The 70,418-nt window shown below is 44.7% G+C and overlaps 3 protein-coding genes across 4 annotated transcripts; 2 read left to right on the top strand and 1 right to left on the bottom strand.

Annotated features, from left to right (window-relative positions):
* The first annotated feature begins 18,040 nt into the window (after positions 1-18,040).
* Positions 18,041-28,283, top strand: LOC134503041 (elongation factor 1-alpha, somatic form-like). Its single transcript, XM_063311646.1, has 7 exons — positions 18,041-18,184; positions 18,549-18,728; positions 21,600-21,896; positions 22,292-22,442; positions 23,940-24,196; positions 25,487-25,721; positions 28,025-28,283. The coding sequence occupies exons 1-7, from the start codon at positions 18,041-18,043 to the stop codon at positions 28,144-28,146; spliced, it is 1,386 nt and encodes a 461-aa protein (XP_063167716.1). The 3' UTR covers positions 28,147-28,283.
* Positions 28,284-33,509: 5,226 nt separating this feature from the next.
* On the top strand, positions 33,510-45,401 carry PPT1 (palmitoyl-protein thioesterase 1). The gene is made up of 9 exons (XM_063312383.1): positions 33,510-33,633; positions 36,963-37,072; positions 37,655-37,782; positions 38,786-38,856; positions 41,055-41,154; positions 41,285-41,375; positions 42,165-42,263; positions 42,982-43,053; positions 44,549-45,401. Exons 1-9 carry the CDS (start codon positions 33,519-33,521, stop codon positions 44,669-44,671), a joined length of 909 nt encoding a protein of 302 aa, XP_063168453.1. The 5' UTR covers positions 33,510-33,518; the 3' UTR covers positions 44,672-45,401.
* A 462-nt stretch (positions 45,402-45,863) lies between these two features.
* On the bottom strand, positions 45,864-69,379 carry CAP1 (cyclase associated actin cytoskeleton regulatory protein 1). Of its 2 annotated transcripts, none has more exons than XM_063312465.1 (13): positions 69,245-69,379; positions 60,694-60,815; positions 59,629-59,729; positions 57,394-57,471; positions 55,978-56,121; positions 55,280-55,365; positions 54,269-54,374; positions 53,973-54,153; positions 52,527-52,717; positions 51,416-51,539; positions 49,811-49,893; positions 48,149-48,292; positions 45,864-47,217 (listed from the first exon to the last, which is right to left on the bottom strand). In XM_063312465.1, exons 2-13 carry the CDS (start codon positions 60,803-60,805, stop codon positions 47,134-47,136), a joined length of 1,434 nt encoding a protein of 477 aa, XP_063168535.1. In that variant the 5' UTR covers positions 60,806-60,815; positions 69,245-69,379; the 3' UTR covers positions 45,864-47,133. The 2 variants fall into 2 exon arrangements, with proteins under 2 accessions (XP_063168535.1, XP_063168536.1); XM_063312466.1 differs by having other exon boundaries at positions 60,694-60,818; positions 69,245-69,377.
* Positions 69,380-70,418: the final 1,039 nt, after the last annotated feature.

The raw sequence follows: 70,418 nt of genomic DNA, 5'->3' as shown, positions 1-70,418 counted from the left end.
CCTTATTTCTTTGCCAGCAGACATCATGCATTCTCTTGATACCTCATTGTCAGAATGTCTGTCCATATCAGTTAACAGTCTTGCAAAGACGACTTAGGAGCACCACATAGAACAGTGTTTCTCAACCTTGGCAACTTTAAGACGTGTGGACTTCAACTCCCAGAACTCCCCAGCCAGCATGCTGGCTGGGGAGTTCTGGGAGTTGAAGTCCACACGTCTTAAAGTTGCCAAGGTTGAGAAACACTGACATAGAACAAAATACTGACCAAATAGCTCCTAATGCTTGACGTCCCAGTTTGAAAAACTCTTTTTTTAACTTGCTGGTAGCTAGCTAAAGCAGGAGCTTAATGCACCATTTTTACCCCCAATTATAAGTCAGAGGAGTGCAACCTTGGCCCCAATGAATACACCTTGAATAAAAAAAAACAGTCACAGTGCTGTGTGGAAATTCACAGAGTAACCAGTTTATCATTAGAGTGTTGTTGTTTATTCGTTCAGTCGCTTCCGACTCTTCGTGACTTCATGAACCAGCCCACGCCAGAGCTTCCTGTCGGTCAACACCCCCAGCTCCCCCAGGGACGAGTCCGTCACCTCTAGAATATCATCCATCCACCGTGCCCTTGGTTGGCCCCTCTTCCTTTTGCCTTCCACTCTCCCTAGCATCAGCATCTTCTCCAGGCTGTCCTGTCTTCTCATTATGTGGCCAAAGTATTTCAGTTTTGCCTTTAATATCATTCCCTCAAGTGAGCAGTCTGGCTTTATTTCCTGGAGGATGGACTGGTTTGATCATTAGAGTACAAGGTACAATTTAGCTTATACCTAAATGGAAATACCACCTCACATGGGGCAGTCCAAAAGATGCCTGAGTGAAAATAACCTTCATGACTAGGAATATTAGCACTATTACTTCCTTCAATAATAAAGATGATTAGCTCATTAGCTCACACTTGAATGGACTGGTGTAACTGTTGCAGAAGATGCCTGCACACCCAAGTCTCTGGGTTCAATTACTGACATCCTCAGCTTTAAAAAGCAGCATCTCTTAAGTAGTAACTCCTCCCACTTGGGGAGCTGCTGCTAACCAGAGTTTGCACTAAGCAAAACAGACAAAATGCCTGAGCTGTTGAAAATATGAATTCCAATGCCCTCCAAATCTGCTTCAAGGTAAAAAGGGGCAATGAGATCATACGATTATGAACAGCAGAGGAAATAGAAAATTCTGACTGAATACTGCACCAAGCAAACACATGCTTTTTTTCTGTCCCCCCATGTACAGTGCTGTTACTAATAACCATAATTGCCATTCTCAGTCCTAATTAGGAAATTGTACTGCCTTATGTTATTGTTAGGGTTGGGTTACCCTTACCTTAGCAGAGATTCTTTTATTGTATTTCTACACTGTTGTAAACAGCTGTGACCCTAAAGATTTGGTGGAATACAGATTTAATAATACTCCACATCAGACTGACATTAAGCTAAAGTTGCCACTGCAGTGGGCAATTCACACTGTGGCTAAACCCTCGCAGATGGCCATTTGAGAGTTAATTCAAAGAATGACACTTTCCTAAGGCTTGAAATCAGACTGCATTTCTGACTATCATCAACAGGTGGTGGAAGAGGGGCAACATCGGAGTTGGCCACCAGCTGATAATAAAAAGAAAAACCGCGTTCACACAACCCCCTTAACTGAACGCACCCCTTTTCTGGATTTGCACACATAATCACACAACCCACTACACCACCTGCTAACCAAAGGTCCCGAGTTCATGCAACCCGCAAGGCTGCAAACCCCATCCCCCAGATAAAAACAAGCCAAGTTCAGCATGTCGTGGGAACCCAGCCCAGGTGTCTTTCAGCTGGAAAAGCACAGGTAGGCGCAGCAGTTTTGGGATGAGCAAGAAGCGCCTCTTTCGCGGAGGGTAAACCCCACAGGAAGGCCGAGAGGGGAATTAGACCTCTAGCCGGCCTGGAGCAGGGACTGCGCTCGCCAACGGGGCCAGTCATTTTTTTTACAGCGCTTCCTCCCCGCAGGAATCTCCGCTGATCCCCCATAACCGCCTCAAAGGAAGTCCCCACACTTCCCCGACCCGCCGACCCAGACCCTTGACCGAAAGACCTCACGGCCTCGAAGATGGGGACGGATTTAAGGCGGCCCACGGCGCTGCCCCGGTAGAATCGCTACTCACCGCCATTTTAAAGGCGTGGAAAAGAGGGCGAGGGCTCCGGAAGAGGATCTTATGCGGCCGGTCGCGCAGAACTGCCATAGAGCCGGAGGCCAAGGCATTGATTTCATATAGAGCGGCCCCAGGTAGGGAGTGAATCGATGCCGAGGGCGCCGCACTGCCCTCTGGCGGTAGGAGGAAAGCGCGGCCAGCCACCCCAGTGGTTCTTTACGGGTGACCTGCAATGCCGAGCATCTTCGCCTGCTTTCGACGGGAGCTGCTGTGAAGTTCTCTGTGTGATCTTGAGCCAGTCTAAACCATCTTTGCCAGTCTAAACCATCTTTGCCTTCCAGAGATGGCCGACATTTGAGCTGTGTACTTTGGGGCAGGTTTTGAAAGTGGAATGTATGGTTTTGCCTCTCACTTCTACTCCCACCCTTAACCCCCTCCAAATTGGGCAGAAAAACAATTTCCACCCCGCACATTTTTGCACAGTCCCAGGTGCCATTTCTCAACCCTCTAGAACAGTGTTTCTCAACCTTGGCAACTTTAAGCTGGGTGGACTTCAACTCCCAGAATTCCCCAGCCAGCACAGCTTAAAGTTGCCAAAGTTGAGAAACGTTGCTCTAGAAGGCTGGAAGACCAATCTGATATGAGGAAGAAAGAGGAAGCAGAGAAGGATGAACTATTTACATCTCTTTGAGTGTGTTGGAGAAAGATTGCAATGGGAAAAAATGCGGCCGCCAGTTCAGCTTTCGAAAAACAATAAACTCTGTATTTTTTGGGGGGGGGTGTAATGCAACAGAGTTCTTCAGAACACAGAAAGTCACAGTAACTCATATCAAAAACCACAACAAGAACATGAAAAGCAAACTGTATGCTGCTCATTAACTTGGCTATTCCACCAATCCAGGAAAAAAAAAAAACTAAGCCAAGAAGCCCCTTTGTAGCTCAACTAATGCTAAAACAAGCCACAGGTTGGGCAACTGATGTGCCAGATTCACACATTTGCAAATCTTGCTATTGGTGTAGGGTGGGGGGCAAAGCTGCCTGAATTTACCGGTGCACTCTGGGCCTTGTAAAAAGTAGACCAGCTGCATGTTATACACACAGCGTTTCAAAGAAATACTTACTGTAGCCAATTCCAGACTGGCACTCCCTGATGAGTGGGGGACTTATTCCCAGAAGCAGAGAATTGTAGGAGTGATAGTCCTGGCACACCAGTTGGGACAAATTTGTTACATATTGAAACTCACATCAGAAGGACATCAAGGCATCAATCAACATTCCTTGGCAGCAATTTCTAATTCAAGAGAGGCTAAAATTAGTTCCCACTTAGTAGTGGGGGGTGGGGGTTAAGAATAATGCATTCTTTTGGAATAATGTTTTCCCCTGAAACTCAAAGTATATTTTGTCTCTGCCTTCTCTTATAAACCGAATTATAAAACTGGAAGGTCTGCCACAGCCTTTCCCATCTTCGAGTTTTAGGATTTCAGCTCTCAACAGCCCCTGCAGCAGGGTCCACCATCCTGAACGGTGGGAGCTACGATTCAAAATATCCAAAGAGGTTGCCTGCCATCATGACTTGCGATACAATATTTGGCCTTCCAGTGGGAATAATGTTAGTATCCTCACAGACAACGTGGCTGGGAAATGCATGGAAAACGCTGATGGATTTTACAGGGAGGACTGAGAGCTCTCATACTCTTCCTCTGTAAGTTCACGTGGATTTTTCAAACTTGGGGGCCCTTTCGCACAGGGAATCCTTCTTAAGCCCTGCTGCAAATGCAAAAGCTGGGAGTCCCCTGGACTGGGCTGAATGGCTTGGCCACTAACCAAGAAGGCTGCCAGCTTTTCCTTTGCTTAGTGTAGCTGCTGGTATCTTTGCGTTAAACGGCCATGTTGGGGGGAACAGCTGAGAGCAGCCCAAGGAGACCCAGGGGGATCGTGTGCGGCCAGGCCATGTCAGAACGCACAACTGGAGCAGGGTAACCTTTCTGGCAGGACATCTTGGCTGCAGCTTCTTTCCCTTTCAGGAGGGAGCACAAGAACTTCAGTTTTGTGGGTGGGAAGAACTTTGCCGCAAACAGGTTGCACTTGGGGAGAAAGAAGTGGCTCAGGTCAGCGGTGGCCACTTCCTGAATGAAATTGCCCAGGACTCTCTGGAAGCAGTGAGTGACGTCCGAGGGTTTCCAGTCGGTGTCGGCCTTCCACTGCCAGAGGGTGTGCAGAAAGGACATCCGGGTGTGACAAGAACTCAGTGGAGCCAACATTAGTGGGTGTTCCATCTTAAGAGAAGCCACCAGATCCTGTAGCATCTTCAGGCACTCATTCCTGGAACATTAAAAAGAAAACAACATCTCTTTCTCAGTTCAAGTCTAATAAAGGGCCTTCCAAACAAGGTGATTTGGGGGTGGGGACATCAAGACTCATTCTTAGCAAGGCTGCAACAGGGTCTTTTAGCTCTCTCTGGTCTACCGCTCTCCAGAAGAGTTGGCCTTCAGCTTCCAAACCAGCCAAGTTGCCTAGAGATTCTGAGAAAAGACATGTAACATCCCTGAAAGACGCCAGGTTGGGGGAGACTGAATTTGATGATCATCCCATTAGGATGATGCAATCAAATTATTTTGGTCTGACCCAAAGGTGCCCTCAGCAAATTGACCAGGCCATTTCTTAAATTACAAGAACTTCACAGAAGGGAAGAAGGTAATCACTTCTGAAGAGGTATGTATCTTCAGGTACCCTTGTGCATCATCCCTTAGAAACAGAAACAGGAACTCAACTGCATAGATAAGTTGCATATAATTACTTGCAGGAATGGAATAGATGAAAATCTGAGAAATATTAACTGTAATTACAGTGAAAAGCTGGACAGCTTTCCTTTTTATATAACTGATGTGAAATTATGACAACTGAGAACACACATGAGAAAGGCAAGATACTGTATTTCAGAACATCTGGGCTTTTGTGCGTGAACTGAAAAGGTTTGGGGAATTGTCTCAGTTGCACTGGGGTTGACCTTTGGCAGTTCAAAAAACAGTCTGGTTTAACTTATCAGTATTAGTGTCACTGAGAGCCAGTTTGGTGTAGTGGTGAAGGCATCAGACTAGAAACTGGGAGACCGTGAGTTCTAGTCCTGACTTAGGAACAAAGCCAGCTGGGTGACCTTGGGCCAGTCACACCCTCTCAGCCCTGGGAAGGAGGCAAGGGCCAACCACTCCTGAAAACCCTTGCCAAGAAAACTGCAGGGACTTGTCCAGGCAGTCTCCGAGAATCGGACATGACTGAGCCGATTAAAAAAAAATAGTGTCCCTATGGGGAACATTGACACACATTTTGACCTGTTTGCCCTATTTGTCAGTTTCTTGTCCGGTCGCTAACCGTGCATTGGCAACTTCAAGGCTTCTGTTAGCTTTTCCACCTTTCTTCGTGAGTAAACTGGACTTGGATTAATTCAATATTCAGACAGAGAGCTGTCCTCTACAAAATAGGACACAAGGGGTCTGCCCTACCTTTCTCAACTTAGAATAAATTAGGTAAGCTGGACCCACATACCTGCAGCATTTTGACCTATGGTGCCTGTAGCACGCTGGGGGGCTGCTGTGATGGTTCAAAATCTCTTTTTCCACGTGAGAGAAGGTAATTCTCCATGTTTCTGAAATATATACACATACTGAATATACGAGAGAGGGAGGGGCTGTAATCCGTACAAGTGAGCCTTCTCCTACCTGGAGAGCATCATGTCGGGTGAGCTGGGCACAGTATCATCTCAATCAATACTTGAACTGCTCATAGCAGACACCAGTTGAGGTCTGGGGCCAAACCACCGATGCGTCAGCCCTTCAAGGGAATCCAGGTGAAGGAACAGGCATGGCTGGGGTTCCAGGAACGCTTGTCCTTGCAGTATGGTGGAATAACAGAACCTTGGAAACCTGTCTAAATTTCCCTCTGCCCCACCTTATGCCAAACAAAATCCAGCCAGGTTATTTTCAGTTTCTCACACTCTTTTTTTTCAGGATTGTGCAATCTCTTTGCATGTCATCCCCCAACCCAAACAGCTCACTCCTACCTTCCCCAAAGTCAGCTATACGTTCCTTTACAACAGCATTTTTCAACCTTGGCAGCTTTAAGATAGGTGGACTTCAACTCCCCGAATTCCCCAGTCAGCACAGCTGGCTGGGGAATTCTGGGAGTTGAAGTCCACCTATCTTAAAGTTGCCACGGTTGAGTAACTGCTTTATAAAATGATGAAGGAAGGCTGTGCTCCGCCTGCAGCATTTCCATTTTTTCCCCCCTTTTCTTTTTTGCCTCCTAGTTCCTCCTGGGGGACCTTTCCGTTGATCTGGATTGCACCAGATTCTCCCGCTTCATTTGTGGACACCTATTAGTGCCACACTGGTTTGTGAACATCTAATATTCACCAGGGGTCATGCCATGTAACTAAATTTGAAAAAGGAAATCACAATTATGCGTTGTCTTTCTCCCATCCTTCCTTCATACTTCCCGCCCTTTGGAACATCCTCCCCCCAGAGGTAAGACAAGCCCCCTCGCTCCTGGAATTTTGCAAAAGATTAAAGACCTGGTTTTGTCTGCAGGCTTGGAATGGGAGGGGGAATAATTACACCTGGGGATGGCTAGTGCCGTAAAGTGATTCCGAGCGGCCTATTACACTCAAGGACTGATTAAGATCTCTTCGCCATGTAGATTTTATTATATTTGTATTTTTATTGCATTTTGTATTGTAATGGTTCTGAATTTTAATCCTGTTTAGTGTAAGCCTCCCAGAGTCCCCCCATAGGGGAGAGATGGGCAGTGAATAAATTTATAAAATAAATAAATAAATACTTGACATTTCTTTAAAAACAAAAGCATAAATTTCCTGTCCTCTAATCTCTTACCTCCCCTCCCCAAAAGCTAAGCCATGAATCCTTTCCTGGATCTGACCACCAAGGCGATCTTTATGTCTTTAAATGGTTTCTCCTCCCATCCACTATGTCCATCGAGATGTTGCTTCAGGTAGATTCCATCCATCCACAGAGTGGAATCACCTCTTACTTGGGAGCTAAGTATTCCCAGCGTGAAACATATTTTACCTTGAAGTACAAAGAAGCCACAATTGCAAAAGATGGAAAACCATCAACACCATGAGAGGTTGGCAGGTTTGTAGGAAGGAGCCCTGTTGGTCTAGCGTTGCCCAAAATCAAAAGGAATCTGGTACCCCCTTTTCAGACTAACATTTTATTGAAAGGCATCAGCTTTTGTGACCTGCAGCTTTTGTGAGCCTTTTCATAAAATGCGTCAGTCTGAAAAAGGGCTACCAGACTCCTGGTTGGAGGATGTGTCATATATACCAAGAATGAGATAGATATCCCAGACTTGGGATAAAATGCTGATGGAGCTACAGGTAGTCCTTGCTTAACAACCGTTCGTTTAGTGACAGTTCGGACTTACGATGGTGCTGAAAGAACTGACTTACAACCGGTCCTCACATGACTGTCGCAGCATCCCTGCAGACATGTGATCACAGTTTGGCCACTTGGCAACCGGTTCACATGTATGACCATTGCGGTGTCACACGATCGCCATTTTTGACCTTCCTGGCCAGCTTCTGGCAAGCAAAATCAAAGGGGAACCATGTGATTCACTTAACAACCACATGGTTCACTTAATGCTGAGGTGATTTGCTTAACGACTGCTGCACAAAAGGTCATAAAATCAGGTCAGATTCGTTTTATCGCTGCTTTGCTCAGCAACCAAAATTCTGGTCCCAATTATGCTCGTTAAGCGAGAACTACCTGTACCAAAGGAGAAATGAATTTCTCAATTCTTCTTTTCCAACTCTTTTTTTTTTTTTGGCAAACTAGCAACATATGTGAGCATCATTACAAAAATATTTTAATGGATGAAAAAATCTTTGCCGAGCACCAAACTCAAGTCCCAGGGATTTGTTACCTTTATTGTGTCTTCCAGGACACTGTTCCGCAACAAAATAAAACATCTTCATCAGATGTGGCAGCAGGTTCTCCTCCACCAGTTCTCTGGCCTTTTTTGCACATGGCCACTGGCCAGTGAACTCCAGAACAGGGACGAGTTTCATGGCCATGAACCTGGCACCTTGGTTATCCAGCATCACCAGGTTAAGCATGGGACAGTTGGGCTTCTTCTTCTCCAGCCTCACCTGCCAACCTGGGAAAGGCACTGAGACAGCAGGCAGAGAGTTCAGCAGGTGAATGTGAGAGCATCCCCCAAGAGGTTGCAGGCATAGCAAAATATGGGAGTGTGCGCCCCAGTAAAGTATGCGCATGTGATGTAAGATGTACAAGGAAGATGGAAGGAAAGGTTATTGGTACATCTTCCTTCTCTTTCCATGTGCCTCCCCAACAGATTCTGCCCTGCAGGCTTCTTTCAAAGCCAAATTCACTTTTACTATCGAGTAAAGCTTTGTATGGGGAGAAACTATCTTACCATAGCCATTTGGCTGGAGACCCAGTGATGTCCAGGGCATCATGATGCCATCTTGGAAATGAACAATGACAACATGATGCAATTGCTGTCACTCACCCCTCTTGCCCCTCCTGTGGATGCACCACACCTTACATGATCAATGGGCAAATTGGGGAACAACATGATGGAATTTTGCACTTCAGGGAAAGGTATTTGGATGCTACCAATATCAAACACCCCCCCCCAATTATCAGTTTTCCATATTATGCTAGCTGTAAGATGGTTTACCTTGTTTTCACTTAGCCCAATGTGTGAAGATATTCACTGTGGTACTTTAATCATGATCTTTGCTTAGTGGGCTGCACTAAGTTAGCTGACTCCGTTTTATTCCGCATGCCACTTTGAAACAAACTGTGGCTTAGTGCTAGATGTGAATGCAGCCAGACCTCCTCAGCAAATTGACTGGGGGGAGTGGGGAAAACAGTGTCACAAAGTCCACAAAATAGCATTTCTATGTCTCTGTGGGTTACAGCCCTTGAAATGGAGCAGAAGAAGTACCAATGAAACAGCGGTAGGTCAGGCAGCAGAATTATTCCACCGGGTGCGTCTTTTCTATTCAGTGGAAATTCTTATTCTTCATTTCCTATGTCAGACAAAAGCAACTTGAGGCCCTCCAGATGTTCTGAACCATCAGCACTGGCCATGGCAGCTAGGAAACCATGTTTTACAACAGGTGGGAAGTCTAGCCCTTCTCTAGATGTTGCCAAACTATGACTTCCAGAACGCCTCAGTTGATCGTGATGGGAGTTAAAATCCAAAGCATCGTGACTGGAGGCCATCTTGTTCCTTATTCCTGTCCTAGGTCAATGACATCTATTCTATTCCCCCTGCTTTCCCAACTGGAAATCTCACCTGAATAAAAAACTTCAATGAATGCACTGACACGCTTCCAGAATTCCTCCATGATGTTCCTTGGGGATATGGTTTTTCCATCCTCCAGGAGAAAGGCTGCTGGGAAGCCAGGAGACTTCTTCGAGTGGGTCAGGGTGTAGAAGAGGCCTTTATAGCCTTCTACTGCTGTGTATTGGGTGCAATCTGGAACGGGGATGGTCAGGAGCACCTCAAAGTTGCCTGGATGCAGGAACTAAAGGCAAACCAACAATTCAGAGAAGTGGAGAGGGGAGGGAGAGCTGATTCCTTTAGGTTCGAGCAAGACTGGCTGGCTGGCACTGGAGGCATTCATCTGGAACAATTCCGTTCGAGCAGCAAGGCTGCTTGATCGAAATCTGACTTAATTATGACCCTTTTTAACGGAAGAAAGAGTTCTGATCACAAATTGTCTATCTTACAAGCTTTAGCTCAGTGTTTCTCAACCTCGTCAACTTTAAGATGCGTGGACTTCAACTCCCAGAATTCCCCAGCCAGCATGGCTGGCTGGGGAATTCTGGGAGTTGAAGTCCACGCATCTTAAAGTTGACGAGGTTGAGAAACACTGAGCTAGATCCTAGCTGGTGCAGTACTACAGCAACCAGATTTGGGCTGCAACAATACAGCGATACATCAGAGGACAGCAGAGAGATACAGAAAAAGCTCACTATTTGCTGTAATTTGGTAGCCAAGTAGAGTTTGGCAGGTATGGGAGCCTTATTACAGCATAGTCTCTGATGGGGGGTGTAGTGTCAACAGAGGGCATCAGTGTGGGTACTGGGGAAGCCATGCAGGTTTTTGCAGGTCAGGAGAACATGCGGCCTTCCAGGGGAACATTGGGGGCTGCTCTACAAGGATTAGGCAGAACCAAAATTAAGAACTTGGCAGGGTTGGGACAAAAACAAGCCTTGATTCTGAATTAATGTTTGTTCCACTGAAAGGTATTAAGTTAAGTATAGTTAACATGATTCCTTCTTGGGTATTTAATCATTTTTGATCAAAAAGTCAAGATGGCCACCACGCCTGTGCAATCGAAGCCCCGCCTCTTTTTTACATGTATCCATGCGTCTAAAAAGGGGCGGGCCTTTGGTCACATAGGCACAGCCACCATCTTGCTTTTTTGATCCCCTCTGTGGATGCCCCCTGCTGTATTCCAGGGTTTCCCAACATGAGTAACTTCCAGATAGGTGGATTTCAACTTCCAGAATTCTCCAGCCAGAATGGCCACTGTGAAGAATCCTGGGAATAGAAGTTTGTGCATCTGGAAATTGGGAAACACCGGTCTAAATTAGCAGGAGTTTTTTTATAGCAGTTTATTGATACTCACTGTCTGTACCTGTTCATATGCATAACCGTCCCCTGGGATCAGTTCTCTGGTATCCCTGAAGTAAGGTCTGTCTGGGCATTCATGCAGGTAAATTAGAAAGTGGGCTATGAAGTTCTCAAGAACATCCACTGCTTCAACTTTATCTGGAGGTTTTAGGTGCAAGGTCTTGGCCTTCTTCACCTTCACAATGCCTTCAGCCTGCTGCACTTGGTGGTCTCTGCTTCCTTCAGCTGCAGCTGTCGAGGTTGCTGGCCTTTCAGACCCCTTTGTGGAGGTGGTGAGAGAAACCATCCTTCCTCTACCTTTTGGAATAAAAGTGGTGAGAATTACGACTCAGATACTTCCCAGGATGATGGAGCTGCCACTGGATCAGTTTCCTTGCAGTGAGAGCATCCTTGGAGACACACAGCCCATTTTAGGTTCGGATTGATATTTTTGGGTGATGGACAGAGCATGCAGACAGCTTCAGCTAGTCTTCCAAGTAGAATTAACTCAGCCTTTGACATTTCTTTTCACTGGCTCATGGTAATCCATTGCTAATTGGGAAGTAGAATCAATGACTGAGGGTCTCACTTTTGGGGAGACATGCAACTGAGGAGTGTACTGCCTTACTTCTGCACATTTTGCACACTGCATTCCTGGGGGTGAGGAGAGATGTAGCCATGGGCCATTGAGGGTTGATGGAACTCATTAGAGGGACAAGACATGGGGGTGGCCTTGTGTGCATTGTTTACATTAAAAAGAAAAAAATGACAGAAGCATCAAGCTACAGAAAAGCTTCAATAGCGCATTAGTCAATCATTTGTGTTTATCAGGGAAGGAGGGAAAGGAAGGAAGGAAGGAAGGAAGGAAGGAAGGAAGGAAGGAAGGAAGGAAGGAAGGAAGGAAGGACAAACCAAAGCAGAAGACACATACCTACAGGCTCTTGGCTGAATCTGCTTGGTCTTTGTTTGGACCAAGGAACTGGTGTCCGTGGATGCTCTAAATGTTCTGGCTTTGAGGTTCTAGGCATCTTAGGACTATGCAGATTCTCATTAGCAGGCAGCTGAGCTGGAAGCAATGGTGTGTGGCAGTCATATCCTTCCATCCCTTGGACCTGGCTGCACATTCTCCCTTGGTTCATACTCTGAAGCATCTTCTCCATCTTCCTGTCCTTCTGGATGGGGCTGGGGTGGGGAGGAGGACTAAGGGAGAGCAATGAGGCTAGAGCCTGTCTAGTTTGGGGAGGAACTGAGTTGCAAATTACAAAGCCAGTGTTAAAAGAGAGCCAGTATGATGTAGTGCTGAAGGACTTGGAGGGGGGAGACCCAGGTTCTACCTCTTCCTCAGTCACAGAAGCTCCCTGGGGGATTCTGGGGCAGTCCCCCCTCCCTCAGCCCAAGATCCAGGATGGTTCAATGGTGAAGATGCTGGACTAGAAGGAGGGAGACCTAGTTTCAAATACCCACTCAGCTGGAGATATATGCTAGGTTACTTGGAGGCCGTCCCTCTCAGTCCAACCTACCTCATAGGGTTGTTGTTAGGGGAAGTGCTCTGCATGATACCGTGAGCCCCTGAAAGTAAGGTGGAATATACATCTAATAAACAGTAAAAAGAGCAGTACCTGAAATACTCCCAACTCCAGCTTGAAGAATTAGTTCTAGGGCAGGCAACCTGATGACTTCCAGGTGTTTGGGGCTCCAGCTTTCATCATTCCCACTGACCATGGGGATGATGGAATTGGTAGTTTATGGGATTTTGAAGTCTTTGGGTTACCTGCCTTTCCCGCCCTTGGGATAGCTGCAACTGTCACACGTATATTCCAAACGGAGGGACCAGGGAGACAGAAGCAAGCCTGGGAAACACACACGGTGTTTGCATGGCATCCCTACAAAGGGTTAAATCAGTGTTTCTCCAACAAGCTGGCTGGGGAATTCTGGGAGTTGAAGTCCACACATCTTAAAGTAGCCGAGTTGGGTTAAATAAATCACTCAATATTTTCTTTATTTATAAGAATGGTTTCAAACCCCATTGTAGCCCCCAAACACATTCTTAGACAATAAAAACAATAGTAAAAAAAATCAAGTTGCCAGTGTAACTGTGCAACTGAAATGCTACCCTGACTTTACATTGTTGTGATGCACACTAAAAAAGAAAAAGGGGGGGGGCTTTGAGTACACAGCTACTTTCTTGACTATTTTGACCTCTTGTGGGCCCCCCACATGCATCTGGGGCAGAAAACTTATAGATATCTACTATAAGATCCTCAAATTTCTTCCTATTTTGCCTCCTTTATAAATTAATATTATTTTAAACAATTCTATACTGTAGACACAAGTTGGACTTTAATTCTTTTCATTGCCTTATCTTGTTTTTATCAATATTGTTTCTATTGGAGACTATTTTATTGGCCTTTGTGCATACTTCCAGCTTCTTTTAGCAAAAACAGTACAAAATAAATGATGATGATAACAATAATAACAACTTGCCCTACAGCCAGGAGCTTTGCTAAGTATTATTATATTAAGTGCTTAAAAGTTCCAGGGCTTAAAATACTAAATCTGTTGTTTTTCATCTATGTTTTAGTTCTCATCCTGAAACAGGATAAGGATGTTATCCTGTAAGGCAAGAATAAAAGGTTGAGATGGTGTTGTTACCTGGAATTTTTAGTTTCATTAGTACCTTTTAATAAAGGTGATACTAGCATTTAAGCATGCCGTCCATGCCTTCTTTTCAAGTTCAAGAAACCGTGTTTTCCTTTTACCCCAAACCCTTGCTTTCTCTCTCTCTCTCGCATGCAAGGGCTAGCCTTTTCAGCAACTGAACAGTGCGGAGCATGTTCTGAAGGTCCTTGAAGACACTTGCAAGTTTTAAGATGATGCAAACCAGGCTGGGAAAGGGAATGACTTAACCCATGAATTTGTCACTGGTGGAACGTTATCTAGAATCCATGTTTTCTATTGTTCAATTCTCACACATAAACCACGTCTTTTATTGTTTCATTACTTGCTTTATGACGCATCACGTCTACCAAATGCATGTGTCATTTGTCTCTGTACCCTATAAAAGGACTTGACCCCCAGCCCACCCCCTTTAATAAATGCTTTTGCCTGAATTACTGTGTGATTTGTGTTTTCAGGTAGGCAAAAAGCCACCCTGCAAAGTTAATCTCTCTCCCAAATCCAGGGACCAGGTTTTCATCAGCTCCACGCCAAACTCGGGGTGCCTGAGTTTCTAGGCAACCATGTTAACACCCATTAATGTACTTATTCCTAGAGTGGGCAGGTTGCTCCAGACCTTGGGTTCTTCGGTGCTCTTGATTGGTCTAGATTCTCTGGGGCAGGTGGTTCGTCTTTCCCAAATCCAGCTTGTGTCCAAGGCACGGCAGCCTCCTTCACCAACAGCCTCACCAACTGCCTGCTTTCAACAGACACGCTCCAACCCCTGAGAATTTTAGGGAGCAAACATTCCAGTCCAACAGTCAGGAAATGGCCAAAGTTGCCTTCATTCTGACAAAATGACTGGGTCCTCATGTCCACATTTAGCTTGTCCAGTGAATTTTGTCTTTGATGAGAGCCATACATCACTCTGTGCAGCGCTGGGATCAACCAGTATTTCCTGAATGAAGCGCACTTAATTAATTCTGCCCACCCACACCCAAGACCAGAGTCGTCCATGGTTTACAAATCTTTTTCAACTTTGTGTGATGGGGGAACCCAGCTATTGATGTTAAATTTGCCACTTGTGGAATGTTATCTGTAATCAATGTTTTCTATGGTTTGATTAGTTGCTTTCTGACGTATCACATATACTGAATGCATGTATCATTTGTTTCTGTACCTTATAAAAAGTCTTGACCTGTTTACTAAATGCTTTTTGCTTTTGCCTGAAGCATTTGTGATTCTGGCTGTTGGGAGGGGTGAAAAAAACCACTTAAAAAAAAAAAAAAATTCTATCTCACCTTGATTATTTTTATAAATAACTCAAGGTGGCGAACATACCAACTTCCTCCTCCTATTTTCCCCACAGCAACAACCCTGTGAGGTGGGTTGGGCTGAGAGAGAGTGACTGGCCCAAAGTCACCCAGCTGGCTTTCATGCTCAGGTGGGACTAGAACTCACGGTCTCCTGGTTTCTAGCCCAGCACCTTAACCACTAGACCAAACTGGCTCTGCACACTTTGCAAAGTTAGTCTCTCTCCAAAATTCAGGGACCAAGTTTTTATCAGTTCCATGCCAAACATGGGGTGCCTGAGTTTCTAGGTGACATGAATAGTTTTAGTCTTTATTTCATGGGAGAGAATATCACAGAGGGATAGAAGGCTCCTGGGCTTCTTTCGCTTTAACATTCTTCACCCAATTCCTTCCTGACAATCTCATTCTTCCACTGGGCAGCTGCAAAGTTGGTTAGATGATGGGAAAGGTTTTAGGTTCAGCCCCACCCTTAGAGAGGGTCTTAAAAACCACAGCGGGGAGGTATGCTGGACTATTTGGTCACCAAGACTGGTGTGTGGAGAAAGGTAAGGCAGAGAGCAGGCCAGCTTTGAGAAAGGTTCACTTGGGGTGTAATCCTTATTAAAAAGGTGTTTCATTGACTATATTCTTTGGGCTTACAATTTTGCTTTGGTCTATGCGTGATGTGTGACACCAGATATGGTGGTTTTTAAAGCTTGATTCATGGCTTAGCTTAAAGTGTGAGTCAACCAGGTAGCTGCACCTAGCAATGTTGTCTGATCTCAAGAAAAGCTAAGCCAGATTATGTTGTCTTTAAAACTCAGGCAGCCCAGTGGCGTGGAGCGGGAAAGGATCTAGTCCCTGAATCTGCAAAGGTATTGGGTGTTTCTTTCTCAAAGTGGCTTTTTTGCCCCCCCACCCCCCAATAATATGAACCACAAGTACTTTGGGCAAAGTGAAAGACATTTTATTAAGGGGGGGTCAAGTCTTTCTTTAGGGCACAGAAACAAATGATGTATATATTTGATATGTGATGCATCAGAAAGCAGCAAATCAAACCATGAAAGACATTGATTAGATTTGACAAAAGACAGACACCCTTAAAATATGTTGCATCTCTTCCTTTCCCACCCAAGCTTGTTTCTTTAACACTTGCAACACTCAAGGACTTCGGAATACACCCCTACTGTTTAGTGTCTGAATAGGATAGTTTTTGCAGATCAAAGGAAACTGTTTTGGCTAACAGGAAAAAATGTGGTTTCCTAAACTTCAAAAGGAGGCATGGATCCCACGCTAAAAATGCTAATATCACCTTTATTAAAAAGCTAAGAATGAAGCCTAACATTCCAGGTAACGGACCTGGTTAGGACTTGAGGGAGAGGCTACTAGGAAGTGCTAGGTGTGTAGCTAGACTGGGAGGTCAGACAAATGTTTTGGGAGGAGGTGATGGTGAACCACTCATGTTGGTGCAAGAAAATGACATACCTGGAGTTCAGGCCCACTTTAGGGTCTGCACCATTTTAACACTTGAACCCTGTGGATTGTGGCCTTTTTGTTGGTTACAAAATTGTCACTCGATACAGTTTGTATTTTGTTGGCTATTTGGTTCGTTGTGTACTCCCGGTTCTTGAGTTTTGTAAGCCAGAGTCTATGGCTTTAATGTGTTGTATGAACTTGTAAACAGTGGGTTAATATTACTGAAGCCTTAGAAGTTTCTTCCAGAGTAAATTCAGATAAATCTCCAGGCTTGAGCATGTGGACCAAAGTGGCCTTGACTGAGAACTGCCAGATCTGGGCTGCAAAAATCCAGAAGAGGGTTTAGATCAATGTTTCTCAATCTCAGCGACTTTAAGATGTGTGGATCTCAACTCCCAGAAATCCCCAGCCAGCATGGGGATTTCTGGGAGTTGAAGTCCACACATCTTAAAGTTGCTAAGGTTGAGAAACCCTGGTTTAGATGGTGCAAATAGATGCAAAAAAAAAAGCCTTTGCTGCCTCCTAGTGGTCGTCTGGATTTTGTAGCCCAGTTATAGTCTGGCTTCATCTTCATTCAACAATCGAAAATTGTGCTCAGATCTAGACTTTTCTTCTTTATATATGTAAAAAGGAGCCAAACTGGCTTCTTATCTTCCACTGTTACCAGTCTGGAGGACGTTCTCCATCTTGGCACCCAATGCACTCCAAAAGCTTCTTTATTTTGGTGTGCTATAAAAGCCTTCCAGAACTGAGATTATGTGCCTGGATTCACACTTGATTCGTATTCTCCATGGCTGTTATTAGCTCAGCATGCTATGCCACAAACCAAAGTTCACAAAATACAGTGGCTAAGCCAAAAGCTACAAACCACATTTTATGTTTGATATGTAAATTAAGTTGTGGTGTATTGGTTTTGGTTTAGCCTGTTGTGTTACAGATACTGTGGTTTATCTGTTATGGTTTAGCCCAGTGTTTCTCAACCACAGCATCTTTAAGATGTGTGGACTTCAACTCCCAGAATGCTGGCTGGGGGAATTCTGGGAGTTGAAGTCTACACATCTTAAAGTTGCTGAGGTTGAGAAACACTGGTTTAGCTTTTGGTGCACATGCAACCAAAAGCATTTGCTTCTGAGTAGATCTATGTGCCACATGCCCTCATTCAGCAGAAGGGGAAGCATTTATAATCTGGAGTCTCTGGGTAGTTTCCCTCCCCCTTAACCTTGAACTTTGTTTTGTTTGCTGGAGTCTGGACTGGGGCTGCAGTCCAGTGGGAGGGACTGAATTTTTTCTCCTTGCCTTTGCTTTGCAGTCTCTATGGACCCCCACTGTCAGCCTTCCCAGGTAGACCAGGCAGGAAACATGACCAGATGAGCTAATTCTACTTTATTGTAAAGTTACATTAACAGAATCTTGCAAGTCTGAAAGTACAAATCTCCCGCTCTCTCTTTTTATAGCCTGAGAAGTTAGGGAGGGTCCCTTCTGGGTCTCTTTCTCCCCCCCGTTATGCACCTGTGGGCTATGTGCTCTCTTATCTGACCGTTTCCTACGCAGCATCTCTTCAACCAGTCTCTCAAGATCTTTCTCACATACCAAGAAAACTCAGCTCCAGAACTACCCTATGTTGCTGAAGGCATCTCAAGTGGAGTTACTCTAAGATGGAGGTATTCCAGTTTGTTCTCTTTTCCCTTCTTTCTTTCAGGTGTATAATAGGCTTCCTGCCCTCACTTTCTACCTGATCCCCCTCCCCCAGTTCCCCAAAATCTGGTTCTCATCATGGGCAAAGAGAAGACTCACATCAACATTGTGGTGATCGGCCATGTGGACTCTGGAAAATCCACCACCACGGGACACCTGATCTACAAATGCGGAGGCATCGATAAGCGGACCATTGAGAAATTTGAGAAGGAGGCAGCAGAGGTGAGACAATGAGAGGCAATGCCTCTAAGCAAGTGTGAAGTTGTGCTTCCCCATCATGCCTTTAGCAGAGTCATTTAGGGGGCTGGTGGTTGGGAAGCCAAAAGGTTAACCCAGTGTTTCTCAGCCTCAGCGACTTTAAGATGTGTGGACTTCAACTCCCAGAATTCCCCAGCCAGCAAGGCTGGCTGGGGAATTCTGGGAGTTGAAGTCCACACATCTTAAAGTCGCTGAGGCTGAGAAACACAGCATTAAAGTTTAAAGCCCTCATTCACAAAGAAGCCAACAGTAAAATTAATCAGTTTTCCTCTTCCCCAAACATTAAAATGGCTACCAAATGATGGGGGTATGGACATGTTTTTCACAGATGGGGAAAGGATCCTTCAAATATGCCTGGGTGCTGGACAAGCTAAAAGCAGAACGGGAGCGGGGAATCACCATCGACATATCCCTGTGGAAGTTTGAGACGGCCAAGTATTATATCACCATCATTGATGCTCCAGGCCACCGGGATTTCATCAAGAACATGATCACTGGGACTTCCCAGGTATGAGACCCTCCTGAATGCCAATGTGGAGTTCTGCATTTCCAAGAGAGAGTTGCTGGCTTCATCCAGCATGCTCAGCCCCAGTTCCATTTTGTTGCTGTTCAGTCGCTAAGTCGTGTCTGACCCTTCGTGACCCCATGGACCACAGCACTTCCTGTCCTCCACTGTCTCCTGGAGTTTACTCAGGTTCATGTTCATTGCATTGGTGATGCTATCTAACCACCTCATCCTTTGCCGTCCCCTTCTCCTTTTGCCTTCAGTCTTCCCCAGCATCAGGGTCTTTTCCAGTGAGTCCTCCCTTCCCATTAGGTAGCCAAAGTATTTGAGCTTCAGCTTCAGTATCTGTCCTTCCAATGAGCAGTCAGGGTTGATTTCCTGTAGGATGGACTGATTTGACCTCCTTGCAGTCCACCAGATTCTCAAGAGTCTTCTCCAGCACCACAGTTCGAAAGCATCAATTCTTCGGCGCTCAGCCTTCCTTATGGTCCAACTCTCACAGCCACACATCACTACTGGGGAAACCACAGCTTTGATTATACAGGCTTTTGTCGTCAAGGTGATGTCTCTGCTTTTTAATATGCTGTCTAGGTTTGCCATAATTTTCCTCCCAAGGAACAGGCGCCTTTTAATTTCATGGCTGCATGGTTTACTGAAAAACTCACGATGGGCTAGATTAATTAAACCCTGATTTAGAAAACTTTACCAGGCCAAGAGTGTAAAGGGAAGCGGGAAAGGCTGTGAGGAACAGGAAGAATATAACTTTATCATAAAAGTAGCATTGGCCCACATGGCTTAGGTTTCTTCATCTGGTCTATCTTGAAGGGCTGACCAAGAGTCTGAAGTTTGGTGGGTAGGGCGTAACCAGGACAAAATGTAAGAATTGAAATCAAATTCAGAAAGCGTGGCTTGGACCACCTAAATGGATTGGAGGTAAAACTGAATTACATAAATGGAAATGAAATAAACCTAATGAAATTTACATTGTCTGAGGAGGTAGCAGCACTTGGCTGACCTTGGCTGGGCCTGGAAACTAAGGATGTATCTGGGTAATATTTGGATAGGAGGCACAGACTACAGCAGAACTCTCAGCCAAGGAAAGAAGAGGGCAACGTCAACCATTTCCTTACTGTTGCCAAGAAAATGCAGATTGTGTCTGTGGCCTCACTGGGAGCTGAACACAATCCAAGAGCATCTTGATCTTTGCTGTCCGGCATTATTCTTCATCTATTGTTAACTTCCATTGTTTGGGACATAAAGGTCACAGTTGGGCAGTAATTTTGGGGGGGGACTTTAGGGGCAAGACACGATGCTTCTGGGGTGTCGGTCTACAGTTATTCTGTGGCCCCGAGTTGTGCACCTCTGCTCTCCTCCCCAAATTTTGGGTATTGTAGTTTAATGATAAAGCAGGAGCCTTCGTTGTCCCAGTTGCATTGCTTAAAAGTATACTATCAAATTTATTATTCAAGGAGGTATGGTTTATGTATGCCCTGGTTAGCCTTTCTTAGATTTCTAGCAATATTCTAATCCATTTCCCGTCCCCCCCTTGAATGGGTATTTATAGTCCACCTTTCGTTAGGGTGTCTTTCTTCCTGAGAGCCTAAGACAGTGTTTTTCAAAATTGGCAAGGTTAAGATGTGTGGACTTCAGCTCCCAGAATTCCCCAGCCAGGCTGGGGAATTCTGGGAGCTGAAGTCCACACATCTTAAAGTGGCTAAGACTGAGAAACACTGGCCTAAAGGGAGGTGGACTGCATATACCATTCTGATAGATTCTAGATATCTCTTCCTACAACATCACTAACTGCCAGGACCTACATACTGTAGTTATTGAAAGTAATGAACTGTATATACTGTAAATGCTCAGGGATAAGCTGAGAATTTTAAGTGCCAAAATACACCAAAAAATCAGCTTCGGCTTACCCACAAATGGGTTTATCTGCGAGTATATACAGTAATACTTTTTCAGAGTACCTGTATTTCTTGTATATACTTGTGAATAAGCCCATCTGTGGATAAACCTTTGAATTTTTAACCATAATACCATGGAAAGTGCAGGTTGGCTTATCCACAGGTGGCACATTTTTCATGGATTAAAAATTCGAGGGTCTGCTTATCTGCAAGTATATATGGTAGTAATTTAAAGTACAACGTTCTGTGATTTCAGTTCCAGGTAGATGACTTGAACCTGATCGACTTTTTTTTGTTTTTAGTTTAGATTTTTTTTTTAATTCGTTCAATCATGTCCGATTCTGGGAGACCGCCTGGACAAGTCCCTGCAGTTTTCTTGGCAAGGTTTTTTCAGAAGTGGGTTGCCATTGCCTCCTTTCTAGGGATGAGAGGGAGTGACTGGCCCAAGGTCACCCAGCTGGCTTTGTGCCTAAGGCAGGACTAGAACTCATGGCCTCCTGGTTTACTAGCCTATAAAATGTTTATGCAGGCTGACAAAGAAGAACCTTGGAAAAATAGGTAACTTCCCTTTCTTTCTTTTCTTTTCTTTAATTTTTTTATTTTTGGTGCCTTCAAGTCAGTTTTTGACTCCTGGCGACTGCCTGGACAAGTCCCTGCAGTTTTCTTGGCAAGTTTTTTTCGGAAGTGGTTTGCCCTTGCCTGCTTCCTAGGGCTGAGAGAAAGTGACTGGTTCAAGGTCACTCAGCTGGCTTTGTGCCCAAGGCGGGACTAGAACTCATGGTCTCCTGGTTTCTAGCCTGATGCCTTTAATCACTACACCAAACTGGCTCTCAATTTAGAGTTAAACTAAATTAGAATAAGGTCTGGCTATGTATATCTGATGATTCCCAATAAGGATGAAACTGGTCATGTACTTCCCCCTGGTGGTCAGGGTAAATATTCCTGTTTTTGTGTTTCTCTCCAGGCTGACTGCGCTGTTCTGATTGTGGCCGCAGGTGTGGGTGAATTTGAAGCAGGCATCTCCAAGAATGGGCAAACGCGAGAACACGCCCTCTTGGCCTACACCCTAGGGGTGAAGCAACTAATCATTGGAGTAAACAAGATGGATTCCACAGAGCCTCCTTACAGCAGTGTACGCTATCAGGAAATCATCAAGGAGGTCAGCGCCTACATCAAGAAGATTGGCTACAATCCGGCCACTGTTGCCTTTGTGCCCATCTCTGGCTGGCATGGAGACAACATGTTGGAGCCCAGCAAAAGTGTAAGTAGTTTATGAACTTCTTTTTCCTCTCATTTCCTAGTTGTGTTAAAGCAGTGTTTTTCAAACTAGTCAACTTGAAGATGGGTGGACTTCAACTTCCAGAATTCCCCAGCCAGCCATGCTGGCTGGGGAATTCTAGGAGTTGAAGTCAACATGTCTTAAAGTTGACCAGTTTGAAAAATACTGTGTTATAGCAACATATTTAACCAAATCAGCTGTTAACTAATGTATTGTAGGAGCAAGCAAGGTAGTTAGCTCACCCGCTGGCATCTTGCCTTGGAAGCGTCTGGTTTACATTTGGCAACGAAATTGTGTAGTGGTATGGTTTCAGACTTCCCTGGGGAATTGCATGGGTATTCAAAACTCTGCAGCACGTTCTCTGTTTCTCTTTGCAGATGCCTTGGTTCAAGGGCTGGAGCATCACCAGGAAAGAGGGCAGTGCTTCTGGGACCACCTTGCTGGAGGCTCTGGATTCCATCATCCCTCCTTCCCGCCCTGTTAGAAAACCCCTCCGTCTGCCTCTGCAGGATGTTTATAAGATTGGTGGTATGTACACGGCTAGGAAGAAGGAAAATGTGTTGTCCCTTACGCTGAGCGGGAATGGAAAAAGACCGAGGTCTCCATGTGGTCTTCATTTGCCCACTGCTGGCATTCAGTGCATACTAGTAGCACATTGGGAGAGGAAGGGCAAGAATCATGCTGCTTTGGTGAGGAGATTATGTCCTGGGAACAGAGGTGCGCAGGCTGAGATTCCAGTTCATTGCGTTGCACCCAACAGATTTGAGGGACAGGTCCCCATAGACTCCAGAAAAAAATGTCCAAATATACAGCTACCTTATCTGGGCTGCACAAACCTAGATGACCACTAGATGGCAGCAAGGAATTAGTTTTATATATCACCAGCCATTTATGGGTTGTTTGAAGTTTTGCAGTCTAGATAGGAGGGCTGTATCAAATTTTCTTTTGAAAAAATTGAGTTCTAAAGATCTTTTTCCCCTTCTGCATTCGGAATTCTGGGAGCTGTAGTCTCTGCCCAGCTGGGAGTCACCAAGTTGAGAAAACATGTTGCAAATTTGACTTGTCTATTATTTGTATGCCCACTACTGACTTCTGAGTAGGAAAGAGCCCTACGCAGAGGGCCCAAGTGAAGGTAATTATCTGACTTGATCCATCAGCTGATGATATTCAGGATGCTAGAAAATAGGGAAAATCAAGAAGAATCCAGGACAAATACCTGAGATTCTGGCCATTGCTGAAGGGAAGGTTATCAGTTGTTACTGTTGTATTTGTAAGATATTTAAAGTTCATCTAAAATTAAAGAAATTCACAGCTACTATGCTGGACTTTCTGACTTGGTGGTCATCAACTGTTCTTGACCATGTTCATGCTCTTCAGATGATTGGGATTACAGCTCCAAAGTATCTGAGAGGCACCGTATACACAAAAAGTATTTTAACTGATAATGTGTACCACTTCCCGTATTTTAAAATGTGGAAAGCTAGCCTACATTGCCCTAGAAGTATTCTGCTAAGTAGGGTTCCAGGCTTACACCCTGTTGCCTAAAACTTACCCAAACCTGTTGCTGTCCAGATTTTATTTATTCCACAATGTATATGGTCACCCAACTCAGTCAGCTGCAAATCTGGGTGGCTTACAACCAATAACAAAAACAATATAATTAAAAATAATGAACAATTAATAGGCAATCAGAACCCAAATTCCTATTGCACCCCTCTAGATGGGAACTCCAATCAACTTGGCCCCAATGTCCAAGGAACGGATCAGGTTTTTAAACCTTTTTCAAAGCCAGCAGGTCAGGGCCAACCATATGTCAGGAATATGTGTGTATCAGATGTGTGGCCATTAATTCCCAGAATATTTCAACCAGCATGGCCTTGGTGAGAATTCTGGGAGTTGAAGTTCACACACCTGGATGACACCCTGGCTGGAAAAGACTGTCTTGCAACTTCTTTTAACAGTATCTATGGTGCTTCTAAACATGTGCCATCAATGGATGACCAGCCTTCTGTCTTTGTTCCTCAGGCATTGGCACAGTCCCAGTGGGCAGGGTGGAAACTGGTGTCCTGAAGCCTGGCATGGTAGTCACCTTTGCCCCCAACAACATCACCACAGAGGTCAAATCTGTGGAAATGCATCATGAGGCCCTGGAGGCAGCTTTGCCAGGAGACAATGTAGGCTTCAACGTGAAGAATGTGTCTGTGAAGGACATCCGCCGTGGGAATGTGGCTGGGGATAGCAAGAATGATCCCCCCGTAGAGGCAGGCAGTTTCACTGCCCAGGTGAGGGAGGGATGGTACTTCAGGCGCTGAGCTGCTGCTTGTGAATTTCCTGGAGTTCCTGTAAATCCACACTGAAGGGGGAATAAGAGTTACAGCATAGCATGGCTGAGCTGTTGTGGGTCCCTCCAAAATGGACAATAGTTTTGAGACCTAAACTAAGATCCTGGGTATACAGCTGCTTGGAGATGATTCATGATGAACTTGTGATTGAATTTGTACATAGCCCAAAGCTGCAAATGGATTGGCTGGGCCAACTGTAGAGCAAGCATTGTGATTTATAAATTCTGGTTTACAACAATCCATGCTTAGAGGAGGGCTGGGCCACTTTTTCTGGGCCAAGGGGTGCAACTCAGCCTCTGTTGCTTGCAGGAGGCATTTTGGTAACATGGTCCTGAGATCCGAGGTAAAATAGAAAAAGACCCCCGTTGAATCGGGCTCATCTCGTGCTGATTTCATAAACTTGCCCATAGAGTTTTCTTGGGAATAGTACAGAAGTTGTTTGCCACTGCCTTCATTTCCTTTTACTTAAAGGTGGAGTATAACCACCCAGAGTTCCCCGATGGGAGGGGATACATTTAATAAATAAATAAAATAAATTGAATGAAGGAATATTCTTGATGATCTCCCATCTAAGTTCTGACCTTGCTTAGCTTCCAAGATCAGAAAAGGTCAACCTGGTGCTGTCTGCCTGGTGGAAGGAGGGCTGTGTATTTCCAGCCTCATCACTTTGGAGGGCTTCAGGGGTAGGAAAAGGAACATTTTAGATGGCAGGAATCTTGGAGCCTTCTGCAGTGAAAGTACTGTGCCATCAAAATTTGGTAATTTTACATTTCTGTTACGCAACATTTGGGGGTGCTGCAAATGGGGTGCTGTGGAGTTTCATGTGGGTGGTGGACTTTGTTTGCTTAGAGTCAGAAGCAAAGCTTGAGTTTGCACACTGCACTAAGCCAGTTCTTTAATCGTGATTGCATAAATTATAACCAGACGCATTCTTCCAATGTGCCAACTCATGAACCTTGGCTTACCACACAGTGGCTGAGCTCACCCACTGCATTAATTTGCATTAGCCAAACCAAGTTATGCTTTAGAACCCTGCGGAAACCAGATCTAGCTGCTCTTGCTCTTGAGTTCACAAACCAGAGCTGCAAGTTCTGTGCGGCTTACTAATTAGAGATGCTTTGGCCTCTACCGGCTTCCTTGTCCTCTGTCGCTCCTGGACGTATGCATTTTCATCCTAATAGCAGCTTCCTTGAAAATGCTTGAATCGGTCTTCTTGCCCTTGGCATGCAGGTGATCATCTTGAACCATCCTGGACAGATCTCAGCTGGCTATGCTCCAGTGTTGGATTGCCACACCGCCCATATTTCCTGCAAATTTGCAGAACTCAAGGAGAAGATTGACCGTCGCTCTGGGAAGAAGTTGGAGGATGATCCTAAAGCCTTGAAATCAGGGGATGCTGCTATTGTCCAAATGATCCCTGGCAAACCCATGTGTGTGGAGAGCTTCTCTGAATACCCACCTCTTGGTAAGTGGGAGTTTTAGACAAGTGGTTGGCATCCCGGGATTCTGATTCCTTTTGGTACAACAGTCTTAAAGCAATAGGTTTTGTACATGTGGGAGCACCAACTAACCTTGATGCATAGTGACTACGCTGGCAGAACTTTTAATCAATAAAGTAATGATTTTATGAGTCATGGGTAAGAACATGGAGCTAAGTTGTTCAGAAGTATCAAAGCACCGTCTCTCCTCATTTTGGCCATTCAACTTCCTGAATGGCAGTATGAAACGTCCCATGGAAGCTGGGAACTGTTGTGGTTGGGAGGGTTAGACATTTGCCTTAGAAAACGGGGTGGAAAAACGAGGTTCTGTCGGAGTTAGGCCTAGGCTGTGGAGGGTAAGGAAGTTGACCTTGGTGGAGATAGGCAGACTCTGTTACCTAGGCCATCTTTACTGTCTACATGGGCCCAGAAGCTACATTTTGCAGCATTTCTGCCCTTCCATAAAACAGTGGCCTGCACATGAGAACAACAGTTTAAAAGCATGCTGGCCAGAAATACTTGGTTAAATCCCAGGCATTTTCTAATAAGCTGTACTTTGTCCAAGCTGACCCTTGAAGCTTGAGAAGTTGAATAGAAGTGGAAAGTTGCCCTGTTGCATCTCTCAGCCATACATTGATTTTTATGAGGGCTACTGATTACTATGAGACAAATAACCATGAAATGCAATAGCAAGACTTTGTTTCAGTGTCTTCAAAACCAGCAATTGCTTTTTCACAAATACTTTATAAGACTGAGGCTTTAATTTGGTTGGGGTGATATATTGTCCTACTGCCTTGTTAGGTGGTAGCACCTATAGCTAACCTTGGCTGATCTCAGGAAGTTAAAGCATTGGACTTTGTTAGTACTTGGATGGGAGACCTTCAGGGAATCTCAGGGATGGAGGATGGACTGAGAATTCCAAGAACATCCTGGAAGAAGGCCATGGTGAAGAGTTTCTACATCCTACAAAGAAAACTATGTGGACCTGTCTGTGAATTTACTAGGAGTTGAACTCAACTCAAAGATATTTGTTTATGTTATGCTAAGGTATCCTGTGGTTTGTTTTTGGTTTAGTGTGTTGTGTGAACCCAGACAGCTATTGTTTGACAAGCCATAGCTCAGTACAACGGATATACTTAGCTCCAAACTTACACTGGTCATGCCTTCTTTCCAAAGAATCTGAGTGTTAAAATGTTGGTTGTGTTCAACCTCACTGTACCTTTGCTACCTTCATAAGCACATTTATGAAAGCTGGATTCATTGGGTTAGGTTAAATATGTCAACACAGCCATTGTATCTCTACACTGGGGAAAAATGTATTCTTTTATATCCCCACCATTTTTCTAGGAGCTCAAGGTAATGAACAAGAAGGGGGAGGTCCCTAATTTTACCCCCACCACAACTTTCAGCTTAACCCTTCTCAACAGACCTAAAATCCCCTAATGAAGTTTGTCGTCAATGGGAACTTGACCTTGCATCTCCCTAACCTGAAAAGCATTGCATTTGGGCCAGGACCTTCTTGCTATGAATTATATTCCACTTCCCATCCATCTAAAGATGGTGGAAAAAGAGGAGATTCCAGAAAATTTCAATGTTAGTGTTTAAAAGATGGATGTTGATCTCTATGACATCATTTCCTGCCTTTTCAGTTCTGTATTTGATAGTTGCAATTTTACTCTCTTTTTTTAATGTAGGGAGAGAAAAATAACACTTGGCATGGTGGTCTGGTTCTGCACAGTCATATCCTTAAGTCTGTGCAACAAGGCAACCAATTATACAGGACATGTCTATGTAATAGATAAGAAAAGAAAGTTAATCTTGCAGCATTTTTACCTTGCATTCCTTCTCAATGAACTTCAGGACCTTAGATATTTTACCATGAAAAACTAATAACCTATGACACACAACTGGCTTAGGCACATCCATCTACACAGAAGAACACTTGGGTTGAGATTATTCTAGGAATCTCGTTATGCAACTCAGTTCACATAGCGTGCTAAATCACATTGCTTGGTGTGCAAATCCACTGGGGGGGAGTGGGTTCAGTTGCACTAATCCAGAACCCCTCCCTTCCCCTCACCTCATCCCAATTTAAACCCTACACCAGTTTAGCCCCTCCATGCATCTGCTAAAGTGAGCTGCAGGTCACAAAAGCTTTTGCCTTTTAACAAAAAGTGTTAGTCGTAAAAGGTGCTCCTTCTGATTTTAAGCCAGAATCTAGTAAATTGGTGATGTTTGGACTGCCCTAAATCTCTGCCATAACAGATACAGTATCTTTTTCCTCTGGCAGGTCGTTTTGCTGTCCGTGACATGAGGCAGACTGTGGCTGTGGGTGTAATCAAATCTGTTGAGAAGAAGGCTGGTGGGCCAGCCAAAATCACCAAGTCAGCTCTGAAGGCAAGCAAGAAGTGATGCTTCTGGTGAAGGATCAGCCATTGGCCTCCTTTTTTCCCTCATCTGAGTTTCTTCACTTGGGACTAAGCACCAGAAAGAGACTTGGAAGAAAGCTAACAGCATCCGGTACTCCTTGGAGTTGGTGGGCTAAAAGCTGTAAATTAAAAAGACGAAAATAAAAATGGGGTCTTGTTCACTGTAGCAGCAATTTTTATCACATCCATAACTTGCAATGCTTATCCTAAAATACACCACATGGATTGGAATGATGGAAGGCTAATGGTTTTCAGTGTGGTGCTCAAGAGCATTGAACACCACCCCCTCCATTTTATTTTTTAGGTTCTTTTTATTAAAAGTAAATGAAGTGGAAGTGAGCATGCTAGAAAACCAACCATCCATCTTAAGCATCATCTCTGTGGCCGATAACACTTTTCTGCCGCTCCTAGGTGTCTTGGACAACAAATGGAAATGAAGCTATTAGGGATTAGATTAGGCCAGTATTTCTCAACCTCAGCAATTTTAAGATGTGTGGACTTCAACTCCCAGAATTCCCTGGCCAAGGACATGCTGGCTTGGAAATTCTGGGAGTTGAAGTCCACAAATCTTAAAGCTGCTGAAGTTGAGAATCAAGCGGCTAGGGCTGCCAGATCCTAACTGCAAGAATTCAGATGGCCACTAGCAAGCAGCAAAGAGCTGTCTTTAAAAAAAAATGTCTTGGCTGCCATTTCAAGGTCTAAATTTTTTCAGCAGAGGTCAGGTAGCCCAATTCAGTATGAAACGTCTGCAAGGGCTTGTTGATTGGGTTGGTACAAAGCTGCGATCCCTTCAAGGAAGGCATCGAGGTGCACATCTAAAAAAATACAAGCAGTTCACATAGCTGCGATTCTGCATTTCCAAAGTTGAGAATAAGTTCCCTGGAATGCTTCCATTGGAATATTCCAGTTGAATACCTCCAAATCCTTTTATTTACAGACATAGAGAAGCAAAGATTCATTCATTCATTCATTCATTCATTTGATCTGTACAGCCTCCCATCTCAACAAGTGACTCCAACAGGGTTGGAGGACAGCTCCTTTAAGATTAAGCTCCATCCTGCTCGTTTCCTGAGTTCACATATTCTGCTACCTCGTAATGTGTTTTGCTTCAGCAAAGGATTGTTACCTTGTTGTGCTGGAGCTTGAGCACCTCAGTGATGCCATGAGCTAAACCGTGAAGGGCCACCCAAGACGGGAAGGTCATGACAGAGAGGTCAGACTAAATGCGATCCCTGGGGAAGGTAATGGCAAACCACCTCAGTATTCTTGCCGTGAAAACTAAATGGATCAGTACAACCAGAGATATGTCAGTATATCATCGGAAGATGAGACCCCCAGGTCGGAAGATGGTCAAAATGCTACTGGGGAGGAACGGAGGATGAGTTCAACTAGCCCCAGACGTGATGACGCAGCTAGCTCAAAGCCGAAAGGACGGTTAGCGGCCGACGGTGCTGGTGGTGAACGGTGAATCCGATGTTCTAAGGATCAACACACCATTGGAACCTGGAATGTAAGATCTATGAGCCAGGGCAAATTGGATGTGGTTATTGGTGAGATGTCAAGATTAAAGATAGACATTTTGGGCGTCAGTGAACTGAAGTGGACTGGAATGGGCCACTTCACATCAAATGACCACCAGATCTACTACTGTGGACAAGAGGACCACAGAAGAAATGGAGTAGCCTTCATAATTAATAGTAAAGTGGCTAAAGCAGTGCTTGGATACAATCCAAAAAACGATAGAATGATCTCAATTCGAATTCAGGGCAAGCCATCTAACATCACAGTGATCCAAATATACGCCCCAACCACAGATGCTGAAGAAGCTGAAGTAGAGCAGTTCTATGAGGATCTGCAGCACCTACTGGACAACACGCCTAAAAAAGATGTTATTTTCATCACGGGAGACTGGAATGCTAAGGTGGGCAGTCAAATGACACCTGGAATTACAGGTAAGCATGGCCTGGGAGAACAAAACGAAGCAGGACATAGGCTGATAGAATTTTTGCCAAGGCAACTCACTCTGCATAACAAACACTCTCTTCCAACAACCTAAGAGACGGCTTTATACATGGACTTCACCAGATGGACAACACCGAAATCAGATTGACTACATCCTTTGCAGCCAAAGGTGGCGGACATCTGTACAGTCAGTAAAAACAAGGCCTGGAGCTGACTGTAGTTCTGATCACGAACTTCTTCTTGCACAATTTAGGATCAGACTAAAGAGATTAGGGAAGACCCACAGATCAGCTAGATATGAGCTCAGTAATATTCCTAAGGAATATGCAGTGGAGGTGAAGAATAGATTTAAGGGACTGGACTTAGTAGATAGGGTCCCGGAAGAACTCTGGACAGAAGTTCACAACATTGTCCAGGAGGCGGCAACAAAATACATCCCAAAGAAAGAGAAAACCAAGAAGGCAAAATGGCTGTCTGCTGAGACACTAGAAGTAGCCCAAGAAAGAAGGAAAGCAAAAGGCAACAGTGATAGGGGGAGATATGCCCAATTAAATGCAAAATTCCAGAGGTTAGCCAGAAGAGATAAGGAATTATTTTTAAACAAGCAATGCATGGAAGTGGAAGAAGACAATAGAATAGGAAGGACAAGAGACCTCTTCCAGAAAATTAGAAACATTGGAGGTAAATTCCAGGCAAAAATGGGCATGATCAAAAACAAAGATGGCAAGGACCTAACAGAAGAAGAAGAGATCAAGAAAAGGTGGCAAGAATATACAGAAGATCTGTATAGGAAGGATAACAATATCGGGGATAGCTTTGATGGTGTGGTCAGGGAGCTAGAGCCAGACATCCTGAAGAGTGAGGTTGAATGGGCCTTAAGAAGCATTGCTAAATAACAAGGCAGCAGGAGACGACGGCATCCCAGCTGAACTGTTCAAAATCTTGCAAGATGATGCTGTCAAGGTAATGCATGCTATATGCCAGCAAATTTGGAAAACACAAGAATGGCCATCAGACTGGAAAAAATAAATTTATATCCCCATACCAAAAAAGGGAAACACTAAAGAATGTTCAAACTATCGAACAGTGGCACTCATTTCACATGCCAGTAAGATAATGCTCAAGATCCTGCAAGGTAGGCTTCAGCAATTCATGGAGTGAGAATTGCCAGATGTACAAGCTGGGTTTAGAAAAGGCAGAGGAACTAGGAACCAAATTGCCAATATCCGCTGGATAATGGAAAAAGCCAGGGAGTTTCAGAAAAACATCTATTTCTGTTTGATTGACTATTCTAAAGCCTTTGACTCTGTGAACCATAACAAACTGTGGCAAGTTCTTAGTGGTATGGGGATACCAAGTCATCTTGTCTGCCTCCTGAAGAATCTGTATAACGACCAAGTAGCAACAGTAAGAACAGACCACGGAACAACAGACTGGTTTAAGATTGGGAAAGGAGTACGGCAGGGCTGTATACTCTCACCCTACCTATTCAACTTGTATGCAGAACACATCATGCAACATGCTGGGCTTGAGGAATCCAAGGCTGGAGTTAAAATCGCTGGAAGAAACATTAACAATCTCAGATATGCAGATGATACCACTTTGATGGCTGAAAGCGAAGAGGAACTGAGGAGCCTTATGATGAAGGTGAAAGAAGAAAGTGCAAAAGCTGTCTGGCAGCTGAACCTCAAAAAAACCAAGATTATGGCAACCAGCTTGATTGATAACTGGCAAATAGAGGGAGAAAACATAGAGGCAGTGAAAGGCTTTGTATTTCTAGGTGCAAAGTGTAAGGGTTGCCTATTCTAAAACACCATCAGACTCATGAGCAGGTTCACAAAGATATCTGATTTATTAAAGAATAGTATGCAGGATCACAAAGAAAGCTGAGAATGAAAAAAGTGCGCCAAAAGCGCAAACTAAAAACCCTCGGTACGAATGAGATCCCTCCCCCCGTAGAATCTTCCCAGGCTCACAATCCCAGGTGCTCCTAACGGCTTCTGATGGTCCGTGGGAAAAGTCCTTGAGCAGAGCACAGAACCCAAACACATTCCATTGAAATGAACATAGATACAGAGCTTGGCACAAGGTTTCACAGCAGCTCCCTCCCAAACAGAAACGCATGTCAGCACCATGGCATGTGAAATGTTACGATGTACAGTGCACATTGAAACAGTGAACATGACACAAAGATTACTGCAGATGCTGACTGCAGTCAGGAAATCAGAAGACGCTTAATCCTTGGGAGAAGAGCAATGACAAATCTCGATAAAATAGTTAAGAGCAGAGACATCACACTGACAACAAAGGCCCGCATAGTTAAAACAATGGTGTTCCCCGTAGTAACATATGGCTGCGAGAGCTGGACCATAAGGAAGGCTGAGCGAAGGAAGATCGATGCTTTTGAACTGTGGTGTTGGAGGAAAATTCTGAGAGTGCCTTGGACTGCAAGAAGATCAAACCAGTCCATCCTCCAGGAGATAAAGCCAGACTGCTCCCTTGAGGGAATGATACTAAAGGCAAAACTGAAATACTTTGGCCACATAATGAGAAGACAGGACACCCTGGAGAAGATGCTGATGCTAGGGAGAGTGGAGGGCAAAAGGAAGAGGGGCCGACCAAGGGCAAGGTGGATGGATGATATTCTAGAGGTGACGGACTCGTCCCTGGGGGAGCTGGGGGTGTTGACGACCGACAGGAAGCTCTGGCGTGGGCTGGTCCGTGAAGTCACGAAGAGTCGGAAGCGACTAAACGAATAAACAACAACATAATGTGTTTTGGGACAGCAGGCTGAGTGAAATCCAACCACTCTGGCTTTGCTTAACCCTTGTTAAATCATGGTTTAGGACCTATGAATGCAGCCAGGTTCCTCCAAGTTGGAGGAGCCCTATTGAATACAGCTGCCATCATCCGCAGCACAGCCAAACTGCCATAACAACCGCGTCCCTTCATAAATGAAAATGAAATTTATGAAATGAATTCTGAAAATTCTGAAATGAAATTTATGAAATGAATTCCGAAAATTCTGAAATGAAATTTATGAAATGAATTCCGAAAATTCTGAAATGAAATTTAGGTAATGAATTCCGAAAATTCTGAAATGAAATTTAGGTAATGAAATGAATTCTGAAGTTTTATTAAATTTCTGACATGACCTGAATTCTGGAATTTATGGAATGTAATTGATGCAATGAATTCTCAACTTTATGAAAAAGCAACGCTTTTCCAAGGCAAGACCTCGAAGCCACAACGCCTAGAGTCCTTCGGGGGGAAGGAGGCTCCGTTGGCACCCGCGCCGCTCGCCCCGAAGGGCGGGGCCAGAGCCGGCGGTTCTGTCACGTGACACCGCCTTCTCCCCCCCGCGCGAGCGGCGGGTCACGTGATTCCTCGGGGATGGCGGCGGTCGGGCGGCTGCTGCTTGTGGCGCTCCTGCTGCTGGGCGGACTCGACCGGCCGAACTCCGGGGACGCTGCGGGGCCGGTGCCGCTGGTCATCTGGCATGGCATGGGTGAGCGAGGTTTTGCCCCCCGGGAAACCGAGAGGGCCTCGGGCTCTGGTCCTTCCAGCAGCAGCCGGTTTGAAGCCGGAGCAGAGCTGCCTAGTTTCGCTGCTGCTGCCGCCTCCCCATCACTCCTCCTGGCTGGGGATGATGGGACTCGTGCGCGAACGCTTCTCGGCTGCACCGGGTCGGGGAAGCCTCGTTTGGTTAGCCCTTTATTTTATGCGTGAACCTTTGTCTGCCGCCTCCGCTCCAGATTCTAGGCGGCTTACAGCAACCTAATGAGACCAGGAAGACAGCTTTAACATAGGAAATCAACCAGTAGAAACCATTAAATCCTGTTAGTTGTGCTGGGAGGGGAAGCAGTTGCAATAGAGGGGCCCCTAGGGAGAAGGTCGTTCTCCATCCCTGCTGATCTCTCTTGGGGGTGCCCAAAGGGTATCCTTTTCCTGCCAGATTGTGGGGCAGGCGGTTCCTACACATAGTCCCCAGTGTGTGTGGTCACAACTTCGGACATGGATTATGGAGACCCAGGCTCATGGGTTTCCCTGACAGTGGCACTTGGCGGGTAACAGGGTTAGTCAGTTGCCCTCACCCCAACTTCCCTCGTGAGATTTTGTTTGGGCAATAAAATTGGGGGTGACCTTTACATAAGCTCCCTTAACCTTTAGGAAAAAAGATAGGGTAGAAGTCTTGGCAAGTGTTGGAACAGTTGGGAAAGTTAAATTTTATTGTTGCACCCATTTTACATATTGTGATTCTCTAAGGGACACACAACATGATGATGATTTAATCACAGCCTGTTTCCTGTTTTTTTCACATGCTTAGCAGCGGAAGAATGGTGGTGCCACTGGAAGGCTTTTATTTGTGGTCAGTCCGTTGCTCACTGGTAGGAAATTAATCGTGGCTGCAGCCCTGTACATATTTATCTGGAATTAAACATAAATGCCTTTGAGTTCAGTGGAATTTCTGAGTTGATATGAGTACAACTGCTCTGCCACTTTCAACTGGCAAACACTCAATGTATAATATTGGTGTTAACGCTTGATAGATTCAAATCCACCCACATAGGGGTCAAATATTACCTCTGTTATGAAAGTAATTTAGTTGCAACAGTCTCACGGTGGCCTTTTGAGGCTGGGATATGAAAGTCAGCTGATGTTTCTTTCTGTAGAAATTTCATAAAAATGAAAGCAGCGATGGCTGAAATAAGTTCCTGTTTCTGAAATAGTTTCCTGTTTTTCCCCTGGTGCAGTCTCGAGTTTTCTCAGCAGGAGAGCTGATTCCTTTATCTTTGTGTGGGGATAGATATGCATGTTGGAGTGTTAATGATTAGTAAAACTAGAGGGTTAAGCGTTTCCTTTTAGCATATTTGAGGAACTGACTATCTCTGGTTTTTGCCTGTCTGGTGTGCTCAGACAGAGTGGTCCCTGAGTGGTGTGCTCCAGGTCCCACCACTGAAATGTTGTAATCTAAGGCAGGGTTCCTCAACCGTGGCAACTCTAAGCTGTGTGGACTTCAACTCCCAGGATTGAATCTTTGCTGGCTGGGGAATTAAATAAGAATAAACAGTAGCATAAGCATGAAGTCTTTTGGGGTGTTCGTTATTTTTTGATGTGGCTGTTACCAAGCATCAATTACTCTCCATTTTCCTTGCTGCTCTCATTCTTCAAAGACACACCAACCCCAGTGAAGTTTTGAATCATTCTCTTGTGGATTAGGTTGTTTACTACAACTTTAACCAAAAGTCTATATTAGACTGGAATAAATTTTTAAAATGGAATTTGCATTGCAACCTGATATATTTTTATAAAATTTTACTAAATCATGCATCCCTTCAGAGTATACAGAGCTAACCTTGTATAAGCAAACTTCAGCAAGGATTTCATATGCTTCTTACTGAGAATGACGTTTAATTTCTTCCTTGGAAGAATAGCTGAGCAGGTTGTGAGAGTATCCTTTGATCTCCAGAATAACTTTGTATCTGAAAAGTAAATCTCATGTAGAACTCAGTTCTGTTTGGCGACCGTTCCTGGATTCTGATGAATACATTTGGGTTTTTCTATGTAGAGAGTCTGTATCTCAATTTTATGGCAATGTATGGAAAATTTCTAGTATTGATTTAATCCCTTATAGTTTATAGTTAATGATTTATAGCAGGTATCATTAATTTAAAGTTTAATAGGGATTTTCTGTTTTTTCTTCAAAAAGTAATTTATAATTTTGTAAGTAATTCATGACCTACTGGAAAGTGGTAATTTTTATGACATTTCAGATACCTTATTTACTTATCCATACTTCATTAGTTGTATTCTACCTTTTACTTTTTTTACATGTCTTTTATTTTTGTTTATGTTGTTGCTTCAAAACACTGAATAAAAATAATTTTAAAAAGTCCCAAGGGAGAACTTAGTCCCAGCCTGTGGCCTCTGTTATTAAATAAAAATTGTGCCCCAAATTCTTTGTTTCTATTTAGCTGCTCCTGCTTTTTTAGGTATTCTGAAAGTACCCCAACCAGTTTGAAATAAAGTTCCATTTCTGCTTTAGGCTGAAGTCTTGTCTTCTAGTGACTAAAATGTTTTCGACCACAGCTCTCCCACCCTTGTAATATTTCTTTTTCAATATACATATTAAAACTTCAGTGCCATTTTCCTTTCCATAGAATCTTTTTATGATCTGGAAGGGTCAGGGAACTCACTGCTAAAATTCAGGGTGTGGAGAGGCTTGTCCAAAGACCGGGCCATTTTGTGAAATTAGATTTTATTAAAAAAGATCTAAGATGGACAGAAATGTAGCAGCCTGGATTTGGGAGAGACAGGTATCATGAAGGACTGATCAAACTTAGTTATATGTAATTTTTAAAGATACAGTACTTCAGAAGCTCACCTTTCATTTTCACAGCCTCTTGTTTTATAAGGTGGATTTCATTAATAAATACTTGTAATGCATTTAAAAATACAAATAACAAGAAACCTAGTTAAGTTTATTCAGAGCTGGCCAGGTGACAGTCTGTGCTCACACTTGAACCACATGACTGAATTGTACAAGAATCAGTGAACTGGAGAGTAGCTGGGTTTCAAAGCTCAGCTAAAGCAGCTTTTCCTAGCCTGACATTGTGGAATTAGACCACAATTTTATGCAATATTCTAGTATTTTTGTATGTGTCTGTAATCTAAAACACAGCTGTTTTCTTTCCTTTTCCTTTTTTAAAATTAGGGCATTTGCTTATCGTTTGACTAAATGCCATTAATATATTTATTGCTGTAAATAGTTAAGGAACCTAGACAAACAGCCACTCTGATTTTCTAACCCTCTCCCTTTTCTTTTTTACATTACAGGAGATAGTTGTTGCAACCCCATGAGCATGGGTTACGTTAAAAAAATTGTGGAAGAGAAAATCCCAGGAATTTATGTGCTGTCTCTGATGATAGGCAGCAATTTAATTGAGGTGAGTTCATTCATAATGATGCACGCTTTCAGAATACAGACATGTGAGGTGGATGTCTTTTCTAAAATGAGAGAATGTTTGATGCAGAGTGGCTGTAGGGTGCTGAAACAGCCTGTTTTGTACTTGAGATGGGGTGTTTTGAATTCAGAATGGTTCGCACACCTCTAGTTGATTGGGTGGACCAGCTGGCTGCGTCATTCCAAGAGGGGGAGTCAGCCATAAACAAAGAACTTCCAAGGTTGAGAACGTGAGAATGGCCCTGCTGATTCAGGCTGAGACCCATCTAGCCACCATTCACAAGGTGGCCCACCAGATGTATTCAGGAAGCTGACCAGTATGAGACTAAGGCAGCCCTCTTCCTCCACTGTTGCTCCCATACACCTGCTATGTAGAGGCAGAGTGACCTTGCATCTTGTCACCAAGGCTAGTAGCCCTTGATAGATCTGCTGTCCAGGAATTTATCTAGTTGGAGGACCAGATCATGCCTTTCTGAACGGGCTTCCTTCCATACCCATAAGGCCAACCCTTTGACGCATCCTCAACTGGCTAGTCTCTCTTCTTCACCCTTTTGTTTTTCCTTAGGACATGGAGAACAGCTACTTCATGAATGTCAATGATCAAGTCAAGAACGTGTGTGACCAGCTTTCTAAAGATCCAAAACTTCAAGGTGGCTACAATGCCATGGGCTTTTCGCAGGGAGGGCAGTTCTTGTAAGTATTTCAAATGAGCGGTGATGGAAGGCCCTGGAATGAAGTAGGTGAATGGGGCCCACATGTTAGTGGTAGAACCCTTGGTTGCATGCCTGAGGATCTCAGATTCAGCCCCTGATGTCTCCCATTAAGAGAGCAGCAGATGATGGGCAGATCTCTTGGAGAACCATCACAACTCAATGTAGATCAGTTTGGGGCACAGTGAAAGCAGAGTATAATCCGATGTGAGGTGGTTTCCCATGTTTCTGTAATTTCTTTTGAACACAACAGAAAACTGAAGCTTTCTCAGGTGTGCCTGTCTGTTTGGAATTGTACTCATTACAGAAACCCATAATGCCACCTTTGTTTGTTTTGGCTTAGTGTCCTATGAGATGCCAGCCATGATAGTTTATAAAGCATGATTTATGGCTTTCTGGTTTCTGCTGATGCTGCCAATTCTGCCTTGTTTTACAAAACAGGGCTCCATGAACCCAGCAATGCTCTATACCATCCAACCTGGTGCTGTCTGGATATTCTGGAGCTTCCACCCCCTCCCCTGTTCCAAGCCACTCAACACCAATAACTACAGGTAGTCCTCTCTTAATGACCACAATTGGGACCAGAATTTTGGTTGCCAAGTGAAGCAGTCATTAAGTGAATCTGACCCGATTTTACGACCTTTTTGCAGCAGTTGTTAAGTGAATCACTGCGGGTGTTAAGTGGTCATTAAGCAAATCACGTGGTTTCCCCATTGATTTACTTGCCAGAAGCTGTCCAGGAAGGTCGAAAATAGTGATCACATGACTGCAGGGACACTGTGACAGTCATAAGTGTGAGGACCAGTTGTAAGTCAGTTTTTTAGCACCATCGTAAGTCCGAACCATCACTAAATGAATGGTTGTTCAGCGAGGACTACTTGTAATACTATACAGGAAAGTATGGATTGTAATCAGGTGGATTCTGGATTCAGTTCTGTGGTAGAAGATGTATTTCTGGTGGTGATCTGTTTTTTTCCCCTCCTCAGGAGAGCATTGGTGCAAAGATGTCCATCTCCACCTATGTTCAATCTGATTTCCATAGGAGGTCAACACCAAGGTAACCTTGCTTTTCAGAGAAGAGCATAGTTTTAGGACATCATAGACATTGTCCTTAGAACAAGGTGGAATTTAACCCTTTCAAGGTCTAGTAAATTTGCCTGCTGGTTATGGAGGATCCCGGATGAACCTGCATGCTGGGATTCTTTGTTTCTGGAACAGTTTAGTGCTCTGCTTGACTTTGTTCCATTAATGGCACAGACAGTGTCTGTCTGTTGCAAGGGGAGAAATTTCTTTTGAGCCAGGCTGCAGTGACCTCAAAGAAGGGGAAGAGCCGAAAACCTTTAACACAACGGTTGCTGCTTGATGTTGAGGTTTTGAGAAGATGTGGGTTTGAGAGTGGGAAAGGGAGTAGTGCAGCTCACAATCTTGTGCTGTCATCCTTGCTCTTAAAGCTACCTGTAGCCACCCCCCATCCCTCCAAATCTAATGAAAATTGTGCTGTTGAAAATGGGCCATTTGTCACCCAATTTCAGCACAGGGTCCTGTGTGGCTGTGTGCTGCTCATAGGTTTCCTGCTCCTGATAACACCCAATCTCAGCGTCCCAGTCTCATAGCAGGGTTTTTCCAATTCTTGGAGGCTGCGGAACTTGTTAGGTAAAAAAACAACGATCTAGAATGCCTGATCAAGAGGCAAGGCTCTGGTGGTAGAAAATTGCTTGTGTTTGAGTGATTTTTTCCCCCTTTTAGTCTCTCATGAAACCCTGTCAAGTTCTTGTGGAACTCGGTTTGAGAAACATGCTTCCATTTGTGTCAAACCCGAAGCACAGGTTTACCAGGATGAGTCCTGGGATCTTTGTCTAAACGTGCTGTTTCTGATTTACAACTCAGTCCGCTGGGTTTTAATTTCGCAATATTACCTTCGGTTTCCTGGCTGATACAAAATCCGATTTCACTATTTTAACTATAAACATCTTTTAAAAAATTAAAAATCCCAAACACTTGTTGCGGTCTTGCCAGATAATGAATTGCTAAAGAATGCATGCTTTGAATTCATTTCTTTACAGCAAGAATTTAAACTTTTTCCACCTATGTAAAATAATTCTCTTTCCAAGCTCCTGGGTGTTTAGAACAGAAGCAGGCAACACATGACCCTGAATTCACTTCTTTATTGATTCCCCCCCCCCAATTTTACTGCTGATATTTGGTGGCAAGCCAATGACAAATTATGGCAGCACAATTTTATGCTGAATTTCAATAGGAAAGAATAAAAACATTTGTTGGGCAAAGCATTGAATAGACTTTACAAATATAGAAAATTGGAGATTCCCCCAACCCATTCCTTGCTAGCATTGCCTCATCTGTTCCACTGCTGGGGTGGGATGTCAAAAAATGGAGGCATCCCTACAGTATCAAATCGCATGCCCCTTATTTGAAGACTTGAGATACCCTGCAAATAATAAAGATTTCTGTTTAAAGTTGTCATCACAAAGATGCCTTAGAATGAAGCATCCTTCCTGATTTCATGGACCAGATTCCGTGGCTGAGAAGTCTGAGTCCCTCAGGCACTGCCATTATATCATGGCCACCCCTTTCCCATGTGGCCTTTGAAAACATCTGTTCAAAAAAGCTACCCCCCCCCACAGCCAAATAGTTGCCCTGATCTGGTCTACAGTTCCCATCATCCCAACTAGGATGGCCATGATATTGGGAATTTGAGTCCAGCAGAAACTTGGAGGCCATCCGACTAGTTCTAACAGTCTACTTTCCTTTTGTACCCTGTGCCAAATCTCCACCAGTCCTTGGTGGTCCCAGTGGTTTTCTCACTGGGCCTTCCTTTCATGACCCTCTTTGTCCTAGAGCAGCGTTTCTCAACCCTAGCAACTTTAAGCACTGACTTCAGGCAGCTCACCATAAAACAGGGCAAAGGAAACAACAACAACAAAAATCGAAAGCAAGCAAGATGATGAATCCAGGCAACCATGCCCATGCATGCCCCATATCCAACAGCGCTCCCCACCCCCACCTTAGACCAAAGCCTGGGAGAACAGCCAGATCTTTAAGGCTTTCCAGAATGAGGGTGTGGGTGACTCGCTAGGAAGTTGACTGTTTCCTCCCCTCCACCGTTCAACTTTTCAGCCATTGACGTCCCAGAAAATGTGCAGCGATGTCAGGGCAGTGGCCCCTCAGACTTCTTCTGGGCTTGCTTGACAGGTTAGGACCGTGTGCAGATTCTTAATGGCTCTCTTCCTGCTGCAGGGGTGTTCGGTTTCCCGCACTGCCCTGGGGAGAGCTCGCATATCTGTGACTGGTTAAGAAAGGTGCTAGATATTGCTTACACAAAGGTGATTCAGCAGCGGTGAGTTTGGTCTTCCCAGGAGACAAATAAGTGTGCATGTGTGTATTGAGGTAGACATGCCTGGGTGGGATGGGGACCATTCAAAAGCTCTTTATGATTTGGGGTTTGCGCTGTTCTCTCTCTGCCACAGCCTGGTGCAGGCACAATACTGGCATGATCCACAGAAAGAGGAGGAATACCGCAGAAGCAGCCTCTTCTTGGCTGACGTCAACCAGGAGCGGGTAGGCCGATCCAACGAATGCAAAACGCGGCTAGGCTACATGGATACACATGCTGCATCAAGTTAAAATGCTGCTGTTCTGGGAAACCAGCCACTGGGGTTTGCAAATTGGAGATGGCTGGGGATTAATCAGCAAACCATAGCTTAACAGAGGAGCAAACTCAGGCACTCTAAACCAGGGTTTCTGAACCTTAGCAACTTTTCAGATATGTGGACTTTAACTCCCAGAATTCCTTGGCCAGCCTCTTAAAGTTGCCAAGGTCCATAAATGCTGCTTTGGGGCACCCGCATGAAAAAGTGTGGGTTTGGAAGCATTAGAAAGAAAATTCAGTTAGCAGAACAATTAAGCAAATACTTTAATCCTAGGGCATTCTCCGCAGGCACAATATAAAGCAGCTTTAAAGGAACTAAGCAGGTCTGGGTGTGGTCAGGGCCTTAGAAACCTCCTCTATACAGCACTGTTCTAACAATATGCCAACTTTCTGTTGTGTTATATTTTGTACTAGAAGCCATTCTGGAAACTTTGAAGAGTGGAATATAAAAATATCTCAATCCATTCTTACCTATACACATATACCCAGTATCTTTTGGGGGAGATGGGCGGCAATTAAATTTGAAAAATAAATAAATAAATAAATAAATAAAAAACAATAACAATAGCAGCATGATACTGCTGTGATGTAAAATTGGGATGTCTCAGTCTAGGATGTGACTGTTTTTTGCCGCTGACACAGTTCTGGAATTTCTCTTTCTCTGCCAATCTTGATCTCCGCTCTGCTGCCTTTTCCAGGTCATCAATAAGACTTACAAGAAAAACCTGATGACTCTGAAAAAATTTGTGATGGTCCGGTTCCTCAATGACACAATGGTTGATCCTCCTGCCTCTGAGGTGAGGTGCAGTGCTATAGAGGGTGTGCATGTCTGAAAACCAAAATGGGATACAGGTAGTCCTCCACTTTTGACCATTCGTTTAGCGACCATTCAAAATTACGGCAGCACTGGTAAAAGTGACTTACAACTGGTCTTCGCACTTATAATGGTTGCAGCATTCCTGCAGTCATGTGATCGAAATTCAGGCGCTTGGCAACCAGCTCGCAGATACGACGGTTGCAGCATCCCGGGGTCATGTGATTGCCATTTGCAACCTTCCCAGCTGGCTTCCAACAAGCAAAGTCAAAGCCGGATTCGCTTAATGACTGTGATTTGCTTAACAACCATGGCAGAAACGGTCATAAAATTGGGCGTGACTCAATAACTGCCTTGCTTAGCAACGGAAGCTCCAGTCCCAATTGTGGTCGTAAGTCGAGGACTACCTGTGTAGCCTTTGTGCACCATTTCATTCTAAGACCAAGGGCAGTTCTTGGTCCAAAACGGATGCACAACTTTTGGGTACGGTATCCTCAGAAATGGCGTTCTGGCAAGTCTCCCTTTTTGGGGGTGGGGTTTATCCCTTTTCTCCCTGCCCCACTTTTGAGAATCAGGCTCCAATCACTGGAAGTCCTCATTAGGATAAGAAAAACAGGGTTGGCCCTTAGCAGTTTCCAGGAATTGATCACTGCAACGAAGACACTTTGACGTACTGCTGCCTTGTTCTCTTTCTTTCCAAGTGGTTTGGTTACTACCGAAGTGGTCAGACCAAGGAGATCCTTCCTCTTCAAAACACTACGCTGTACACAGAGGTAACTATCCTGAGTGCTGCTGCCTTTCCTGTGAAGCACTGAAAGCTCAGTTTAGCTGGAAGCATCCCATCTGATATTGCAGCTAGAATTATGCTAGGGAACATAATTTCTCTGTTCAGTTATTTAAAAACAAAACAGGAAGGTCCATATAAACCTTACTTTGGAAATTGCTTCCAGAACTGGAAACCATCAGGGGCTTGGCAGAAAGACCTCTGCAGTTTAGTTCACCCAACAAGCTTAACCAGGTCAATTAAGGACTTTATGGGTACATCAGCGTGCTAAACACAACTTTGGGTTGGGTTGGCTAAGTGTGTTGTCTGATGGACCATTTGGTTAGTTAATGGTTCAGTTCAGCCTTAAAAAGAGGGGTTAGTTCAATAACCAGAAATGGAGCCCAGCTGGTGCAACCAGAGGAAAAGTAGTAGTTTCAGTAGCGTGAAGTTTTGAAGGTAAATTCTTACTTTTAAAATAGGATCAGGGAAGTTGAATGCATCTTGAGAGCATCAGCTTTGGGAAAAGCTGGAGATTCAACAAATTTAGTCACCAAAGAAATATTTGAATGTGGGTCTCCCAAGATCTAGATCTCTTGGGAAGTCTATAGTGTTGGGAAAAGTGGAAGGAAAGAAGAAGAGGACAACTCAGCCACAGTGGAGACGAGTGCCTCGCTGGAAGAGCTGAAAGAGTCGATTAGGGGCAGATTGTCATGGAGAAGGTCTGTCCGTGTGGTCACTAAGAGTTAACAGAGACTTGATGGCACACAATCAGTGCAAAGATGCCGCTCGATGGAGAAGTCCATAATGCTGGGAAAGGTGTGAGAAAAGAAGATGACCAGCAACAAGGGTGGACAGATTTGATTATAGTGATGAGTGCATTGTTGGAAGACTGAAGACCAAGTTGGGGACAGATTGTCCTGGATAAGGTCTGTGTGGATGCAAAGAGTTGACAGTGCCTCGATAGCACATAATCAGTCTCCCCAGTCAGTTTCCAGTTCTGACCATCGTACAGCAGATTTCTCCAACCGGGCATCCTCTAGCTGCAAAATGTGAGGACTCTTCTTGGTAAAGCTTGACTCTTGATGGCTGCACGGACATGTCTTTGTGGTTGTCCTGGCAACAAAATACAAGGCTTTGCTAGTGCCTTCTTTCAATTTTTTTCTACTCTCCTGTCTAGGTTATAGCTCTGGGATGTCCTTATGGTCCCTGATTTAAGTAGTAATGAAGTCTGATATGGCTTAGCTTTTTAAGGTTGTCTAGGTGCTGCCACCTGCCAAACCCCTCAAGCTGTATTGGAGGAATCCCCAGAAAACATGGACAGCGGCTGTCCTGCGTGACCTCCTTTCCTATGGATTGCTCAGTTAAACTACGTCATAAGTCCTAGTTACACCCTAAACGTTATGGCAGAATGTGGTTGGCTAGGTTGTGGTGTGAACGTAACCATTGTCTCTTTGTTTCAGACTGAAAGTTCCTTGGTTTAACTGGCATGTTTCCTTTCTCAGGATCGCTTGGGCCTGAAGGAAATGGACCAAGCAGGGAAGCTAGTGTTCCTTGCTGCAGAAGGAGACCATCTCCAGTTTTCCAAAGAGTGGTTCTTCAAGAACATAGTGCCATTTCTACAGTGATACTGGTGATGACAGCCAGGCTGTTCTTTTGTAGAGTCTGGTTGCTGGAGATGATTTTCATGGCAAGTTGGGTTTTGCTCCATGGAGAGCTATCTTGAAGACAGACCGTTTCCACTAACCTGCTAGGCTATTATTCCATTTCAGGATTAACAGCTCAGTCGTATTCAACTGCAAGTACTTTTAACTTTTCAAAAATCAATCTGGCTGTGTCCCCAGGACCTGCCTGCTGCCAGTGTTAAACAGTTGTCATTTGACAGTATGGTGCTTTTATACATTAGGAGCCAGTCACCATTGTTTTGGGAGGGTGCATTGATAGGATTCCCAATTCTTAAAGTCCCATTTGGCAGGGAGGGAGATCACTTCTGTGGTCGTATTGAAGCGCCGGTCTAAAGAAACCCAAATGCCCTGCAAACGGCATTGTGTAGTTGCCCTGAATGGAGATATTTAATACAGCCTAAGAGGTCTAAGCAGGGCTGCATTCGGAACGCAGGCGGAGGGGGTGTGCGTTTCCGTAGCTGAGATTTTTCTATGACAACTGAGTTTCAATGGGTGGAAGGCATCGCTGTCAGGAGTTCCGATAGAAGAGCCATGGATTTAAAGTAGATTTAAAATAGAATAATTTATGGAAGAGGATGCTGTTATGAAATCATGTTAACTCATGCTTTCTTTGGGTTACAGGAGGATGAGTATTTTGTAACTTGACAGCCCAATAAACCAGTTTTAATTTAAATTGCATTGGTGGCAGCTTTAGGGTGTGAGTGACTTCCAGACACATCTCTGCGTGCTCATGTTTGACTGGACAGTTGTACTTTCTGTAATTCCACAGAGCATTACACCATAAGCCAGTGTTTCTCAGCCGTGGCTGCTTGAAGGCTTGTGGACTTCAATTCCCAGAATTCCCCAGCCAGCTATGCTGGTTGGGGAATTCTGGGAGTTGAAGTCCACAAGCCTTCAAGCAGCCACGGCTGAGAAACACTACCATAAGCTAAGCAGGCTTAGTGTGTTGTGAGCCTAAACAAACCAACCCTTAATAAGCTACATCCATCCAGCCAGTATATTTTAAAACCCTCCAAGGCACAGATTCTTTAGGCACGAGCAAGCAAGCATTCTGGCAAGAGCAGAATAAAACCCACAAAGGCACGTGAGCTGGCAGCTGTAGAGATAGTTGTAGCAAGCTTAGTACGGACCACACTTTATGAGCAACTTGGCATTAACTTTATTCTATCTTCAGTATGATTTTAAGTACATAAGAAAGGTTTTTATTTCCACAAGCCTCAGGAGAGAAGTACAAGTCACAGGACAGTTTCAAAATAAAGAGTTGCATATCTTCTGTTAATTTTCAAGTGGAGAACTCAAAACGTGGCAAAAGAGGGGAAGAGAGGATTCGCATTACTACAATTAAGACAGGCAGCCCCCTTTGGTGAGCTGTGACAGTACCACGCCTTCACTCTGGGCACGACTGCCAGAGTGCTGTGTGACACAAGACTTTCTGCAGAGAAGCAGCAGGGAGGGGGACAGCTAGCTAAAGCGGGGGTGGGGGGGTTGCCCAAATACTATGGGGCTAATGAGCACCAGTGAGCAACAGAACCAAAATGCCATGGAGTTGTGCTTACAAATAATTTAATACTCTTGGAATGGAGAATTAATCCTGCCCTGGGCAGGGAGTGGGGGGGAGATACGGGTTCTGGGGAAAAAAACTGTCCTGGAAGATGGAACAGCGTTCAGTTGTTCAAAAGAGGCCTTTGGGGCACAACTTTCCCTTTGCAAGAGGGCTTGGGTGGAAGTGGTCGAGGGGCAGCTTTCTAGCCGCAGGTCAGATTCCCAGAAAGGAGGATCTGTTTCACGGTAATCTTGTGGCACCTGTACCCGGGCAGTCTCCCCCCCCCCCAACATCGTGGCACAACACAGAATTTACACGGACAACACAGGAAGGGGGGAATAGTCAGGGGAGAAGGAATGTTACACATCCCAGTTTTCAGCCTTTGGTCCAGCAAAGCTATTCTCAGCATCCCTTGGTGAGATTGAGTGGAATGAACTTCCTTGGACTTCCCCAAATTATGCCTATTAAGCATACTTCACACATCTATCATGGGGGGGGGCACCATATCCTGGTGGAGACTTTTTTCTTCTCCCCCTGGACAACGGTCCTCATTTAAGCGAAGGCAGGGAGCAAAACGCCTCGATGCCCGTTGGACACCTTTATTGATACGGGTTTTGCCTGGCCCAGGGGTGAATGCCACACCTTCCTGCCAGTCAAGAGAAAGAATGGGATGAACTGGCCAACCTACCCCAAACCCAGCCTGAGGTATTTTCAGCGAAGGGAGGGAGGGAAGTCTTCCAGAAGACAGAAGCAGACTGAGAGTTGAAAAATGGGACGGGGAATCTAAAAGCCAGCCCCCAGAAAGCATTTTTGTCCCACAGTGATGGTAGAGAGAGGGGAGGTCGTGGAGCATCAGGCCATCTTATCCGGCAATTTCTGTCACCGTGGTGACCAGCTTCTGCCCGTTCCACTGCGTCTTGAATTGTTCGGGGATGGGGAATTCGTTCTGGGGAAACCAAATGTGCAAGTCAGTATTGGCTGACACGTGGAAGACCAACGTCTCTGATGCCGAGAGCGCCTCTGTCCCCAGGCACAGCCCCCATGGGTCACCCCCTTAATAATTTTGCAAGATTCCAAATCCGTCTCATATTCTGCTTCCCGCAGTCAATGAGCAGCTGGGCAGCCCGATGTTTGGGGGAAGCATAAAACACTAATTTTCTTCCCCCATTAGTAATATTTTGTGACATACTGCTAGGGAACATGGAAATTTTCTCCAGCTATCGATGGTGTTAGTCTTCAGATCAGTGAGTGAACGATAAAGCTACAAAGAAATTTACCTGCACAGCATCTTCTACATCCCAAAGAATCTTTTAAGAACTGGATTTGAATACCCTTCATGCCAGCCTTCCTCAATCTGACACGTTCCAGCTGTGCCATTTCTAGCTGGAAATTCTTGGACTTGACAACCCCAACGCAGTTTGAGGATGGCTACATAAAGCCACCTGAGGTTTTGGCTTTTCTTAATTTCCATCTCATTGGCTGGGTCCATGCTGTATGTTTTAACAGGTTAGCTAGCAATCTAGCAGGAGTGTTTGCACAACATGCTCACCTCACTTTATTTTTGGCAGCTGCTGCGTGAACCTGAATCCATAAACTAACTTTGGCTAGTTTATGGCTCACTCTGTCTGCAGATTCAGAAAACGGATCAACTAACCAGGTTAAGTGTGTTGTATGATTATGGCTAACAGCATTGACCTTTGCCAGTGAACGCCTGCTTCCCTTGTTAAAGAACTGATAACATCTGCTCAGCAATGCAGTTCTCTGAAACCATTTTCTGTTTCAGCACGAGGGGGGAGTTTTTAATTACGAGCAACTTTCCCTTTTCAGTCTTACTGAACCCCCCACCCCCACCCCCAATAATGTGGGAAAGAACTCACAAAGTCACCGTTGTCTGTTGGAACAAGAACGTTCATCTCTGAGGACTTGGCACTAACAATCTCGCAGTCTAGGGAGTTCTTGCTCAAGTAGACTTGACAACCGTCTGTCTTGTTGATGGATATGGTTGGCACTTTACCCATGACCTAGTAAAAGAGGCCATGGTGAGAAACAGCTTAAGGGCTCCATCTCCTAAGCTAAGACCGGGTGACATTTTTTTCCGTTGAAATCACATTTCCCTCATGGCTCATTTACAAGCTGCTTGGTGGACAGGGCTGAGGCAGCCAGCAGGTGGACCAAGTCCAAAGCCAGAAGTTGATGAGGACAATCATTCTCTTCTCCTTTTGAAGCCCCTCTTTACACTCTCTCAGGAAGGGACGTATGGATTCCTCAAGGACTGCTGAAATTTGGCTAAGGGTCGCAGCTTGACCCCCTTCCCTAAATCTAAGATAGAAAAGAAGGGCAGGAAGGTGGGCTACAACATTTTCATCCCCAGTCAACATGGCCAAGGAGGACACCAAGCTACGTGGAAAAAGCTACGTTAATGTACTGGAGAGAGTGCTCTTTCAAAACTTAGCAAAGCATCAGTTCTGCAATTACTTTTAATGGAAGGCAAGTTAAAAATGAATAAATAACTATAGAGCTAAACTACAGATTGGAAGTGGGTACAGTCTTATCCTTCAAGCTTTGAAGCAACAAAGCCATTTAAAGCACAAACGTTTTCTCTCTCGAGATGCACTGTTTGGTCCCTTATCTTCTTGAAGGACAGGTGGCATTCTCAAAAGAGGCCTGCCTGGTGCCCACCTCCGTCAGCTGGTTCTACACTAGGTTCTGACACAGATTTTATTGACCTGGCCTTATAGCTGCCGTTTATGCTGATTCTACACACTGAATGCTTTGTTCTGCACGTCTCCTGGCTCATGTGGGTGACTGGCATGTAGCTCACGTTTATTTAAAACATTTGCATAGCTGCCCATCTTAAACCAAACTCTGTGTGCTTTACAAAAGGTAAAGGTAAAGGTTTCCCTTGACATTAAGTCCAGTCATGTCCAACTCTAGGGGGCGGTGCTCATCTCCGTTTCAAAGCCGAAGAGCCGGCGTTTGTTCGTAGACACTTCCGTGGTCATGTGGCCGGCATGACTACACAGAACGCCGTTACCTGCCCGCCAAAGCGGTGCCTATTAACCTACTCACGTTTGCATGTTTTCGAACTGCTAGGTTGGCAGGAGCTGGGACTAGCAACGGGAGCTCACCCCGTCACGCAGATTCGAATCGCCGACCTTCTGATCGGCAAGCTCAGCGGTTTAACCCGCAGTGCCACCGCGTCCCTGTGTGCTTTACAACTCAGGAATAAAAACAATATATACAACTATAAAAACGAAAAGCAATAAAACCCAGAGCAGAGAGTCCTGGTGCTGCAACCACGCTTCACTGATGCGACCTGCTACATTCCCATCCTTCTCTGACCTCACCCTATCCCAGCGCCTGGCAGGAGGGCCAGGTCTTGAGTGCTCTTCAGAAGGTTAAAAAAAAAGGGGGGGGGCGGTGTTGGATCTCAAGGGAGAGGGTGGGCCTTACATGTCGAACCACACTGGCAACTCTGAGACACCTGGTGGGGTGAGGTTACTATCAAGCTTAGGGGAACCAGGGACACGTGCCGTTACCTGAATTTGAGTATCTCGGCTGTTGATGATCTCGACAATGCCCACCACATCATCAAACACCAGCCCAAGTTTCTTACAGTTATCTGCAAGAGAGAGAGAGAGAGAAATGGGACTAGCACAGAGTGTTTCCTTTACAAAAATAAACCTCAACGTGGCCCAGACCTCTCCTTTGTTCACTGATCCTGAGCAATCCAATATAAAAACTTCCCCCACATCCTGAAATACAAGGGAAAGAAATCCAAAAACACCACCACAACATTAACTCCTAGTGACTTCATGAACAAATCCTTCTCATTTTCTTTGCAGCAACCTGGAAGTGGTTTCCAACTCCCTTCTTCCAGGGTGCTTCTGCCTTCACAGTCTAGCCCACAATCTTCGGATTTCCTGGTGGTCTGAAATCATCTAGATGCTGCCGTCTAGACGTCTCTTATAAAATCAGTACATCATATACCCGAGATCTATATATAGCAGTTAATTTCATCACAGGAGCCTATATAGGAATTCTGGAATGTGTGAAGCACTGCCCAAAACAAGCTCTATGTGGAGCCAAGGATGATTTTGTATTCTATCCTGTTTCCAGATAGCTCAGACTTCCAAGTCATTTGTCCTAGAAATTCTGTTTCCAAAGTCTCTTAGAAGGCCCTCAGTCCACCACTTGACCCTCAGCTCAGCTACTTCACAGCCTAAGGTTCGTAGCTTAAAATGACCTTAGGGGTTTTATGGGGGTGCAGGTGAGGATGGGGGATTTGTATAATGTACGAACCCAGGCTATTGGGTCAGCCTACGTTCAGAGTACTGTGCAAATTCAGAAAACAGGTTAATTCAATAACCAAATTAAGCATGGTAGTGGGGGAATGTAGCCAGTAATGCCCTAACAACACTGATAACACTGTTTCGAGAAGCTTCTCCTGTATTTTCCCCTCTTGCACATATTTATTCTGGATGTCAAAACCAAGATTTACCAGTGAACAGTAAGGCAGCCAGATACTTCTGAAGCTGCAAGTCAAGCTGCCAGCTCTATTTTGAGAAATGGACAATAATGTCCTCTTAAACTATAGTTTAGTAACAGTATGATTGCACCTGGAGGAGACAAGTGCTTGTTTGGCTATACTGGAGAATTAATGTTTTTATATGAAGCATAATTTTGCAACTTCTCCACCCCCGTTGCTGGATTTCTCATTTTGGGAGCATCCTCCAACCCTCTAGATTGCCCCAGATTAGTCCCTGCCAATGCTGCAACCTGGTGCCTCTGCACCATTTCTCCCAGAAAAAAAAACCCTGTATTTTATGTTTCCTCCTTCAAAAACCATTGGCCTATTCATCAAATACGCAAAATGACAACGTGGGCTGTTTCATTTTGGGTCAGCTGCTGCGCAAAGCCAACCACAACTGTGATTTATTTAACAATTATATGTATTAGAACACTCAGCACTGCTCACTCTGGGCTATTGAGCTCAGGAAGTTCAGAGCTGTAGTTCAGCAACATCAGGAGGGTGGCAGATTAGCCACCTGCAGAGAACAAATCACAGTTAAGCAAACCATGGTTTAGGACTATGCTCGCCCATTGTTTCAAAAGCCTGTCCCAAAGAAGAGGTGTGAACTTACCCAGCGTGATGGAGTTGATCTTGCCTTTGACACGGAGTGTACTATTCACACACTTGTAGACATAGGCCACCTGCTTCAGCTCTGTGTCGCTGATCACCAGGTTGGAGGCATTCTCTTGGTTCTCCTGAAGAGGAAGGAGCAGCTGCTATTAATCTGATTTCTCCCCTTCTCTAGATGCAACCAGGAGCAGCAGAAACTGACAAATTACACTAAGAATCCACTCACTGGCTGGGGGGAGTTCCCCCATATGCTTGATTAACTGGGCATCAGGCTAAAAGTTCTTACAGGTAGTCCTTGACTTAGGATCACAATTGGGATCAGAACTTCTGCCGCTAAGCGAGGTGGTCGTTAAGTGATGCTCGATTTTACCTTTTTGCTGTGGTTGTTAAGTGAATCACACTGTTACATGAATCTGGCTTCCCCCATTGACTTTGCTTCTCAGAAGGTGGCTGGCAAGGTCACAAATGGCGATCATGTGACCCCAGGACACGTCAACCACCATAAATGCATGCCGGTTGCCGAGTGCCCAAATTCTGATCACGTGACTGCAGTGATGCTGTGACAGTCGTAAGTGCGAGGACTGGTCGCAAGTAACTTTTTCCAGTGCTGTCTTAACTTCGAACAGTCACTAAATGAATGGTTGCAAGTTGAGGACTACCTGTATCTGAATTGCAGACGGTAAGCCTCTAACACAGAGGCACAGAGCCTAGAGCCCAAATTCTTATCTCGCAGCAATTATTAATGGGGCAGAAGGGGAAAATAGCAAACCAGGACCAGAGTAATTTTTCCAATATTTAATTTTAGTTACATTTCCAGGTAAATGAAATTGAGGTTTTGTCCTGGCTCTACCTCCCACTTTTAGGAAGGGGCTGCCCACCCAACATGCCTCTTGAAGGCCAAGTGCTTGAAAACAAACGACGCACCACCTCAAGACGACAACACGCTTTTTGGCAGCTACACAATGTTGTTCTTGTGCAAGCAAAACTATTTCCCAGGCTCCTGCCTGATTGACTTGAGAATGCTTTTAAGCTGGGGAGGCTCTCTTGGAAAGAACGGTCCCCTCCGGGACACAAGCTGTAAAGGACGCAAACGGGAAATGCAGCAGACTCACCACTCTCCATTTCTTGCCTTCCAACTCCAGCACAGGAGGGTCCTTCTTTGCAGGCAGCTTGGGGGAGACATTTGCCCCACAGGCAGGCTTGGGAGCCATGAAGGGCTTGGGCCCCGTTCGCACAGGGCCCCCCAGGCTTTTCAGCGATGGGTTTTTGTGGGTCTTCATGTCATCAGACACGTGTTTCAAGCCTAGAGCAGGAAACAGTTGTCGGCAGGGTTCGCCTCCTGTGCTAACCCATCATGTGTTGCGGCGTGTTGTGAACCTAAATGCTTGACCAGATGGCTTGCCTTATATCTGAACCACTCTCTGCCTATTCACTGAGCTCTGGCAAGGATAACGTACCACAACACACACCCCGTTGCAGTTAGGAGGAGCTCTGGGTACGTGTTTAATGAAACAGAGTCAAGCTGAGCTCTTGTATCAGATAACCCGGCAAAGGTGGTATGAAAAAATGAAAACCACCAATTTTCCCCAACTTGACATTAGTCACGTTAGGGACAATCCACCCTTTGAATAATATTAACAGGGTCATTTCTTCAACGTGTGGGAAAACAAAGCGCCTACGATCCAAGGGTTGCATGATGGACGTATGATCCAAGGGAATATTGCCCCTCTCCGCCCGAGAATTGATGTGTTGCAAAAAAAAAAAAGTACCAAGCAATTTTGGAGGACAGGAAGTGTTCCAATGGCATCCAGGTGGCTCAAAAGCTGAAATTCCGAGCCAGAGGGAGTTCTCTACAGCCCTCTCCAATCTCCCGCTATACAGATGCATCTGGAGGATGGCTCCCGGAATTTAAAGCTACTGGGTTTTGCAGGGTAACAAGAATGTCTGTGGTGGTGCCCTATTCACAGGAACCCCACAGCACACCGAGTTTAATTAGCTCTGCTTAATGCAAGAAAAATGAAAAAAAAAATATACGTTCTGGCATGCAGAATGCCAAAGATGTGAGCTTCAGCTCAAACTACTACTACTGGTCATGTTACCATAGCTCCAGATTTGGGAAACACAACTCTCTAGTTTCATTATTTCCTGGAAAGGCTGCACACAAGTGTAGATTGTTAAATCTCAACTTTACCTCTCCCAGAATCTCTCTCTAATCCTTGCTTCAGTGCAAGTCTGAGGCCAAGCTACTGTTCAAAGGATATTAATTTGCTTTGGGTCCTAAGCATGCCAGCGCTGCTATCTTAGTCCCACCAACCATCTGTCCACATAAGAGAATTAACATTCGTGACATTTTGCAACCGGTTAAGCAAGCAAAGCTGGGCTATGGGATGCAGCTAAAACAGCACACTGCAGGAGCTCTCATCCCCCGGACCAATTCCCTCCACAGAAGACTGGAGAACGGTTCCATCCAGGACACTTTTTCAAAATGCACTGCCAAGTCAGCTAGCTTGCAGAATCACGGCTAGCCCACTTGCTGTTGAATTAACTAATCCACCTACCAGAAGTGATGGCTTCTCCCTGGTTGATCTCAGCAAACAGCGCTGAGCGGGAGGCAGAGGCATCTGAGCTGGAATCTGGGGAGGCAGGAGCCGGAGGGGGAGGGGGGCCGGGGGGAGGGGGCGGTGGGGCATTGTGAGCAGGAGCCCGAGATCCGTTTTCTGCACCAGTTGGCTGAGGTCCCTGGGAGGATGGGTCAGACAGAACATCCAGTTATTATGCTTGCTAAACAGGACAAGTAAAAATATCTCAAGTGGTACTGAGGAATCTGGAATACGGATAGGCAGGCTGCACTCACCGTTTTGCTCCAGGTGAGTCCAGTGGTGTGATACTGCTTGATGTATGCCTGCAGCTCAGTCCAGATGCTGAGATAAACTTTCACCCAGTCCACATGCTTCTTATCACTAGAGAAAGAAGACCCAGACAAACTAACTGGTTTGAAATTCTCCTTGTGACAGGAGTCCTAGTTTACTACCCCTATTTTACAGATAGAGCTGGGACAAAGTGACTACAGGTAGTCCTTGCTTAACGACCACAATTGGGACCAGAATTTTGGTTGCTAAGCAAAGCGGTCATTAAGCAAATCCGACCCAATTTTACGACCTTTTATGTGGCGGCTATCAAGCAAATCACTGTGGTCATTAAGCGACTCACATGGTCCCCCATTGATTTTGCTTGCCAGACGCCAGCCGGAAAGGCAGAAAATGGTGATCACGTGACACTGCAATGGTCGTAACTGCGAGGACTGGCTGCAAGTCGTTTTTCCAGCACCGTCCTAAGTCCGAACTATCACTAAACAAATGGTTGTTAAGCAAGGACTACCTATACTCAAGTGTTTTTTGGCGGGGGAAGCAACCTAACCTTCAATGCTCAATATCTAGATTATCTCCTCCTCCCCTCACCCCCCGTATGCTTTCATCAATGGACTTTCATTTTTGTCATGAAACTTTCCTAGAACTTTTTTTCCCCTGGTTTCCTCATTCCAACTACAGGCTGTCTTAGCTGGATTTTAAAACGCCCAGGTTATGAAAGTTAGTAAGATACAAATGTTCCCATTGCAGAATATGAAATTCCACCCAAGGAGGCTCTATTCACAAGTCTTGCCTTTGCTGTTCAGCTGTGAATCTGGGTTCACAGCAGTTGGGTTACTGATAACCTACTCCTATACCCCAAATGATCAACCAGTAAAACTTTAGATAAGAATTGAGGAGATATGGGGGACACTGCTTCTTAATTAAGTGACAGTGCATCCACAGTCACTTCCCCTGAGAAATGCAGGCTACTTGCAGCCTTCTGAAAGAAAACATACACATCTTTATATTCTTTGAGGACCCGATTGCTATAAAACATGGCGGCATCTGTCATTTCCTTCACATAAGGGCCTGGCTTCGGGGCCTGCAAAAGGAGAAAACAAAATAGAAAATAAGCCTTTCATCTCAGCAGGACAACCAAGGCAACATGATTTTTAAGACCAACCATTTTAATTGAAGTAATTTACAACCAGAGACCAGAAAAATAGTGCAGAAGCAGCCGTTTACAGGAGAATATTGATATTCTAACAGCTCTGTATAAAAATAGAGTGAAACAGAATAAAAACCATGACAGATATGAAAATTCAGCACCCTTAACCAGCACCAAAATTAACTCAGGCCCTTCTAATAGCAGTAAGAATCAAGTAAAATTTTGCTACATTCCTGGAAATCCAGCAAGTAACCTGAGTTTTGGACCAGCCTGCATGGTGAGTAGGAAGAGGAGTTATGAGCCCCGAACACCAAAGATGATAGAAGGAGCAATGAAGTAAAACATGGTCTATTGATCTGATTGCAGAGTCAGGACAGAAACATTCTGCTTAGGAGATCGATTCTCTCTCTCCTCCGTCAGCATCAAAGATTGCGCAACGCTAATGTGAACGATCGTCTTTTGGAAGCTGTAATCTGGGTTCACCCTTTGAGAAACAGAAGCTTGGAGCAACTCTGAATGGAGAAGCGTTAGTTCCCAAATCCTTACCATGGCGACCCAGCCTAGTGCAGGGATGCTTTCGCTAACTGTTGAGAGATGGTTGAAGAATTTGCTGCCACGGTTCTTCTCTCTGAAGTTCTGGACCACTTGGATCTGATCTGATATTGGCTTCAACAAGACTGAGAAGTTACTCTGCAATTGCAAAATTAGAGAAACCAAGAGGTGAATTATTATCCACCAAAACCCTCTTGCTGCCATGGGTCCTCCTGGATCAGAATTTAAGACTGCCTATTCCTGTTGATGCTACGATTCCCCGTATTAAGCATGTAGGTAGAAGGCATCTATGTCACATCTTTATTCTGCTTTTTAGAATGGCACATAGTTCTCTTCCGATCTGTCTTCCACCTTGTAACTACACAAGGGCCAGTTCACACATCACACCGAACCGTGGTTTGTTGACCCACAATGTCTAGATTTACCATGCTAAACCTTGGTTTGTTTTAGTAACAATCCTTTGAATAAAAAACTGCTAGGTTCACTGATCATACTAAGCCATAAATGAAGGTGTACAAACTACAATGACTGGGTTTTAGTTGGTTCTGAACCCTTCCGGTACCACAACCCTCAATCACAAGACAGAACGTGCTAGCGGATTACAGGACAGGACTGCAAAGGAATGGCTTCCCCCTGCTTTCTGCATGCTCTATGGCAGTGTTTCCCAACCTCAGCAACTCCCAGAATTCCCCAGCCAGCATGTTGGGAGTTGGAAGTCCACAACATCTTAAAGTTGCTGAGGCTGGGAAATGCTGCTCTATGATAGATGTTTCCTTCCCATCAGCTTCATCTGTTTGTGGGTAGCCTTTCCTATGCACAGTGTGTGTGCTGGGGGAGACTTTCAAATGCTCAAAGGGGATAGTGTCTTTTACAAATGCAACTCAAGCTAGAACTGGGGGCTACCCTCCCTCTAATCAGAAAGTACGCCAGGAACAATTCATATGAAAACAATGGGGACAGGTTGTTTTGAGGGAAATAACTCTTAGCTCTAGCTTTTAATGAAGTCTACCGGGAAGCTTTCAGGGCAGTCTAAAAAAAGTCAACACAACCATCCTGATGGTACACAATGGACCCAAAGGAGACAATTTTGGAAGCTGGTTGTGTTCTTAGGTATTTCTTAAGCTAGATCTTGAGGTCTAGCAAGAAAAGTTGCTGTTCTGGTCAGAGAAAAGTGTCAAAATGAGTGTTATCAATTTACTGATCCATCCCATTGCACCTAATACCACCATTTGGTGAGTTATGCTTAGGATTTTTCCAAACGTTGCTTTTGGGAAAAGGTATTTCAAAGATGGCTTTGCTCAGAAGATTCCATGTTTGTATGCAAATATCCTCGAGAGAAGAGAATCCAGTTCTTTAACGAGTTTCACGCAAGTCCCACTGCTGTAATCCTAAAGGCTTTTCTCCACTTACTGCTATGGGCTGTTGACACTGAGACGCTGTCACCAGGAGAGTCCTCTCTGTCATCAACCCAGCATGGACCATCTCAGCCTTAAAGAGGGGGAGAAGCAGACAACCATATGAATTGGCAGCAATGGAACTACTGTATATTAGCAAAATACGATTCCAAGGATCGTTGGCTGTTCTCAAAGGAAGACGGGTTTTATACATCGTTTATTACATTTGTATACTGCTTTTCATTCAACAATCAAATGTAATTTACAACAAAAAATAAGAATACCCCCCACCACTGCCAGGAGCCAGCTCCTCAGGGAGAACTTATGACTGAAAGTTTGCAGTGATGGTTAATATAAGTCAGAGCTAAAGGCCTTGAAATGCCATTAAGGGGGAACTATTTCAGTGTAGGTTCAACAGGACTTCCATGAACATTGGAAGCCTGTACGAAAGACTCATTCCTGATAGGGTTAAATTCCACTGACCAGCGTATTTTGTTTCTTCCTAAGCTAAAAGAAAAAAAAATGAAATTGTAACTTCAATGAGAAAGCATCCCAGGTTCCTTTTCTAGCTTTGCAATATTGTTAACATTCTTTCTGGGTTCTTACACAAGTGACATCAGACTTGCAAAAACAGATCCCTCCCAAGGCATGGATAGTAGCACTGAACAGATTAGCGCGGATCTTTCTCCAGTCAAAAATCCACACCAAAAAAATTGTACCTATTTGCCAATGCAAATTCCCAGGGAATTCATTTCCTTGCTGTTTTTAATGTAAATTTCCAAGATACAAACTTCACGAAGCTCCAAGACACAACTAGAGCCAGCAGGGCCCACTCAGCCTGGGGCAAGCCAACATGTAGCTAAAATTTGATATGCATATTGATAAGGGCTTGAAGACTTGCTGGGGAAGGAGAGGAGAGGAAGATGGGCCTTGCAAGAGAAAAAGCGGCAGCGAGAAGATGTAGAGGCTAATATACTGTGACCACGTATGTAATTTCATAGTGGGTGGGGGCTATTGATTGGCCTGTACTTGTTGCAAGGAAGCTTGGGAGTCACTTCTTTAATATTTTTTTCTATCCATCTCTTTTTTTTTTTGCACTTTGTATTTTTCTTTTCTTCTGATTTCAGTTTATATTATCTTTTAGTATTGTAAAACTCTGTAATAAAAAGTATTTTAAAAAAGCTAATAGATTGTGGAGTTCTGGGTGCGCTCGGAGCTTGTTTGCCTGCAAAAGTTTCATTAGCCAACTAGGTAACATCATCAGCGTTGCTGACGAACTCAATTCAACCCTGAGCTACATATAGTCTCTCCTCCTGGAAGCTAATATTTTCTGCAATTCTTCATAAAGCCTGGATAGAGATATTTTAGAAATAGGTCAGTGCTGGTGTAATATATTGGGATAACTGTAGAAAGGAAGAGAATTCAGTTTCAATCTCACTTCAGGGGGAAAAAAAAAAACCCTTTGGGAAGCCTCAGTGTTCCTCACCCCACTTAAACCCAATAGAGAGCAGCAGCCTGTTTTGCAGGGCTGCTGTAGGAATTATTGTAGAAATGTACATGCAGCACTCTGAATACAGCATGTGAAATTTACTGTGCAAAAGGCTTATAATCAGAGGTTCTGCAGCCAGCGACAGGGCCGCTGAAACAACAAAATGGGCGTCCTGGTCCTCTACCCTTTCATTTTTGTCTTGTGATGTCACCCAGAAGAATCGTGCATGTTTCATTTCTTGCATCCCATCCCCACTCTTCTGCAGACGCAGGTATTACATCTCCTACCGACGCTGCAGCAGTCCAAGATGCCTACAAAACACGACAGCCAGCGATACCAGCCGATCGTTCATGAGGATGCAGCGTCCATACAGACGAAAGCAATACCCCACAGAAATACAATACAGGCCAAGTTCCTGTTTTTAAATTAAACTTGTTTTCAGAAAAATTGAATTTTCTATTCTACCGAGATTTAAAGGTGGCAAGTCAAAATTACTGCAGTCCTCAGAATCTAAACATTTCTTCTCTCTTCTCGTAGTCTCTGGCCACAGAATTTTTAAGACCGCCAGAGTATTGCCAAAACCCCCACAATGTGTATGAATGGAGACTACATGGCCTCCATTCACCAGTTAGTGTGTTAGCTTGGTCATACCACCTCAGTTCTCTGGGCAAAAAGCCTCAGCTGGCTGACTGCCAAAGATATTAGGGGTAGTGTACTTATGTCCTCTCAAAATAGGAAACAGGAAGGAAGCGTGAGTCATACATGTTTTTGGACTTCGCTGCCAATTTCTTTGCTGATCTTCATGTACACAGCCACTGGACCTGCCAAGAGCTCATCAAAAGCTTGCACGTACTTAGCGACTCCTGCAGAAGGAAAAGCAGCAGATGAGAACTACAGGGCTCATGGGTTAGCTCTGGGGCAGCTGTAAATCAAATATGCAGTAAGCATTTGGGCTGTATTGGTGCTGCAGATATAATCTCCACAGGGTGCTTCGATGTGTAAACTTAGCAACACGCTGCAGTGTTTTAAAGCAGCTGTGTCTTTCCCAGGTTCATGCATGTGATCCTGGGAAAACTGCAGCTGGTTTTAAGGTGCTACAAACAGGCACTATAGTGGCACTCCAAAACATCTAAGCAAATTTGCTCTCCTTTCCAACTACTTCTGCTCCCGAAACGCACATTTTCTCTCCCCAGCACTGCACCCACCAAGTGTGATGAGACTATAGTCCACCAGAATTTCCAGCCATGTGGTTGGAGAACACGCACTTTCACAGGGTGCCCTATTTATAGGCAGCCTCTTTGAGTTGGTGAACGCATTTGGATTTCTGAGAGCACGTCCTGGGTGCTCTCGCAAAATAAATGCCATGTGGGCATGGCCAGTGCCAAAAAACTAGCTTATTCCTCCTCTTCTGGCTGCCTCTGATGCCTCCTATTAGTTCAATTTATCATAGTTTGGAACTGAATGCAGATGCCAGATACTGACATTTTGCAGCATGTTGGCTTCTCTTTTTTTAACTGGGAAAAAAAAAATCAAAGAACAAAAATTCTGATATTGGCAGCAAGCTGTACCACTGTGTACTTAAAATGGAGGCAACTGCACCCAAAAGGGAAACAACAACAACCATCGCATCTGACAGCTCTGTAATGCTATTCTACATTTCTGATCTGGGGCTGGCGAGGCTAGATGTGCTACGAAGGGGAAGGGAACTGCCAATCTGGTTCACACAGACGGAGCCAGGCGCACAAGCTGCCCAAGTATGCTCAGTGGACACTGTTACCGTCACCCTCCTGGAACGTCAAAGGATATCATTGGGCACAGAAAGCTTACCTTTCGCAGGGCTGTCCCCATGGCTACCGTGCACACCAGGACCACAAGACATCGTCTCCAGCCGTCCCACAGCGTTCTCCAGTCGCTCAACTAGGCTCTGCAGCTCTGTCATCTCTCAGCACCTGCTAAATTTGACCACGCCATTAGGAGGGAGCTCATGCAGCCTGTCCTGAAACCAATTTCCTTTCGGGGCCTTCTTATACCAACTCGAGAGCAATGACCGAAAGGAAGCTTGTTTACAGAATACTGGCAGAAAACCCTTGAGGAAACAAAGTCCCAGCCAGAGGTACAATGTTCACTGCTCAACAGTTACAGTGAGATAAGCATGTGGGTGAACCCAGCCAATGCTCTCCATCTGAGGAGGTGCAGCCTTTCTCTTGGAAATGCAATAAGAATTAAACATGTGGAAGTAATTGGAACATTTCAGTCTCTAACCCCCTCGTCCTTGCAAAGGTATCAGTTGACATCTTCCATATTTATTTAGCTTTGCTGGGGATTTTCAGTCCCAGAGATTGAATTTAGACACTGAAAGCTGTGGGGTGTTTTTGCCTTTCTTATCCCACACAGCTACTCTCCTCCACAGCATCACAGCCATACTAATGCTGACCCTAAATGGCTTTCAGTCAGGGACTTCAAACTATGAGGAGTATTTGAACTCTGTGAGGATCTGGATATGCAATTATGTGTGGGTTGAAGGCTGTACATGGCCTTTAAGCAGCCTGCCAGGGGGCAGCTCTACACCAGGTCAGACTAGGACAAAAACTTAATTTGATTAAATGTCATTTTACATGGAATGTGATTAACTTAAATACTCTCCAGCAGGCTGCAATTTGGAAGAAGTACCTTGGACCCTGAGCAAGTACAGCCCCTCTCTCCTATTCATTAAAGGAGCTGGACATTTCAGGCTTAAGGATGCTCTGATTTAAGAGTCTCCCTGATGTTAATGAATGGATTCCTATATATGTATATGTATAATTTTTATTAAGAATTTTGATTATAATAATAAAATCTAATACAAACTAAACTTAAAGAAAAAAAATAGAAAGGAGTAAAAAAGTGTAAGGAAAAAGGAAAAAGAAAAGAAAAAGACTATAATAAATAAAGGAAAGAAGTATGTAAAGACCCTTCCAACCTTCATCACAAGTATAAACAAATTTAGTGACTCCTCACCCCCTCCAAGGTTACAAACATTTATCCCTTCATCCCATATCCCATCTCTTATCTATAAACAAATCCATAAAACATCATCTTTTCAGTCCTTTTCAGTCAGCAGAAAGTCCATAAAGGGTTGCCAGAAGTAACATACTGTACCTCCTTTTAACCTTGATCAGATAAACCAACTTTATATTCCTTCCTTTTACTTCTAACAGTCTCAATCTTTAGTTCATTCAAATAATGTCGCAGGATCTGATTTCTCTTAATGAATGGATTCTTTAAAGCAACAGCCTTGTTCTTCCAGCTGACAGCAAAGCCAGGATAAGGTCATGGTTGGGCTTCTTTAATGAGCAGCAGAGAAATGCTGCATTCACATGAGATCCAAAGCACATCTTCCAAATTGGGGCAACTGCTGTAGCTAAATTAGCATGCCAGGCTTAGGGCGGGCATGTGCCAAGGCAAGCAGGTGTCCAAGATAACAAACAAAAGCATCCTTGTCTGCTTTCCTACCGAACCTTATTTTCCAAGGAATACTAAATAATGGATTATGGCACCTCAGTTTTGAAAGCTACCTTCTGCAGGAGAGGACAAAGCCTGCCCTTATCCTTATAAATGGAAGGTCCTTTACAGTTCTCTTCCCATCCACCCCCTAATATTATGGGAATGCCAAGAAGAACCTGCCGGCTACTTTTTAACCAATTAAGTCATTTGATCAATGAATCATTGCTCTCGCTTGGAACATGAATCACAGCTCCACTCCAGGAGCAAAATTCCCTATTTCGTTAGATCTGAAAACTACGTTTGGCCCACTGTCACCAGCTGCAACCTTGCACCTCGAGAACCCCCTGAACATTGTTAGCAAGAATTCAGACATTGTCACACTTCAAATTCCAAACAGATAAAACGCGCTGTGCATTTGGTGGGACGCACTTGCCCATAAGGGTCTGTCAAGGGATGACAATTCAGACCTATGCACCCTGAATCACAGTGAGACTGCTGTGCCACCTCATGCTCTGCAGGAAAGTCTGTTACATCAGAGTAGTACAGGTGTTTTGAGACCCTTGTGGGGCATGCTGTGGACTGCACTCCAAAGGAATAAACCACAGTATAGCTCAGTGCAATGTGTGGCTTCACACAGCACACTGAGACAATGCCTGGCTACAGTACTGAACTTCAAAATCCCATTTTAGTCTGGTTTAATGAGTCGTGCACACCCAGCCAATAAGGAGACAACAGTTGCCTGGAGCAACACTTTACTTCCAGTCACCACATACACAACCTCAAAGAGGAACGACACTTCCTTGTTCCTGGAACAGAAAACCCTTTGGCTTCCCCTTTGCAGAAAAACCACTGCTCCTAGGTACACTAATGAAATCAGAAAAGGTTCCTTTTCACTAAGCTTTAGCTTCCACACATTCCCAAGCTTTTCCATGACTTTGCTGGCTTACTGGAGAACATGCAGGAACATGGAATATTTACAGAATTAAGGGTTATTTGCTGTTAGGAAAGGGGATCTTTCCTCAAAGTAAGAAGATCACGCAACTTCAGTTTCTATCCTCACGCAGGAAACTGGGATAGAAAACTAGGACAGATTTTCCAGAACCAAAGCAATTTTCTCACCAGTCTCCAGTACAAGGGACGATAAGGTAGGTCATAAATGAAGGGAGGGAGGGATCCGTGAGAGTAGATTAGCTCCGTGATGATTCATAGAGAACCTCAGTAGTGCAATGGAACATTCCTGGGAAAATTTGGCTATGCCAAATGTAGAATGTCCCCACCAACCACCCGAGAGGGTGGTTGACATATGCTACATCATGTCTTGTCTGGCTTTGACTTTGTGTATTCTATGTCCACAGGCATTCTGATTTGTAAACTACAGTTTCTGGCTTAGTACAGGGCTGTACAAATTCTGGAAGTTTATGCAAGACTTAAGGCATCTATTAAAATCCCCACCAAGGCTCCCCAAATAATTTTTAAAAAGAAGGGCCACTGTTTTTGCTCTGACTCATTTCGAGGAAACTCTACAAAATGGAAAATAAATGCCGTTGGCCGCACTCCTTTGCACCCCGCCTTGGAGCAATATGTGAACCCAGACAATTGAGGACTGTTCAACAGAGCATGCCTTAGCACACAACACTGTGCTATGCCACAGCTGATTATGACATCCTGTCTTTATTCTGTGCAACTGAAGGTGGCTGAATTCAAACGTACTGAACCAAAAATAATCAAATCATATTTTGGCTGAGTCCAACGTACATACCCAATCAGTTTTTTGTTTTTTTTTAAAAAAACATGTCGGTGACTAAATTTCAGCCTAGTTGCCTCAAATGGAATTGGACTGTTGAAAAACCCCCACACAATTGGCTGGGTTCATACATCACATTAAGCCAAAACCAACTAAACAACATTATAGATTTGCACAACCTATAAACTCTGTCCATGACAGCAAAAATTATCTGCACAATGTGAGAAAATCAATGATCATTTCTGACAACCACAAGCTAAAGCTCTATCATTTTTATTTTACTAGTAGACAGAGATGTGAATAGTACAGAATCATTCTATAAAAGCAGATAGGAAGGGTGAGTTTCAGTTAGTAAGTACATCTCTTAGTATCCATAAATTTGAAGGGTACATTTTTATGGAAATAAATACTACTTTCATATGTGTTCAAAGAATTTTGAGACTGTCTACCTACATTTCATTAAAATAATATATATTTAACAGAATAGACAGAAGTCTATTACTACGTGCCATATGGGTCTGTTTGAATTACAGCCCCATTTCCTCTACCTATCTGAGCTTCCAAGCTGCAAGCAGTTGCTTCTAATCCTGAAGAATCTATCAAACCCTTGCAGGCCTGCAGGTCGAGGATGCATAGGCCTCCCTGGAAGTGGACTCCAGAAAGGTTTTCACAAAACATCAAGACGTCTGCACTGGCCTTCAGAAAGTCAAACTTCCCTAACTTCTTTCTATGCTCAGACAGGAGCATTTTAACATATGCACACACACTTTTCAACCACAACCAAACTTTGCCCCTATGCCGGGCGGCTGTGGCCTTGGCACAGTTTAATTGCTGGTGACACAAAGTCTAAGAAGAGGCAAATAAATGTACATGCATATATCCAAGCATATCTAATGGGCCAGAAGTCCTTCTAGTCCTGCCTTAGGCATGAAAGCCAGCTGGGTGACCTTGGGCCAGTCCCTCTCTCAGCCCTAGGAAGGAGGCAGGGGCAAACCAGTTCCAAAAATGCTGCCAAGGAAACTGCCTGGACAACTGCCAGGAGCCAGGATTGATTTGAAGACATACACATAAAAACCCCTATCTATACTGAGAACTCAGGTTCGCACAAACTAGCATTGATCAAGTAAGCCCAAGGTTTATATTAATTGAATGTTTCTGAATTAAGCAGCTCTATTTTCAAAACCACCTTAAAAAGACTCCAGCGAGACTTGCAAGCAGGAGACTTGGGATACTGGCCATATATTTCTCAGTGCAAATGTAACGCTTAACTATTGTTATAGTGCAGGCCATGGCTTCCAGAAAGGCTTCAGTGTCTACTTTTACTTCCCAATTTTACACCTAATCATGATACAGCTAGCAGTGAAAGCACAATCTCAACAGAGATCAAACTGTTCGATGTACCATTGACCTCCCCTTTTCTTCTTTGACAACAAGCCTTTTCTGGAAAATAGCTTTTAGGCTCTACAGCTAGCAAGTGCAAAGCGATTCTCACACAATCATTCTCAAACACAAAGGTATCATGAATGAATGCTTGAAGGATAAGTATCTGAAAAAAACCAGACTTTTCAGAATGGCTCCTAAGGTGGGGGTGGGCCCTGGAAAGAAGGGAAGGATCCAGCCAGCCAGATTCTATTGTTCAGTCTAAGCTTAGCTGTCAGAAGAGGCACTTCAGAGAAACTCACCAACTGAACACATAAATGCTACAGAACAGCCTATTTCTTTCCAGAGCCACAGCTCTCACCATGGTGCTGCAAGGTCCTTCCTTAGTTCCACAGCCAGTCTCTGCTTTGGCCTAGCTATCAGATGGACACTGAACCGGAAAGCGGAACTTATCCACATTTTGCTGACAAACTGCAGCGAGCAACAGCAGCAGAACTAAGACAATAACATGGTGTTAAAAACATGGGGGTAAGGGATTTGAAAGCATCACTATGTAATTACTTGAATTCTCCTTTCCTATACATAGCTAATTCCCCACAGAGTTTCCAACAGGAGCCAAGATTTAGTGGCGAGTTCATGCATTACGCTACCCCCTATAAAGTGGTTTGTTTTGTATTTGGTTAATATGCATACCTAGCAACTTTAATTTGCCAACCAGTTTATTGCTTAAATTGTGTAAACTCAGCCAATTGTGCTTAGTAAAATCCATGGTTTAAATAAACAAGCAATTGTGGTTTACTGATGTCTGAACCCAGCCAATAAAAGTCTCCTCTCTGACACTTAAAAGAGCATTTTGAAAGTGAGCACCCCTATTGGGTGTTATTCCCCATTAGTTCTCAAAAAAATAAGGTATGAGTCTATTTCCTCTTTCAATGGAGTTTATGCTGCCGACTCTATACAGACTCATGGCAGCTTACAACAGGAATTAAAATAGCCACTGCACAATACAAAATAAATTGCAGCTGAAAAATCTAGAACAAGGACAAGTACCAAAACAACATTAAATAGTCCACATACAACCAATAAATATCACATAAATAATTATCAGTCATCACTGTACCAATTGCACAATAACACAATGTGACCACATTCACCATTAAAACACCAACAAAACACCCATGATCCACCAAAAGGCCACTGAACAATTAAGCAGAGCATAGGGAGATAGGATCATCTGGAACAGTTACTGTTTCTCATGCATCTAAGTCATTGGCTTTTATGTCCTGTACAGGACCAAAAATAAATCCTAAGTTCCTTATCCATGCTACACAATACACAATATAGAGTCTCTTCCTACTATTCTTGAGTAACTCAGGAGCCACAGGGTTCAGGAACTACCAGGGTGCTGCCTCTGAACATGCCATCCAGGTATTATGTCTAACTGTCTTGCAGGGTCAGATCAAGCAGGGATGCCTGCAGGAAGTTTAAAAAAACAACAAATGGGTGGAGCTTCAGTCACACCATTGTGGCCACCATCTTGACTTTTTTGACTACACCCTGCAGACAACCCTGCAGTTAATTTAGCATTTTGTTTCAGCAGAAACTAATAACATGCCTCTAGAACACTGCTTCTCAACCTCAGCCATTGGAAGATGTGTGGACTTCAACTCCCAGAATTCCTCAGCTGGCATGCCAGCTAGGGGATTCTGGGAGTTGAAGTCCACACATCTTCCAATGGCTAAGAAACACTGCTCTAGAAAGTTTACAAGCTGAGAATAAAGGAAGTCCAGCTTGGCCTCAGCATTTGATCCTAAGTGTAGTATCTCTGTATGTATAATTGCTGTAGTGCTATCACGGTTAACAGATATCTTACTGACTCTTTAAGAAATGATTATTACCCTCCTCACAGCACCCACTACATTTTTTGCCTGAGAAGAGATTTCATTTTATCTTGGGTTAGCACAGAGACTGCATGGGTTGGCTGAGTGTGTGACTGCATACTTCTCTGTGGCTTTATTTAGTCATTACTTCCTGTGTTAAACCTAATATTGACAATAGTTACATGCCAAAGATTGAGATTCTGTCCACCAAGAAGAATATCACAACAGCTGTGCTAGCTGTCATCTTCCACTTAGCTAGATGATTCCCAAAGATCTTAATTCCTGTATGCATCTCATTGGGAATTTACAACTCTTGATCTGCAAGTTACAGACATGGGGATCTCCTCCTGCATGATGGGAGACAAAATAAGCTAAGGCAAATATGGTTTGATTTTTTTCAGCCCAGTGCAAACCAAGCTAACAATTATTCTGTAAATAATCCGGTCTACTTTAAACATGAATTCTTGAATAAGCCAAAACTGGTTTCCACATCATGCCAAAACAAAACCAAGAAGCCACATTATATAACATGGTGTGATTTATGAACCTAATCACTGTCCCCTACTATGTAACGCGTGCACATTTTCAAAGCAACTGATGGCTTGAAGTCAGCATATCTCTATATGTCTCTCATCCAATCTTCAACTTCCTCCTGTACCAACATAAATTACCACCCTATTCTGATGACATCCCTTGATTCACCTCAGGAGACCAACCACAATCTTGCATGGAACTGAGATATTCTATTCTCTGATTCTCTAGCCATCTTTACAACGCAGGGCATTCAAAGTAACTATATTCCAAAATGAATCCTGACTGTCTACCATTCTCCTTCCCCTAAACACAACACCTGCTTCTGCCAGCATCTCCTTTCCCCCTCCTTGCTATCTCCAAACTATGCACATCGGGCTTGAAGCTCTAATTCTGCTTAAGTTCTCTTACAAAATATGTAGTGGTGAGTCAGCCTCCTCTCCTTGCCCACAATGACTAAGAATTTCGGAACTGGTAGGCCACCTCCATTTATATGGTCAGTTTGGGGAAAACTACTTTAGTCAAATTATCTGTCAACAGTTGCTTGATCCTTAGGCACATGTTTAAATTGAATAGTAACACAGCAAAGAAAAACTCTGCAGTTCTTCGATTTCCCCTAAGTATGCTTTTCAGCGAAAGCCCTGCACAAGGCTAAGACTTCTCAAATTCTTTCATTCCACGTTTGGGTCAAAGCTTAGGGATAAGTGGACATTAAACTCGGAGAATGTCTTTTAATAGATCCTCCAAAAGGGACAGCTACGTTCTGAGCCGGCCCAACCCGGAGGAGCGGGTCTGCACGGCTTAAGCCGCGAGCCCCGCCGTTCTCGTTGCTGACACTGCAATTCCCCTAGGCAGCCATCCCACGCGCAGCCGAGAGCGAGGAAAAGGCCTGCCGAGGAACAAGCGGAGCCCCGGGCTGCAACGCGGACGCATCTCCCCGCAGCCAAGAGACGGCGGCGACCCCGCGCCCTCCCTGCAAGGAGAAACGAGTCTACCAGCCAAGCTACCCTTCGCACGCCCGTGCAACCCGCTCCACGTCGGGGAGGTCAACACGGCGTTCGCCTCGTGCGCTTCACCCGGCCGGTGCGCTCGCACAAAGGGCTCCGCTTGGCTTGGGGTGGCTTGAACGTCTGCGAACCCAGGTCAACGGCCTGATTTCTGGCTGGGCAAATTCAGGAAACGGTATTCCAGAAGCAGGTTGGGTAGGTCGTGTGAACCCAAACACGCCTCCTCTTTGCCTCGCCTCGCCTCCCCCGCGTTCAGACATGCATCAAAGCTGCTATGCAAGCCCCCTCTCTCCACCCACCTCAAACCAGTCGGGACGCCAAGCCACGCTCAGGAGCACCAGCCGCCGCCTCACCTCGCGGAGTCGCTCAGGGCGCGGCTCCTTCTCCGGCTCACCTCCGCACTGCTCCCCGCCGCCTCCGACAGCTCCACTTCCGCCTGGAGACGCCCAGCAACCCTCCCCGCTCCACTTCCGGCGTTACCGGAAATACGCTTAGCGAGAGGAGGTAAAGAAGAAGGCGCGCGAAAGGGGCGGAGCTTAAAGAGAAGGGGGCTCGTGACCGCGCCTCTCTCGTTCGGCTAGGGAGGGGAAAGAGGAGGAGCGTTGCGATTGGGCGAAAGCCTCTGAAGCCAAAGGCTCGAGGGGAGGGGGAGGAGGCGTGGCTTCCTTGGGGCGGAGCGGGCTTTAGGGAAGATGGACAGCAGCGGCTGCGCGGGGAAGCGCAAAGGCGGGAAAGTTGAGGATGCGGGCGGCGGCGGCGGCTTCTTCCACGCCGAGCAGAGTTTCCGGTGCAGGCAGAAATGGAAATGGTGCATCTCTTCATACACCGGTTGAATTTCTGCCTGTTGTAGTTATAGGATTCCTGCTGATGGGGATCGCGGGGAGAGCTGGGTACACTTTGCATGCAGTGTGGTCTGAAATATGAAATATATTTCATATATACACACACACCCTGAAACCTTTGGATGCCGGCACGAAAGAAGAATGCCTCATTCCCTGGGCAGCCTTTTGCAGAACCTTTTCTTGCTTTCCCCGCCCGGCACCTGCCAGGCGTGCTGGGTTGCGGTGCCCATCAGCCGGTACTTCGTTCCCAAATCAAGCTTCCGAGAGGCCAGATCGAGCATGCTTCGGCCCACGCGCGCCCGGGATCTGCAGGCGGTTCTTCCGCATCCTCCCCCGGCTGGACAAGTTGCGCTCCCACCTTTCCCTTTCGTCCCCCATTCATCCGCCTGCGGGGCGGGCAGGCGGCTTTGAAAAGAGAGCGGAGCAGGAAAGCAACCCCCTGGCTTTGCGAGGGAGGCTCGAACGGCCGAGGGATATTTCTGGGACGCGCCGCCGAGAGGAAGGAGGCGGCGGGCTGTTTTTACCCGGCTTCCTGCTCTTGTCAGTTTTTTTGACCATAGATGGTAAAATCGACAGTCATTGGCATGTGGAGACTGGAAACAAGCAGGCGTAGAGCTGGCCCGGAGCTCTGAAATTTGTCAGCAGAGGCGTCTGCTCTATTTCGAGGGTTCAGAAATAGGGGGAG

This window comes from Candoia aspera, chromosome 10 (assembly GCF_035149785.1).
Source record: "Candoia aspera isolate rCanAsp1 chromosome 10, rCanAsp1.hap2, whole genome shotgun sequence".
Taxonomy (NCBI): Eukaryota; Metazoa; Chordata; class Lepidosauria; order Squamata; family Boidae; genus Candoia; species Candoia aspera.
Note: the sequence above shows the minus strand (reverse complement) of the source record. Positions and strands in the feature narration are given on the sequence as shown.

Excerpts from the sequence above, each read along its gene's own strand:
- CAP1 (XM_063312465.1), bottom strand. The coding sequence starts at position 60,805 with ATGACAGAGCTGCAGAGCCTAGTTGAGCGACTGGAGAACGCTGTGGGA. Across the intron at positions 59,730-60,693 it reads TGGGGACAGCCCTGCGAAAG|GAGTCGCTAAGTACGTGCAA; the intron begins GTAAGCTTTCTG and ends TTCCTTCTGCAG. Across the intron at positions 55,366-55,977 it reads CACTAGGCTGGGTCGCCATG|GCCCCGAAGCCAGGCCCTTA; the intron begins GTAAGGATTTGG and ends CTCCTTTTGCAG.
- LOC134503041 (XM_063311646.1), top strand. The coding sequence starts at position 18,041 with ATGGGCAAAGAGAAGACTCACATCAACATTGTGGTGATCGGCCATGTG. Across the intron at positions 18,729-21,599 it reads TGATCACTGGGACTTCCCAG|GCTGACTGCGCTGTTCTGAT; the intron begins GTATGAGACCCT and ends GTTTCTCTCCAG. Across the intron at positions 21,897-22,291 it reads TGTTGGAGCCCAGCAAAAGT|ATGCCTTGGTTCAAGGGCTG; the intron begins GTAAGTAGTTTA and ends TTCTCTTTGCAG.
- PPT1 (XM_063312383.1), top strand. The coding sequence starts at position 33,519 with ATGGCGGCGGTCGGGCGGCTGCTGCTTGTGGCGCTCCTGCTGCTGGGC. Across the intron at positions 37,783-38,785 it reads TCGCAGGGAGGGCAGTTCTT|GAGAGCATTGGTGCAAAGAT; the intron begins GTAAGTATTTCA and ends TCCCCTCCTCAG. Across the intron at positions 38,857-41,054 it reads CATAGGAGGTCAACACCAAG|GGGTGTTCGGTTTCCCGCAC; the intron begins GTAACCTTGCTT and ends TTCCTGCTGCAG.